The following is a 72089-nucleotide window of genomic DNA, read 5'->3' as shown; positions in this document are numbered from 1 at the left end:
ATTCAAGCCCGTTGTGTGATCAGTGTGACCCACTTACTCCACGTAGCATCGGTTGCATGATGTGTAGAGGGGACCCTCCCCTTGAACATCCAGCCCAGCACCGGCAGTCGGGGTGCCAGGAGGAGCTGTGCTTCAGTACCAACCACTTCCGAAGCAGCTCGAACCCCTTCATATGCTGCCAATATCTCCTTCTCAGTTGGAGTGTAGCGGGCCTCGGATCCTCTGTATCCCCGACTCCAAAACCCCAGGGGTCGACCTCAAGTCTCCCCTGGTGCTTTCTGCCAGAGGCTCCAGGTAGGGCCATTCTCCCCAGCTGCGGTGTAGAGCACATTCTTTACATCTTGTCCTGCCTGGACTGGCCCAAGGGCTACTGCATGAACTATCTCCCGTTTAATTTGTTCAAAGGCTTGTTGTTGCTCAGGGCCCCATCTGAAGTCGTTCTTCTTCCTGGTCACTTGATAGAGGGGGCTTACAATCAGGCTGTAATCTGGAATATGCATTCTCCAAAAGCCCACAACACATAAGAAAGCTTGTGTTTCCTTTTTGCTAGTTGGTGGGGACATGGCTGTTATTTTGTTGATCACATCCATTGGGATCTGACGACGTCCATCTTGCCTTTTTATTCCTAAAAACTGGATCTCCTGTGCAGGTCCCTTGACCTTACTTTGTTTTATGGCAAAATCAGCCTTCAGAAGGATTTGAATTATTCTCTCCCCTTTCTCAAAATCTTCTTCTGCTGTGTTGCCCCATACAATGATGTCATCAATGTATTGCAGGTGTTCCGGAGCCTCACCCTGTTCCAGTGCGGTGTGGATCAGTCCATGGCAAATGGTAGGGCTGTGTTTCCACCCCTGAGGCAGTCGGTTCCAGGTGTACTGGACGCCCCTCCAAGTGAAAGCAAACTGTGGCCTGCACTCTGCCGCCAAAGGGATTGAGAAGAACGCATTAGCGATATCATTTGTGGTGTACCACTTGGCTGCCTTTGACTCCAGTTCGTATTGGAATTCTAGCATGTCCGGCACGGCAGCACTCAGTGGCGGCGTGACTTCGTTCAGGCCACGGTAGTCTACTGTTAGCCTCCACTCTCCATTGGATTTTCGCACTGGCCATATGGGACTGTTAAAGGGTGAGTGAGTCTTGCTGATCACTCCTTGGCACTCCAGTTGACGAATCAGCTCATGGATGGGGATCAGGGAATCTCGGTTGGTGCGATATTGTGGCCGGTGCACTGTTGTGGTAGCAATTGGTACCTGCTGTTCTTCGACCCTCAGCAACCCCACAACAGAAGGGTCCTCCGAGAGACCAGGCAAGGTGGACAGCTGTTTAGTTTCCTCCGTCTCCAGGGCAGCTATACCAAAAGCCCACCGGTACCCTTTTGGGTCCTTGAAATACCCTCTCCTGAGGTAGTCTATGCCAAGGATGCACGGAGCCTCTGGGCCAGTCACAATGGGGTGCTTCTGCCACTCATTCCCGGTTAGGCTCACTTCGGCCTCCAATACAGGTAACTCTTGGGATCCCCCTGTCACTCCAGAAATACAAATGGGTTCTGCCCCTATATAGTTTGATGGCATCAGGGTACACTGTGCACTGGTGTCTACGAGAGCCTTATACTCCTGTGGGTCTGATGTGCCAGGCCATCGAATCCACACAGTCCAGTAAACCCGGTTGTCCCTTTCCTCCACCTGGCCGGAGGCAGGGCCCCTCTAGTTCTGGTCATAGTATCCATGTCAAGAATTTCTTCATCACAATTACAATCCAAAGTAAGATCAGTCCTTCTACTCTGTCTGGGGAACTGTTCACTGGAAACTGGACTGTCGTGAGACAGGTTTTTCCTGACAACTGGAGCAGCATTTTTCCTGGGAGAACCCCCTTGTGTGATTGTTTTTCCTTGCAACTCACGTACACGTGCCTCTAGGATGAAGGTAGGTTTTCCATCCCACTACCTCATGTCCTCTACGTGGTCACGCAGGTAAAACCACAGGGAGCTCTGGGGTGTGTACTTTCTATATCCTCTCTCTTGAGCAGAAAAACGCTGACTCCTAATGGCTGAGATACTGGTCCGTACAGGTGGGGAATAGGACATATCCTCTTCAAGTTGCTGAACCTTCCGGGACAGTTTCTCCACAGCCGAGACAAGGGAGGAGGAGACAGTTTCTTCATATTCCCGGAGTCTGCTAACCACGTCATCCACCGTTGGTGCTTCTTCCTCTTTCCAGCACAGTACTGCCAACGAACTGGCATATGACGCTGGTGCGCTCCATACCAACTTCTGCCACATGGGTCAGGTGCACTGGACTTCTTCTGGATCTTTGGATAATTAGTCGTTGTCCAGGTCACTATAAACCACCTCCAGCATGCCTAGTTCTCTCAGGTACTGGATACCTCTCTCCATAGTGGTCCATTTGCCCAGGCGATATATAACATCTTCCTTGAAGGGATACCTTTCCTTCATGCCTGACAGCAGTCGCCTCCAGAGGCTGAGGACCTGTGTCCCTTTTCCAATCGCCTTGTCAATGCCCCCTTCCCTAGAAAGGGATCCCAGCTGTTTGGCTTCCTTCCCCTCTAATTCCAGGCTACTGGCCCCGTTATCCCAACATCGGAGCAGCCAGGTAACAATATGCTCGCCTGGACGACGGCTGAAATCTTTCCGCATATCTCGCAACTCACTCAGGGATAGGGATCGGGTGGTTTCCATCTCGTTTATGAGTTCTTCCTCTTCCTCCTCCCCTCCTCGTGATGGCCCTGCTTTTCCATCCTCCCTTTCTAAACAACCTGACCTCCGCTTCCAAGATTTCCTCTTCTGTACAGGGGCAACGGATACCAGCAAGGGTTGGTCCTCTGGTTCAGCTGTAGTGCCTATTGCTGGGGTTTGGGTAGCTGCAGTGCCTGTCGCGGGGGTTGGAATAACTGTAGTGACTGTTGCTGGGGTTTGAGTGGCTGCAGTGCCTGTGACGGGGGTTGGAGTACCCACGGTGCCTGTCGCCAGGGTTTGAGTAGCCACAGTGTCTGTTGCAGGGGTTGGAGTAACTGCGGTGACTGTTGCCCAGTTTTGAGTAGCCACAGTGCCTGTCACGGGGGTTGGAGAAGCTACAGTGACTGTTACGGGGGTTTGAGTAGCTGCAGTGCCTGTCGTGGGGGTTTGAGCAGCCACCGTGTCTGTTGCCAGGGTTGATGTCCTGCCACTCGCCGCTCCCGGGACCCGCCGCTCTGCCCGCCCTGATGAGGTGCCGCCGTTCGCCCTCCCTCTTTTCTTGTTGCTGTGAGTTGATCTCTGGACAGTATTCCTGAATAGTTGTTTAACCCTAAACAAGGCCTGAACCACATTCAGGAGACATAGCAATATGAACACGCTTGTTTGAACATCCCAAGGATATTCAAAATTCTCAGGGAATATTGCGGACATCTTCATGAAGAAAGAAGAAAAGGGAGTTTCTGAAGATATGGAAGGGAAGATGAACAAGTGGGAGAAAGTGTCCCATCCTGTCTCCCCCTTAAATTCATTCTCTGAGGAGAAAAAAGTATAATTACTAATAGCTTCTAAGAGGTGGTTCCCGAGGTACAGAGATGACGGCAGTGCTGAGTACAGATACCAGATCAGACTTGCGACCAATAATCTTATCACCTCATAAAACAGCAGCAAAATGATAGCCTTGACCCAGTTCCGAATAGTGATAAACAGCACAAAAGGGAACATATACTGCAAGCAAGGTATTACATAACGCAACATTGAGAGCCAGCCCCACAACTTTGACAGCCAATAAATCAACATTGTGACTAATCAATATAATGAATGCTTATAACAATTTTGTCTTAACACTCTTTGGTCAGATCTATCGTTATCCTAACCCTTCGTGCCTCACGTTGGGCGCCAAAAAAGGACTGTCGTGGTTTAACCTGGCAGGCAGCCAAATACCACGCAGCCGCTCGCTCACTCCCCCTCCCAGGTGGGACGGGGAGAGAATCGGAAGGGTGAGAGTGAGAAAAACTCGTGGGCTGAGATAAAGATAGTTTAATAGAACAGAAAAGGGAAAATAATAATAATAATGATAGAATATACAGAATGAGTGATGCACAATGCAATTGCTCACCACCCGCGCTGACCGATAACCAAGTAGTGATTGGTACTTCCTGGATCACGCCTACCGTTCATATACTGAGCATGACGCCACATGGTATGGAATACCCCATTAGCCAGCTGGGCTGGCTGTCCTGATTATGTTCCCTCCCATCTTGTGTACCTAGCTCAGTCAGTAGGCATGGGAGCTGTCCTTGGACTAGGAGGGCACTTAGCAACAACTGAAAACATCAGTGTGTTATCAACATTCTCCTCATACTAAATCCAAAACACAGCACTAGGAAGAAATTTAACCCTATCCCAGCCAAAACCAGGACATGTAGTCATTTGTAGTTCCTGTTCAACGTCACTGCTTTCTAGGAGGAGGCAAACTCCACTTTGACTTACAGTCTTTTCCCTCAGATATAGTTGTGTGTGAACTTAGTTGGAGGTTTTTCAGAAGTCCAGTCTCCCATTACAACTGAAGCACAGCAAAGAAAAAAGGGTGTCAAAAGAAAAAAAAAAGCCCAATAACTAAGAGTACCACAGGGAAGAGGAGGGGGAGGAGAAACTGTAGCAGTGTGGTAACAGTGTTTATCTTTGACAAGCGCAGAACGTGTTTTAAAACATTATTCCTCATTCTTCAGCTTTCTACAAAACATCATTTTACCAGATTGCTTCCGTGTAGCTGTTTTACATATTTCAGTCTTTCAATATATGCAACACTGAAAACTTCTTTGAACTCTGAATTGTTCTTCTTTCTTTTTAGCCTTGTTTTCTAAGGGAACAACCCCTGTGCAACTATGCCATCTGCCTGTCTGTCTCCCAAGTCCAATTTCAGTGCAAAAGCCAACTTCAGCCAACTTTGAAAGAGGTGCAAAGGTCTCTAAGATACAAGTTCTACAAGATACTAAGTTCTCACAAGTTCATTGAAAATTGGCAGCCAAAAAGAGGAAAGAAGCCCAATTTAGTATTTCCTGATGAGTGAAAGACAGGCCTAATTCAGCATCTTTTCTATTTGAAGAGGCAGCAGCCATCTGGCCAGTGTGTATGCACATTTTGGCTGGTTTGTCAGGACACATGTAGTTCTGAATCAGCCACAGGACACACTGAAAGTTTTCTGTGTAAGATAAGTGGGAAGGAGCTGAAAGTGAACCTGAGGAAGGGCAGGACTAGGGCCTATAAAGCACAAATCCGTGGGAAGCTAAACTTCATTTATCTTGCTGTTCCTCATCTTCCAATGATTCCTTTTAAAGAAATTACCACCTTTTTAATGAGGACAAGGAAAGGAGAACCACTGATAACTTTTGGGCATGGTGTCAGATCATCAGTGGTTTTAGCTGGGTATTATACAACAATAAGGAGTATCAGCACATCTGAGAAACTAGGAAACTCCATGAGTTCCCACAAAACTCAATGAAGAGATGACAGCATTATACTAATACACCTTTTGTGCCATCTTGTCCCAATGCATAGTCATCACCTCACACCATCGTTACCATATGTAAAAGACAGCTGTGCAGAGTGCATGAAATATTTGAGCTGATAAAATTTTATACCAGTTTCCTATTAAATATCATTCTCATTTATACTTGATGAGGGGCCTTTCTTTGTACTTAGCAATATTGTCCCAAATCTATTTGTAGCTTAGACACATGCAGCTGTTTGTATCATTTTCATATTAATACAGAACCAGGTTTTGAAATGCCCTGACCTGAGAAAACTGATGGCAAATCGTGAGGGATTTTGAAGTTGAACCCTGCACCCTTATATTTTTATTCCTACACTCGTAAAAGCAGCATTTAATAAAAGTTAGTTCTGCAGCAAGTTCAGGCAGTGTTCTGTGAAGGCTGTCTCCTGCGTTTTTAAAAACAAGCCAAAATACCTTCTTATAAAGTGATTCCAAGGCAGCTTAAAACCAGCATAGATTATAAGAAAGAGTGTGATTTTGTGTTGTACACATCTGAGAGACTCTGCCGTGGTAGATTCACATCTGCTGCCAGCTGAGCTCTTTTATCAGATGTTAGAATAACATTAGAAGCTGGAGCAGCAACAGAAAAACAACATGTCAAGACAGAAGCAGACATAGATGAATATAACTCATTAAAACTTGAAAACCAAGTAAGCATTGTTGCAAAAGCAATGGGAAAATGTGTCTGTCAGGTAACTGCTGTGTGACAGTAAAATGTCAGAAAAATTGCTTTGCCTGAGACTGCAAAGACAGACATGATATGATTTCTGTGGGACTGTTTATCTGAAAACGGAAAACAAAAAAATAAAAAGTTGTAAAACAATGGGAAAAAAAAAAACCTGTTATTAACATCTAAGGGCAGTTCTCTGGAGAAGAAAATTTATGCAGTGCCTTTGTCCTAGAGGATTTGAATTCTTAGACAACACCACACTGGGAGTCAGTGGCTTTATATAAAAAAATTAAAAATAAAAATTGCAAGCTAGTGAGTTAGACACACAAACACATCCACACAGTACGAAGAAGCATTAGATATCTGAAAAAAGGTTTTCATAGTAGCTAGTGAAATGTGCCTGGAGCTGCCTGAGCCAACTAGTAGGAAGGAGCAAGGTTTGGATTGCGAAAGGGAGGTTCCTTCCCAGCCTCAGGCTGCAGGACAGGGCCAGTGCCCACTCAGCACAGTCTCCCAGTGCTCCTCGGTCAGTCACTCGGGTAACAGCTAAACCAGCTCACCTGTTTTCCCCAGAAAGTTCCCCTATAGGGGAACATACCTTTCCCTTGCTCTTTACACACAGTAGTGGAAAAGTCAGAGCACTCACCTGATTTACTGTAGTGTTGACCCTAGTTCTCTGGAAAGCACCCTAAATGATGGTTTAGTCTCTGTCTCCTTGCTCATTTGATATTTTTGCAAAGAGCACCTATGGCTCACATAGGGAGGGGAGCGGGGACACCTTTCTCAGTCAGAGAGGAAGAAGGTTTAAACCTGGATTTCCCCAATATTATATGAATGCCCCAATCACTGAATGTATGGAAACCATCCCTACCTGCCACCACCAACTCTTTCCCAGAGTGTGTGGGGTTTGTAAACACAGTGTCAAGGAAGCATGTAGTTTAGTTTATTAATCCAGCCAAGGTGTAGGCTAGAGCAAGGTGCCAAGACTTTGCTTACACTTCAGCAGTTGTACATATATGCCCAGTGGCAGAAACAGGACTATTAACGGATTTTGGGCCATACTACAGCTGTCTAGCTTAATTGTCACAGCTGCACTGGGGGTTAAATTTGGCAGAATGATGAAAATTTCAGATCATTTGCTACCCTGAATTGCCAGCCCTGGGCTCCCTATCCTGTCACTGAGGAGAGTATAAGTCTAAGGCAAGCCCAAAGAATGACCAGTCTGATTTCGGCCTCTCCCAGCCAAACCAGGCACTGCCAGGACTCCAGCTACTAGAAGTGTTGAAGGTTTCGTTAATGGTGATATATGTCACTCTCTATTGGAGAGTGACAAATAAGCAGGTGCGGTGCTACCCAGGTCCTTTTTGTGATTTACCTCAGAGTGAAAGAGCTCACTAGATGTTCTTCCTTTTTATCAGTGGCTATGGCCAACACACTGGATTTCACACGCTGAGCAAAATCCTGGTGCCAACAGTGTTTGCTCCTGTTACACACCCCCCTCCCCCCGCCCCACCTCCTGTGAGAGACCTCTCAGAGCTAGGTTTGAAGGAGAAAATTGGCACAGAGAAGTCATTTCCAAACAGCCAGGCTACAGATCCACTGTGTAACTGTGTGTGTTTCTAACGCTTACTTACATTATTTTCAAAGGATGTAGGCGTCCTGTGTGTCTGCCCTGAAAGCATGAGAGACCATGCCGTTTCCTGTGTCTGGGGAATCTTCAAAGGCAGATTGCAGACTTTGAGTCAGGCGTCTCCTTCACTCCTAATCACATGCTTGTGTAGAAGCTATTAGTTGCTTGTGTAGAAGCTATTAGTCACTTGTGTCGCCCGTTCTAGCAGGGGACAAAAAGTTGAGCTCAGTGGAGTACTTTGTAAATATAAATATCTCCTAATAGAAAAACAACAACTTCTGTTCCTCTATGGAAACTTTAAACAAGAAAATAAAATAGCTTCTTGAGATACTTGCTAGATCCACCTTTGGTATTTCTTAAGCACATGCTGTCAGTATAACCAGTTGGATGATTTCCCCATACAGTAATCAAAGCACATTTCCAGCTACAGCTGCTCTTCACTTTCTACAGAAAGGCAGTCATGGTCTCAGTGGACTCTGCACAGGCTGCACAAACAACCGGCTTCATCATTTTTGCTATCTTTCATTTATTATATCAATAGCTAAGAAAGAAACAGATCCATGTCTTGCATCATCAGCAAAGAGTGTGAAGAAGGTAGGGCAAAATATATTTTGCTACTTATTTTAAACTATTCTACTGGAAAACAGAGTTACCCATATGTAGCAGGGTTGGTTTGTTTTTTCCCAAAGCAATAAAAGTTGGAGAAGTTGCCAACAGCAGCCATGGTATTCTTTGAAAGACACTTATCAGCTCCAAGACAGTGATAGGTACAAAGACTTTCAACTATTTGAAGTATTAGAAACTTTCTGTTCCAAAATCTATGTACTGGAACGGCTTCTCATTGAACTTTCCCGTAAACTAAAGAAATATGTATTGGTGACTTGTGACCAGTGAACATTAAATCATGTAACAGTTCCATAACAGAGACAAGTAAATCTCCTAGGCAGTAAGAATTGTTTGAAGAAAATTACAACACCCACAACTGACAATGACATAAACTGTCAACTGTCTTATATAGATTGTAGCTCTAACGCCTGGGAGGTGATGCACTGTTTACAACTAAACTATTACAATTTCTCCTGGCAGAGGCTCTGATTTATGTACATGTGTATATAGTCTTGTTCTGGATTTGTGCTAGGCCTTTCCTGTAAGAAAGAAAGAAAGAAAAAGTATTAAAAAAAAAGAAGGAAGTTAAAACTCTAAAGCAGAACGTGGGTATGTCTAGGTTTCTTAGCAAAGTACTGCCCTCTGCTCACAGCTGTCAGCCCGAGAATTTCCCAGCAGGGTGGAAGTGGGGAATCAGTGAAACCAGAGTAGAGCTCTGCTACCTGACAGCTCCTGAGAGCATCTCCTTCTTCTGCAGCTGTGCTAATCAAGATGCAAGAAAGGACCTCTCCCTGATGGCTGAAGCAGTGCAGAGAGGCCGGACAGAGTGAAGGCTCTCTCCCTTAGGCTGTGAAACAGCCTGGTATGACACGAAAGAGGCTGTCAAATGATCAAGGTCTGCCAGGCACAGCGCGTGCTGCAGCTGAGCTGAGTGTTGGGGGAACAAGCAGCTGCTTCCCAAGCTGTGGCATCACTGAGAGGGGCATGATGAACGTACCGTTTTAGAGACTTTCAGGCATTCTGGGGAACCAGTGAAATGGAAATGGGGTATAATGTGTCTTTAAGTGTAACTTGTGGATTCAGATTAGAGTAGGCCACAACTCAGATCAGTGGTGAACAGTTACCACCCCGTTGGCTCTTGAGTGGCACGCACAGAAGTACTGGGCTTCTAAGGCCAGATCCCATACTCAGAACCAAGGACCATCAAAGAGGCATTTCAGAGTCCCACAAATTAGCACAACAGGGAAGACTAAATGAACTAAATGAACCTAAGTCCTACAACCAGGAGCAAGGTGATTTAGGGAGGAAAAATGGGCAACTTGTCTCACTGATGCTTATGCTGCAGCATTCCTAGCAATGTATAGGACCTTGGACAGACAATCCAGATCAACTAAGAGATGCTATGAAGTAGGCAGTTGTTTGTTCTTCTAACTGATTCATATCACTTCTGCTTACTTCTACACCTGATCTAATCTTAGTCCTAGAGCTGCTCTTCAACAGTATTTTGTGCAGCCATGTGTAAATGAGAACAGTCCTCAAACTACTTTCATTTCTTTCAAGGGCAAAGCTCAGGTCCATCTTTATCTGCATTAGTTAGCTCAGTGCTCAAAATCAGGACCTCTGTTGCCTTACATATAAAATACCTTTCAGTGTCTGCAGATAACTAGATTTACCATTAATCATTAATTGTGATTACAATCAGTCAAAACCTCGGGCAAGTTCACACTGTTCCTTTCTGCACTTTGACCAAGACGCTAGGAATATCGCAGCTCTATTTTTAAGGCAATATTCATGCCAACAGGCTTTAACATCTGAGTTACACCCTAGGCAACTTGGCTCAGCAAGACTGGGCAATGGTTATATAAGGAAGGATTTCAGCGATCTGATCTGATGAATCCCCACAACTGGACTTCTTGACAGCCATCCACCTTTGTAAGTCAACATTCAAAATGTTCATGCCATAGCAGATTTACTTCTACTGAGTCTCCTGCTAGCTGCAGAGGGATGGAGAAGAAAAAGCAAACTGATCTTCTAACTCTTGCCACCTCCCCCAAGCACAACGCTCTCCTCTAATGGGAAGAAAACTCATCATCTTGATTCTTGCTCTTCCCTTTCTCTGGCAGTGAGGTGAGTTCTCCAAGCAGCATGGTGGATCGTAGCCCACTTCCCACAGGCACAGCCCAGCACATTGCCTCTGCCTTTCAAACAAGCCCATGGGTCTGCTTCCAAATGACTTTCCTTTGTTTTCAGAAACTTCCCGTCTAACCTCAGAGAACTTGTCCCATCCTCCTACTTTCCCCTGCCTCTCTAACCAACCTCTTCCTCAGCACCCCTTGCCAGCAAAGCAGCTTCCCTGGCGGCTTCGCATGTCTCAAACCAACTTCCTATGTGCCTCTCCCTTATGGATTCAATTTCATTTATGTGTACTTGAATATGTACTTGTATATGAAATATGAACTTTTGATTCCTCTAATTAATTTTAATTATCTTGAGAATTTCTTCAGCAATGTGTTTTCATGTGCCATACATAAAAGTTGCTATGCAAAATGAAGTTGTACAGTGTATTAGCTGGAGCAAATCACTTTGATCAGTCACATGCTATAAATTGCACGTATTTATTCTGATCTATTGCCTGTGTTCTTGCAGGAAGTTCTGATGCTCGGTACTGTCCCATACCAATGCTCAATCTGCTCAGTCTTCATTTTTCCCCAATGAATTTATGAGACCTGATGCCCCTCTCACTGTGATGCCACGCAAAGGTTTTGCAGCTAAAACCTCAGTCTGCAAACCACTTCACATCTAAGTGGTGGTTACCAGCACATATAAAGCCTTACCACAAAAATAACCAAGAAGCAAGACTGGAAATGAGGAAATGATCACATAAAGTAAGCATTTCACCATACAGAGTCTCCCTACAAACAGATGTGAAACTATGGATTTCACCAGTTGCAATGAAAAAACATTTTGTTCTGGGACCGCATTTGGGATATGCAAGCTCTGGCAGGAATTATTTAGTTTGAAACAAGTGAAGATAAATTGTTTCCACTGAATATGCCAGGACAATTATTTTCAGCCTGTTTAAAAATATTTACAGAATGTACTTCAACATAACATCAAAAGGACTGACTTGAAAAAAATCATGCAAGCAGAATGGATGCCTGTAGCTCAGGACACATAAACAGATTCACTGCTGAATTTGGCCTTGCAGGTCTTAACAGGCTACTGCAGAGAAAGTTGTAGCTGGCCCTTGTGGAAAAGAATTGTGGAATTGGGAGTTTCAGTCAAGATCAGATAGGACTTTGGCCTGTGCGCTGAGAACTAGCAGGCGCGTACATACGCCTGAGAAAAGACCTGAACACCTGGCTTAGTTGTCCCTTCTGTAAGGAAACTGTAAACATCAAAATGTAAAAGCTCTCAGTTAGGAATGCTGCTTGTGGTTACCCTGAGGTGTGGCCTAATGAGTACCAGCTGATTCAAGAGCCAATGAGTACCAGCTGATTCAAGAGCCAAAACAGGTGAAGGGAATTGTGAGCAGACATGTGATCGTTGCTGGAAGGAAGATTTAAGAGAGGCAATGGAGAGAGACAGAAGGGTGAAGCAATGAAGAGAGAGAGACTGTGGGACTGCCCTGTTATGATAAAGGCTCCAGTATTGTAACAATAAAGGATTCTGTGCATGTATATGTGAGGGTCTGTGCAATCATACACCACAAATGGCGCCCGAACAGGGACTGAAAGAGGAAAGCCTGAAGAAAGAAGGTCTTGAAGAAAGGAAATAGAAATATCCGGTGGTGTACCCCTGTTGAGCTGGACGGAGGATAAGCAGAGGATCAACATATCGAGCTCAATTCATCACCGGTCGCAGGACGATTCAGGTGAGCAGCCACAGGGAAGTTATATGAACTTTATACATTAGTCATGGGGCAGTTGGTATCTCAGTCACAGAAGCTTCAACTTGAAATATTTCAATGTATTTTGGAGGAACAAGGTTTTAAGGTCGCTCCAATACAATTGGTGAGACTCCTTGTGTGGGTCCGGGATCACTGCCCTTGGTTTCCTTCTGAGGAAACCATAGGGTGTTATGATTTAGCCCTATGGCAAAAGGTGGGAGAAGAACTGCAGATGAGGAAAACTTTGCAGTTGGAAGTTCCAGAAGGAATATTGATTACCTGGCGAGTTGTGTATATGGCTCTGCAGGAGTTGTGTCCTGCAGAGCAGGTGTTGCAAAATGTGACTGATTCAGCAATACTGGAGGGAGAATCAAAAGATAGGAAAGATTTGTTTGAACTTGCGCCAGCAGCAGATGAAATCTTACAGCGACAGAGACTAAAGACACTTTTTCGGTCTTCCATTGTGAAACCAGCACCATTCGTGTCCCCCACCCCCCACCCCCCCACCCCCCCCCAAGAAAATCTGCTGCAAGGATTTGCACTCCCCACACATATCAGCCTTTAGGTATGGTAAAAAAAAAAAAAGAATGATTACACCATTGCTTCTGTTCTAAAAAGCTAAAAGAGCCCTGCATACAGGAAACCACTTCCCCCTCAGTTGCGATGAGATGTGTCTGTATTTTTTGTGTTCTGTTTCAGTGATGTAGAGTTGATCCTAAATCTAACACTTGATCTTCCTTGACATTGTTGTTGTTTTTTGGTTAGAGTCTGATGTTCTAGAGGAAAGCGAACTGTGTGATGGAGAACAGGAAAGGTCTTTGTATTAGAAGTGTTAAGTTTGTATAAAATCTATAAAAGAAAATAGGTTTAGTAAGTTAAGCTTTGTATTAAAGTGTTAAGTTTGTATGCTGTTTTGTCATGTAGAATTGATCTTTGTGTTGTAGTGTAAATAATTTCTGTAGACTGTAATGTTATATGATAAAAGAAGATAGGTTTAGTAAGTTAAGATTAATATTTGTCTGGTTAAAAAGGAAATAGGTCTTTGTATTAGAAGTGTTAAGTTTGTCTTTGTATTACAAGTGTTAAATTAAGATTAATATTTGTAAGTTTACACATCGTTGAAAAACTGTTGTTTTGAAGATGATTCACTTTAATTTTCTGAATGCTACCAAACTTTGTTTCTTTTTTGTGGAAAGTATTCTGGCCAACTCTGATGAAAAAAAAAAACACTTTCAAATCTGCTTTGTCATCTGGGGGGGTGGATAAATCAGATGTGAGTTAAACTTCATGAAGAATAATCCGAAATAAAACAGGAAAATGCAAAAAATAAGTAAAAAAAAAAAAAGGGGGAATGTAATGCTTCTCCAGGCAATGCCTGTAATTTATTGACCTGGCAGAGTGCCAGAGTGTCATTTACTATATGAGGTGATTAAGGAGGTATGCAAATTGATAAAGGAGTATGGGTTACAGGCTTCATTTACTAAAACTTAATGTAAGCAATAGGGGAATCATATATGATGACTCCTTTAGATTGGAAGTCTATACTATGCCCTGTTTTGTTAGTGGTGCAGTATTCTGTGTGGTTTTCTGAGTATTGTGAACTTGTTCTTGTGAAGGTAATGGACAATTTGCAACTACCCTATGAACTCTTAGGTGAAGGGAATTGGATGTCACCTGCTGCACAAGCTGCCTTGCCTTGCGAAGTGCTTACACAGATGGCTGATTTGGTTATGAAAGTGTTAAGATGAGTGTCAGATTTTGGCAAGCAAGTATCATCATTCGCTATGATCCAGCAAGGGACGCAAGAGCCCTATGTGTGATTCTTGGATGGATTACAAACTACTAGACAATGTCAAATAGAGTCTCCTGAAGCTGCTGAGTTGTTGCTTTTTCAGCTTGCAATTGAGAATAAACAAAAAAGGGGGAGATGTGGAGGAGAATTGTGGAATTGGGAGTTTCAGTCAAGATCAGATAGGACTTTGGCCTGTGCGCTGAGAACTAGCAGGCGTGTACATATGCCTGAGAAAAGACCTGAACACCTGGCTTAGTTGTCCCTTCTGTAAGGAAACTGTAAACATCAAAATGTAAAAGCTCTCAGTTAGGAATGCTGCTTGTGGTTACCCTGAGGTGTGGCCTAATGAGTACCAGCTGATTCAAGAGCCAAAACAGGTGAAGGGAATTGTGAGCAGTCATGTGATTGTTGCTGGAAGGAAGATTTAAGAGAGGCAATGGAGAGCAACAGGAGGGTGAAGCAATGGAGAGAGACAGAAGGGTGAAGCAATGGAGAGAGAGAGACTGTGGGACTGCCCTGTTATGATAAAGGCTCCAGTATTGTAACAATAAAGGATTCTGTGCATGTATATGTGAGGGTCTGTGCAATCATACACCACAGGCCCTCACTAATATTTTAATAAAAGGAAAAACATAAAATGTTTATGAACGTTTCTGTCCTATTTTCTTTTCTTCCCAAACCAACATTTTCCGAGTTGTACGAGGGCTTGGGGGAGGGGGACACAACCCCAAGTCTGAGTGTCGCTACTCCTGACAGTCAGGATGCTGTGTCATGGCACGGGGGAAGCTGCTTGCTGAGCCACCAGCATTTCTGACATCTCAAGAAAAAAGTTCCTTATCTCAAGTTACAGGAACAACTACAAACCAGCTAAGTTCTGATTAAAGAAAAATCAAGTCAAGCAATGCATTTGGTGTGAGGCTAGAGTGAGTGCGCATTTTTGATCAAGAATAAAAGATAATCTGACAAACTTTAGAGATGAAAAAAATCAAATTATTTTTTAATGACAAAACAGCACTAATGTATATTTATTTAAGAATTTGACATTTTAAAAACTTATACTTTAAAAACTTAGACTTATAGTCTAAGCCAGTGTCATGGTTTAACCCGGCAGGCAGCCAAACACCACACAGCAGCTCACTCACTCCCTGCCACTTGCCATGGGATGGGAATAAGAATAGGAAAAAAAGAAAAATTCATGGATTGAGATAAAGACAGTTTAATAGAACAGAAAAGGAAGGGAAAACAATAATAATAATGGTAGAATACACAAAATGAGTGATGCACAATGCAATTGTTCACCACCCGCTGACCGATGCTCAGCCCATCCCCAAGCAGCGATCGACCCTCCCCGACCAACCCCCAGTTTATGTACTGAGCATGACATCATATGGTATGGAATATCCCATTGGCCAGTTTGGGTCAGCTGTCCTGGCTATGCTCCCTCCCAGCTTCTTATGCACCTGGCAGAGCATGGGAAGCTGAAAAGTCCTTGACTAGCGTAAGCACTACTTAGCAACAATGAAAACATCACTGTGTTATCAACATAATTCTCATACTGAATGTAAAACACAGCACTATACCATCTACTAGGAAGAAAATTAACTCTATCATCCCAGCCGAAACCAGGACACCATCCACCCCTTATTCCATACCATCTACGTCATGCCATTAGGAGTAAGCGTCCCTCTGCTCAAGACAGAAGATAGACACTCTGGGGCGCCCTGTGGTTTTACCTGTGTAAACACAGAGACGACATGAGGAAGCGGGATGGAAAATCTACCTCAGCCCTAGAGACATGGGTGCGTGAGATGCAAAGAAAAACAATCACAAAAGGGGGTTCTCCCAGGAAAAATGCTGCTCCAGTCTCCAGGGAGCAGTTCCCCAGACAGAGTAGAAGGACTGACTACTTCTTATCTTAATAAAGGGACTTTTGATTTGCATTTACAAGAAGTAATGTGTACTATGACCAGAACTAGAGGGGCCCTGCCTCCGGCCAGGTGGAGGAAAGGGACAACCGGGTTTACTGGACTGTGTGGATTCAATGGCCTGGCACATCAGACCCACAGGAGTATAAGGCTCTCGTAGACACCGGTGCGCAGTGTACCCTGATGCCATCAAGCTATAAAGGGGCAGAACCCATTTGTATTTCTGGAGTGACAGGGGGATCCCAAGAGTTAACTGTATTGGAGGCCGAAGTGAGCCTAACCGGGAATGAGTGGCAGAAGCACCCCATTGTGACTGGCCCAGAGGCTCCGTGCATCCTTGGCATAGACTACCTCAGGAGAGGGTATTTCAAGGACCCAAAAGGGTACCGGTGGGCTTTTGGTATAGCTGCCCTGGAGACGGAGGAATTCGAATAGCTGTCTACCTTGCCTGGTCTCTCGGAGGACCCTTCTGTTGTGGGATTGCTGAGGGTCGAGGAAAAACAGGCGCCGCTCACTACCGCAACGGTGCACCAGCGGCAATATCGCACCAACCGAGATTCCCTGATTCCCATCCATAAGCTGATTCATCAACTGGAGAGCCAAGGAGTGATCAGCAAGACTCGCTCACCCTTTCACAGTCCCATATGGCCAATGCGAAAGTCCAATGGAGAGTGGAGGCTAACAGTAGACTACCGTGGCCTGAACGAAGTCACGCCGCCACTGAGTGCTGCCGTGCCGGACATGCTAGAACTTCAATACGAACTGGAGTCAAAGGCAGCCAAGTGGTACGCCACAACGGATATCGCCAATGCGTTCTTCTCAATCCCTTTGGCAGCAGAGTGCAGGCCACAGTTTGCTTTCACTTGGAGGGGCGTCCAGTACACCTGGAACCGACTGCCCCAGGGGTGGAAACACAGCCCTACCATTTGCCATGGACTGATCCACACCGCACTGGAACAGGGTGAGGCTCCAGAACACCTGCAATACATTGATGACATCATTGTATGGGGCAACACAGCAGAAGAAGTTTTTGAGAAAGGGAAGAGAATAGTCCAAATCCTTCTGAAGGCCGGCTTTGCAATAAAACGAAGTAAGGTCAAGGGACCTGCACAGGAGATCCAGTTTTTAGGAATAAAATGGCAAGATGGGCATCGTCAGATCCCAATGGATGTGATCAACAAAATAACAGCCATGTCTCCACCAACTAGGAAAAAGGAAACACAAGCTTTCTTAGGCGTTGTGGGTTTTTGGAGAATGCATATTCCAAATTACAGCCTGATTGTAAGCCCCCTCTATCAAGTGACCAGGAAGAAGAACAATTTCAAATGGGGCCCTGAGCAACGACAAGCCTTTGAACAAATTCAACGGGAGATAGTTCATGCAGTAGCCCTTGGGCCAGTCCGGGCAGGACAAGATGTGAAGAATGTGCTCTACACCGCAGCTGGGGAGAACAGCCCTACCTGGAGCCTCTGGCAGAAAGCACCAGGGGAGACTCGAGGTCGACCCTTAGGGTTCTGGAGTCGGGGATACAGAGGATCCGAGGCCCGCTACACCCCAACTGAGAAGGAGATATTGGCAGCATATGAAGGGGTTCGAGCTGCTTCGGAAGTGGTTGGTACTGAAGCACAGCTCCTCCTGGCACCCCGACTGCCGGTGCTGGGCTGGATGTTCAAAGGGAGGGTCCCCTCTACACATCATGCAACCAATGCTACGTGGAGTAAGTGGGTCGCGCTGATCACACAACAGGCCCGAATAGGAAACCCCAGTCGCCCAGGAATCTTGGAAGTGATCACGAACTGGCCAGAAGGCAGAGATTTCGAAATATCCCCAGAGGAGGAGGTGACGTGCTGTAGAGGTCCCACGTTGGGTGCCAAAAAGGACTGTCATGGTTTAACCTGGCAGGCAGCCAAATACCACGCAGCCGCTCGCTCACTCTCCCCCTCCCGCAGTGGGATAGGGAGAGAATCGGAAGGGTAAGAGTGAGAAAAACTTGTGGGTTGAGATAAAGACAGTTTAATAGAAAAGGGAAAATAATAATGATAATGATAGAATATACAAAATGAGTGATGCACAATGCAATTGCTCACCACCTGCGCTGACCAATAACCAAGTAGCGATCGCTACTTCCTGGAACACGCCTACCATTCATATACTGAGCATGACGTCACATGGTATGGAATACCCCGTTGGCCATCTGGGCTAGCTGTCCTGATTATGTTCCCTCCCATCTTGTGTACCTAGCTCAGTCAGTAGGCATGGGAGCTGTCCTTGGACTAGCAGGGCACTTAGCAACGACTGAAAACATCAGTGTGTTATCAACATTCTCCTCATAGTAAATCCAAAACACAGCACTAGGATGAAATTTAACTGTATCCCAGCCGAAACCAGGACAGTAGTACATATAAAGAACTTGTTGGGAAAAACAGTGTGGGTCATTACTTCCTCAAGAAAGGGTAAACCTATTCGTGGGATTGTTTTTCCCCAAGGACCTGGGTGCACTTGGCAGGTATTGAAGAAGGATGGGGGAGTCCAATGTGTACCTCAAGGTGATTTAATCCTGGGTGAAAATAATCCATGATTTGAGTTGTATGATGGCAGCATTACATGATGCTGTATGTCGCCGCTGCTCTGACTGCCATATATCAGAGGTGTTATAGCAGGAACCTCCTCTCAAGAGGAGGAATTCATAGCAATGTTAAAACTTAAGGCCTAGTCCAAAGGGACCAGGGGTGGAGATTGTAATGGATATACATGGAGGACAGGGAGGTGATTCGAGACAGCCAGCATGGCTTCACCAAGGGCAAGTCCTGCCTGACCAACCTAGTGGCCTTCTATGATGGAGTGACTACATCAGTGGACATGGGAAGAGCTACCAATGTCGTCTATCTGGACCTCTGTAAGGCCTTTGACACGGTCCCCCACAACATCCTTCCCTCTAAACTGGAGAGGTATGGATTTGATGGGTGGACTGTCCGGTGGGTGAGGAATTGGTTGGATGGTCGCATCCAGAGGGTAGTGGTCAACGGCTCAATATCCAGATGGAGATCAGTGACAAGTGGTGTCCTGCAGGGGTCCGTATTGGGACCGGTACTGTTTAATATCTTCGTCAATGACATAGTGGGATCGAGTGCACCCTCAGCAAGTTTGCAGATGACACCAAGTTGAGTGGTGCGGTCGACACGCCTGAGGGACGGGATGCCATCCAGAGGGACCTGGACAAGCTCGAGAAGTGGGCCCGTGTGAACCTCATGAGGTTCAACAAGGCCAAGTGCAAGGTCCTGCACCTGGGTCGGGGCAACCCCCGGTATCAATACAGGCTGGGGGATGAAGGGATTGAGAGCAGCCCTGCCGAGAAGGACTTGGGGGTACTGGTGGATGAAAAGCTGGACATGAGCCAGCAATGTGCACTCACAGCCCAGAAGGCCAACCGTATCCTGGGCTGCATCAAAAGAAGCGTGGCCAGCAGGTCGAGGGAGGTGATTCTGCCCCTCTACTCTGCTCTGGTGAGACCCCACCTGGAGTACTGCGTCCAGCTCTGGAGCCCTCAGCACAAGAAAGACATGGACCTGTTGGAGCGGGTCCAGAGGAGGGCCACTAAAATGATAAAAGGGATGGAACGCCTCTCCTATGAAGAAAGGCTGAGAGAGTTGGGGTTGTTTAGCCTGGAGAAGAGAAGGCTCCAGGGAGACCTTATTGCAGCCTTTCAGTACTTAAAGGGGGCTTCTAAGAAAGATGGCGACAAACTTTTTAGCAGGGTCTGTTGCGACAGGACAAGGGGGAATGGTTTTAAACTAAAAGAGGGTAGATTTAGACTAGATATAAGGAAGAAATTTTTTACGATGAGGGTGGTGAAACACTGTGTCGTGGTTTAACCCTGGCCAGCAACTAAACACCATGCAGCCGCTCAGTCACCCCCCTCCTCTGGCAGGATGGGGGAGAGAATCAGGAGGGCACAAGTAGGAAAACTCGTGGGTTGAGATAAAAACAGTTTAATAATTGAAATAAAACAAAGTAGAACAGTACTAATAATAATGATAACAACAACAATAATAGAATATACAAAGCAGGTGATGCACAATGCAACTGCTCACCACCCGCTGACCGCTTGTCCTGAAAAACGCGAGAGCCTCCCCCTCACCCCTAGTTTTTATACTGAGCATGACGTCACATGGTATAGAAATAGAATACCCCACTGGCCAGCTGGGTCAACCACCCCAGCTGTGCTCCCCCCACCAGCTTCCCCTGCACTTGGCCGAAAATCCCCATTGCAAGCATCACCCAGCAACAACCAAAGCATCAATGGGCCATCAACGCTCCTCTCATACCAAAACCAAAACACAGCGCACACACACCCACACACCCCGCCAAGCTACTGGGAAGAAAGTTAACTCTATCCCAGCCGAAACCAGGACACACTGGAACAGGTTGCCCAGAGAGGTGGTAGATGCCCCATCCCTGGAAACATTCAAGGTCAGGTTGGATGGGGCTCTGAGCAACCTGATCTAGTTGAAGATGTCCCTGCCCATGGCAGGGGGGGTTGGACTAGATGACCTTTAAAGGTCCCTTCCAGTCCAAACTATTCTATGATTCTGTGATACCTTTAAAATGTAACCCATGATTCGAGTTGCATGTTATAGGAATTACTATAGCAGTAACCACCCGAACCAATGCAGGACAAGCCTTACAAGAAGCAGTGCAAGTGCAGCAGTGACCCGACCTGAGCTGGCTTTGGTGCCAAATAACTCCACGCAACACACCACCTCTCCTGTCCTGAGTGACCACTGTAACAGATGGAGTCCAAAGTCATGGACTAAATTAAGTCAATGGACACTTTGTGGACATTTCTGGACATTTTATGGACATTTTACAGGGGTGGTCCATAGACTAAGGGAATGATATCTGTGTATTATATCAAAGGATGGGAAGAGGGGTGGTGGTTAATGAGGATGTATTGGATAGTGTGGGACCTGAGCATGACGTAAATGGTATGGAATAAGGGGTGGAGAATGTGCTGGTTTTGGCTGGGATAGAGTTAATTTTCTTCATAGTAGCTAGTATGGGGCTATGTTTTGGATTTGTGCTGGAAACAGTGGTGATAACACAGGGATGTTTTCATTACTGCTGAGCAGTGCTTACACAGAGTCAAGGCCTTTTCTGCTTCTCACACCACCCCACCAGCAAGTAGGCTGGGGGTACACAAGAAGTTGGGAGGGGACACAGCCAGGACAGCTGACCCCAGCTGGCCAATGGGCTATTCCATACCATATGACGTCATGCTCAGCATATAAAGCTGGGCAAAGAAGAAGGAAAGGGGGGACGTTCGGAGTGATGGCGTTTGTTTTCCCAAGTAACCGTTACGCATGATGGAGCCCTGCTTTCCTGGAGATGGCTGAACACCTGCCTGCTGATGGGAAGTAGTGAATGAATTCCTTGTTTTGCTTTGCTTGTGCACGCAGCTTTTGCTTTACCTATTAAACTGTCTTTATCTCAACCCACGAGTTTTCTCACTTTTACCCTTCTGATTCTCTCCCCCATCCCACTGGAGGGGGAGTGAGCGAGCGGCTGTGTGGTGCTTAGTTGCCGGCTGGGGTTAAACCACAACAATTTTCCACTGACAGAGACTTCTCTCTTGGAAGTGGGCTCTGAAGAATGCATTGGTTCAAAATGCACCACAGTCAAGGCTGACCATGGCAGAGGTGGTAAAGATGAGAAAGACTGCCCCCACTGCTCCTGTGTTTAGTTCCTGGAACACAGCAGTAAGCAGAGACTTAGTCTGGCCCTCCTCAGGGGTGAAAATTTCCCATAATTGAAATATATAAATGGCAGAAACACAGATAATCATCAACAATAACAAAAAAAAATCACCCAAAACAAAGTAGTGTGAAATTAATGGCACCAAGGATGTTCAGGCCCATACATCCATTCTATAAAAGTGAAAACTGCAGTACCTGGGCTCAAACAAAAATGTTATTCCAGTGTTAACTTAGTGCAGCACTGAGACATCCTGACACTGAGCACAGTGTTTTTACAGAGAAGCTAACTGGAAGCTGTAAAAGCAAAGTACAAAAATAGATGAGAAGTTCAGTGGTTAGTAAGAGACTGGTTATGATCACAGCAGCATTCCCTTGAAGTCAATTTGTTCTCTGAAGTCAACAAGAATTTTGCTGTTGTCCTCAGTGGAAGAAACTGGACCTTAACAGGAGACTGCACATCACTATGGAGCTTGGATTTCCATAAATACAAAAACATTCCCTTTGCAGCGAAATTATTGTACATTGTACCAACAGAGCAAAATTAGAGTAGGTAGTACTTGTCATAGTGTGTAAGGCACATGCGGTCAGCATTCTGGGAGATGAAGGGTAAGTTGTGAAACTTCAGAAGGGGATACGTACTTCCTCGCAGGATTGTTTCTGTCAGTAGCTCCTCAACACACACTAGCATGCAGCAGAGGACTTGATTCTACTGTCATCTGGTTGAACTCCCAGACATCACAGTGAGTTGTGCTTGCTTCACTGAAGGCAGAATTTAGCCCTTAGTCAGGAGTAGGAAATTTGACACGCACTTCCAGACATAACCTAAGCCTAAAGATAATTCAGCCGACAGGCTGACTGGCAGATACACAGTTTTTGCCATGTGGATTAGAGGTCATGGATGCATTTTACCCGTCTGCAGACATTAAAGGCTAGAGTTTGGTATTAAGTGAGGAAAAAGAAAAACAAAAAAACCAAACAACGCCTCGCAGTAAGAGTATTTTACCAGAATCCTTATCTACTGTCACTGCTGTACTATTGTTGCTGAGATGAATTCTAGATTTCCAGTTCAGTGACCCGGATGAACACCTGTCAAAATAATCACAGCTTTGTTTCTTTAGTACTGGCCTCTGAACAGCCTTTGGGTCAAAATGACATTATTGACATTAGCACCTTGGCAATTACTTATAGAAACAGTTGCAAGTTCTTTAAATAGAAGTGGTGGTTCAGGAAAGAATACAAGGCCTTCATAGCAAACTTGGTTCTTCAAAAAAAGTAATTATATTAAAAATATATAATCCATGACAGAACATTCTATTTTACCCCTGTCAGGGGAAATAAAAAATTTTGCATACACAGGTGCAGACGCGGAAGTCTCGGACACAACACAGCGACCAATGTGATCAAGTTAGTGCCACTTAATTGCCCAAATAGCTCGGTTTATATACATTCTTCTACCCAGATACGCATCTAGTCCCCCTATTGGTCTACAGTCAGCAAGCACACAAATCTTAATATATACAGATTGGTCAAAAGCATGTGTCCACGCGAACGCTTCCCCCGCCTGCATTCCGTTACCTAATCTACTGATAGTTACATTTCTCAGCCTACCTTCCTATTCTGCTATCGCTTCAGAGACTCTAAAACCACAATTGCCCTTTAGCAACCCTTTGCCTTATACTGTTGTTAACAAATCCTCAGTGCTTGGAGTGTTCATAGGATGTCCGTTATTTAATAAAAATCCTTCCACAAATCCCCCTTTTTGTTTTTGAACAATCCAAGCACTAGAAAACATTTTTTCCATAGACTTCCCTAAAGATTGTTTAGTACATGATATTATACATGGTACCATTATGATCAATATAACAATTATTAACAAAATAAACAATCCTTGTTTCATTAAATCTCTTACCCATCCATTTAGACCCCACGAATCAAATATCCCTTCCAACCAAGAATGATTTTTAGTTAATTTATACATGTTTTTCTGTAACTCCTGTAATTGTCGATGAATAGAATTAGAATGATCGGATAAATTCATACAACACATTCCTTCAAAGTCCTTACACCCATGCCCTTGTGCTAAAAGTAAAAAATCAATAGCTGCTCTATTTTGCAATGCTGCATGTCTAATACTATCTACGTCTGTTAAAAGTGCAGAAATAATATTAGATGTAAGATTAAATTGCTTAATGCTCCAGCAAGCAAACTTCTCCAAATCCCACAAGGCTTTCGCCGCTGCAGCTCCGGGGGCTAGAAGCGCCGCGAATACTCATGACGGAGCATCCCAAAAATTTATTTCATCTTTACATTTGGGGGTAAAATAGGAGGCAACCGAGTGCCTTTCTCGCGAGGCTCTTGTCATTTTATTCTGATGTTGCTGTACTTGATAAAGGGATGGAGCAAACAAAGTGAGTCTTCCTACATAACAGGGACCTCCTACAGGATTGGAAGGCAACCCTCCCCAAGCTCGGTCACCGCATATTAAAAAGTAGCCAGGTGGGGGAGCTTTAGGAGTGCCATTGTTCCAGATTCCCTTTTCAGGAAATTTTAAACCAAGTAATGTTTCACAATAATTCGAAGCCTTGCTCCACGGTGCTAAAGAGGTCACATTCTGTTGCCCGCCTAAAATACTTACGTTCCAAAATGGTGTAAAAAACCCTTGTTGGCCCCCAAAGATTATACAGCCGATGGTTTCGTTAGTTTGATTGTTGCTGGGTAATGAGCCCAGCAACGTCAGCTCTTGTGGAGGAACATTCATAGATTTATTTAAAGAGTTTAGCAACCACCCCATCCAACCATTCCAAAATCTCCTGGGGCAGTATTTATTTCCCATATCTACCCTGCCTACGGTGGTGTTAACAAAAAGTTTTCTGCACGTTATATTGCGATTATCTCCTTCGATCCAGCTTTCATTTAATAAGCTGTCATTCCGAACAAACCCTTTAAAATCCTTCATCTGTAAGTACGGATAGCCGATTAAACAGGTACGAAATGGATCCGAGGGAGTGGCCATGGATAGGCAAAAGGCATTTTGACCTGATTGGTTGGCCCAGGTCAGCCACACATTTTGTCTGGGTGATACACCTAGTATTTCACCCATAACCCTATAAGAAAGGATGCTGCTCAGTATTAATACCCCAGATCTCATTTTACGGGATTCCTTTTCTTTTCCTTTTCCCACCGAAATCGTTTGGCGCACTTTTCCTTATAATCACCTTATTCTGCCACCCCCTGATTTGCTTTTGCCATTCTCGCTGCTGATTTTTCAATCTATGATTGTAGCCCGTTTCATGCCCTGTTAGAATAGCTATACGTATAGCCTGTCTTATCGCCTGATGTTGCTTGTGCAGACAATAATCACACCAAAGTCCTGTTAAAAGCGCCCTGCGATACCAAGTTTTTTCTTTTTTTTCTTTTTTTTTTTTTCTTCTTTTTCTGGATTAAGGGTCGTACCGCTGCTCCTACAGCAGCAGCCATAACTGTAGCCTGTTCTTGAGCAAGCATGCACTCTGCAGCATCTAGCAGCTGAGCAGTACTACTTCCTCTTGGTAGCATGCTTAAAGCCTTCTTTGTTTTTTCATTAGCGTTGTCAAAAGCTAACAAATCCAAAAATTTCACTTTCATGTTATCATCTAAGTCAGGATGTGATGATAGAGCGGCATGCAAACGATCAATAAATTTAGAATACGATTCCGTGGTACCCTGCCGCACAGCAGTAAAAGCAGGTGAGGTTTTTTCTTCCCTAATCGACAGCAATGCTTTAAACGCTAACTCTTGTCCCAAACGCAATACTTCTACCGAAAAATTAGACTGCCATGCGGTGCTGGCAAATGGCCCAGAGCCCATTAACATTTGCGCCTGCACACCATATAATGGGTCACCCTGCTGTTGGGTTACCGCCACGGCTTGGTCACAGGTTTGTTGCCAGGTTTGAAAAAAATGCAACCGCTGTGATGGAGAAAGCAACATTTGGATTACTTGTTTAACATCATGAGGCATAAGCAAATAGCCTGAAAAGATATGTTCTAATACCGCCTTCGCGTATGATGACTGCAACCCATATTGAGACACAGCTGTTTTAGCTTCTTTTAAGATCTTCCAATCTAACGGCCCCCAATCACGCCCTCCCTGTTGGTTAGTAAATACCGGATATGCGTTAGGGAAAAATACTCCTTCTACTGCAGCATCCCTAATCACCCCTTTCCACCGAGAACCAACCCCGCAATCCCCCCCTTCCATTTCCCCCTGTTGTCCCAGCGGCGGGGCCGAGGGGAAAAACGGAGGTGGTGAAAGACTTCTTTCCTCTAGGCGCGCTTCCAGAGCTTCCAACCTCTTACACAACTCCTCAATCTGACGCTCCGGTGGGCTCACAGGATCACTCTTCTCCGGTCTGGAGGGCGGCGACGATGGCAGCGGGGGATAGAGCTCCGTCTCTACGGTTGGATCCCCCTCATCGCTTCCCTCGTCTATGTCCAGCTGTGGTGGAGTCGGTGGCGGTGGCGGAAAGTTGCAGGGAGAACCCTCGGCCACCTTCTGGGGTTCCTCAGGATTTTTTAAGTTAAGTCCCTGAGTCAATTGCGGCCTCTGGGTCAAAGGTGGATTAATCGGTCGTGTCCCAAAAGTAAAGCTCGTCGGGGACAGCCCCTCTGGATTAAGTGCCGCAAAAGCGGAGGCTGAAACAGCACGCTCGGCCCGCATAGTCTTTAAAGTTTCTGTTATCAACCTCCACAACGTGGAGAATTTTTGTGCCTCTTTGGAGCCTTTACTTACTTCATCCCACAATACCGCACCTATGCGATCCCAAGTATCGGAAGCATAGAGCGCCGCAGTTGTGGGGATCAAACTCCTTTCCCGGGCCCACAGTAATAGGGCCTTCAAAACAGGCACATCATACTTCAGTCCTCTCGTGGAGAGCATATGCTGGAGGAGCTTCACCGCTGCCTCTTCATCTTTGGACAAAGCGGACCCCATCTCCTCCCCGGCCGCTCGCCTGATCAGGGCGAGATTCCCTTTATTTCAGCGCTAGCGTCTTTTCCGAGTGCCGGGGCAGCACTCACCTTTCGGCCGGCTTCCGCACCCTCTCCTTGTCGGCTCGTCCCATTGGTCCGGTATAAGGTCCAACGCCGATCTGAGGGTCCCATGTTGGGCGCCACTTGCAGACGCGGAAGTCTCGGACACAACACAGCGACCAATGTGATCAAGTTAGTGCCACTTTATTGCCCAAATAGCTCGGTTTATATACATTCTTCTACCCAGATACACACGCACCTAGTCCCCCTATTGGTCTACAGTCAGCAAGCACACGAATCTTAATATACACAGATTGGTCAAAAGCAGGTGTCCACGCGAACGCTTCCCCCGCCTGCATTCCGTTACCTAATCTGCTGATAGTTACATTTCTCAGCCTGCTTCCCTATTCTGCTATCGCTTCAGAGACTCTAAAACCACAATTGCCCTTTAGCAACCCTTTGCCTTATACTGTTGTTAACAAATCCTCAGTGCTTGGAGTGTTCATAGGATGTCCGTTATTTAATAAAAATCCTTCCACACACAGGGTGCACTCAAAATCTATGGGACCAAATTCTGCACTGAATTAAGTGGGAATTTTGCTGAAGTACCAACTGGAAATCTTATTTTATGGCCACTGTAATCGGTAAGATTTTTTTTTTTAAATTATTTCACAGGTATTTGGATTTGACCTATAATAAATAAGTGCAATAAAGAACAAATTATATGTCAACAATGTATACTCTCTTCCATACTACAACAATTAGCATGACCAAAACTGGCCATCAACTACACACAGTATTGATTGCGCTTCAAAGTTGGGTTTTTTTTTCGAAAATACTGGATCATTTTAGGATCAAGGTTTAACCAGCTGTTTTGCAGAGACTGCTCTACAGTCGGAGAAACCACTGTAGGAACGAGCTGTTCACATGTTACTGCCATGAATGTTGATGCTGTACTTCTCTCAACCCCCTTCAGGAGAGAGGTCACTGTAACAGTGGGTACAGTCAAGCTCCGTTCCAGACATCGACTTGGACTACTGAGGACTGCATCTGTTTGATTTTTGATAAGCGGTTTTGCCTTCTCTTTCTTCTGACATATTAGCAAAATGCACACAGAAATAACAGCAACAATGAGTAGCACAGACACCAGGAACAGGCAGATAATGACATACCAAGGGTTGCTGCTTTCACCTGCTTGCTCTCTGGGACTCCTAGCATTAACCTGGGTTGTGGTCTCAGTCCCCGCAGATCCACTTGTTCCCATTGCCAGATTTAGCAATGGACCTTCCTCATGCAGATTTCCCCAGCGATTCTGACATGGCCATATAGTTGGTCCAGTCTTCTGTGGTGCTACTGTAGGTTCTTCATTCTGAGAAGAAACTGGTGCCTCATCCTTTGAGGTAGTGTAAATCTCTAAAGTGGTCATGGTGGTTATGGAAGGGACGTAGGTTGTAAAACCCTGTTTTATTCAAGTGTGTTTAAAGAACAATTAACTTTCTGTTGTGGTTTAACCCAGCAGGCAGCCAAACACCACACAGCCGCTCGCTCACTCCCCCCCCACACAGAGTGGGATGGGGGAGAAAATCAGAAAAAGAAAAGTAAAATTCGTGGATTGAGATAAAGACAGTTTAATAGAACAAAAAAGGAAGGGAAAATAATAATAATGATAATAATAATAACAATAATGATAGAATATACAAAATGAGTGATACACAATGCAATTGCTCACCACCCGACGAACAATGCCCAAGCAGCGATCGCTACTTCCTCGATAACGCCCCCTATTTACATACTGAGCATGACATCATATGGTATGGAATACCCCATTGGCCAGTTGGGCTAGCTGTCCTGGCTATGCTCCCTCCCAGTCTCTTGTCACCTGGCAGAGCATGGGAAGCTGAAAAATCCTTGACTACAGGGTACTTAGCAACAACTGAAAACATCAGTGTGTTATCAACATTCTTCTCATACTAAATCCAAAACACAGCACTAGGAAGAAATTTAACCCTATCCCAGCTGAAACCAGGACAGTATCCACCCCTTATTCTATACCATCTACATCATGACCAGGTCTCACATTTTCCAATACAGCACATTCCAATTAATCACCACCACTTTTCCTGTCCTTTGATATATACACACAGATATCATTCCCTTAATCTATGGGCCATCCCTCTAAAATGTCCATTGAGTTCATTTAGTCTATGACTTTGGGCTCCATCTGTCATAACAGACTTTCAGGGCATGAGAGATGGTGTGTGGTGTTGGATTGTTGCATCCTGAAGACAGTTCTGGCTCCAATATCACTGCGCTCGTCCGGTTCTATCATTGTTGCACTTTGCTCGGTTTCATCAGAGTTCATTCTTCATTAATCTGGGTGATTCTTACTGCAATACCATTGATATGGCATATAGCAACCATAGAAGTGGTGACATACAGTATTATATCGTAATTAACACCATACAATTCAGTTCATTGGCTATTTTCACCCAAAATCAAATCCCCTTGAGGTACACACCAGACTTCCCCATCCTTTCGCATTACCCACCACGTGCACCCAGGTCCTTGAGCAAAAGCAATCCCACGAATGCGTTTTCCCTTGCCAGAGGCAGGAGTAACCCAGACTGTCTTCCCCAGCATATTTCTTATGTGCACGACAGGGACTTTATCTCCATCTGCAGTACGCAAAAGTTTTGATTGGGCAGGGCCAGTTCCATTGAAAGATCCCCTAGTGTTGACTAGCCAGGTGGCTTTTGCTAAATGTGTATCCCAATACTTGAATGTCCCACCACCCATTGCTCTCAGCGTAGTCTTTAGCAGTCCATTGTATTGTTCGATTTTCCCGGAGGCTGGTGCATGATAGGGGATGTGATATACCCACTCAATGCCATGCTCTTTGGCCCAGGTGTCTATGAGGGTGTTTCGGAAAAAAGTCCCATTGTCTGACTCAATTCATTCTGGGGTGCCATGTCGCCATAGGACTTGCTTTTCAAGGCCCAGGATGGTGTTCCGGGCGGTGGCATGGGGCACAGGATATGTTTCCAGCCATCCGGTGGTTGCTTCCAGCATGGTGAGCACATAGCGCTTGCCGTGTCGGGTTTGTGGGAGTGTGATATAATCCATCTGCCAGGCCTCCCCATATTTATATTTCAACCATTGTCCTCCATACCAGAGAGGCTTTACTTGCTTGGCTTGCTTAATGGCAGCGCATGTTTCACATTCATGGATAACCTGTGCAATAGCGTCCATGGTCAAGTCCAGCCCTCGATCACGAGCCCATCTATATGTTGCGTCTCTTCCTTGATGGTCTGAGGTATCATGGGCCCACCAGGCCATAAATAATTCACCCTTATGTTGCCAGTCCAGATCCACCTGAGCCACTTCAATCTTAGCAGCCTGGTCCACCTACTGGTTGTTTTGATGTTCCTCAGTGGCCTGACTCTTGGGTACGTGAGCATCTACGTGACGTACTCTTACAACCAGGTTCTCTACCCGGGCAGCAATATCTTGCCACAATGCGGCAGCCCAGATGGGTTTGCCTCTGCGCTGCCAGTTGTTCTGCTTCCACTGCTGCAACCACCCCCACAGGGCATTTGCCACCATCCATAAGTCAGTATAGAGATAAAGTACTGGCCATTTTTCTCATTCAGAAATGTCCAAGGCCAGCTGCATGGCTTTCAACTCGGCAAACTGGCTCGACTCACCTTCTCCTTCTGCAGTTTCTGCAACTTGGCTTATAGGACTCCATACAGCAGCTTTCCACCTCCGATGCTTTCCCAAAAGGCGACAGGACCCATCAGTGAACAGGGCATATTGCTTTTCATTTTCTGGTAGTTTATTATACAGTGGGGCCTCTTCAGCACACGTCACCTCCTCCTCTGGGGATATTCCAAAATCTTTGCCTTCTGGCCAGTTCGTGATCACCTCCAAGATTCCTGGGCGACTAGGGTTTCCTATTCGGGCCCGTTGTGTGATCAGTGCGACCCACTTACTCCACGTAGCATCAGTTGCATGATGTGTAGAGGGGACCCTCCCTTTGAACATCCAGCCCAGCACCGGCAGTCGGGGTGCCAGGAGGAGCTGTGCTTCAGTACCAACCACTTCCGAAGCAGCTCGAACCCCTTCATATGCTGCCAATATCTCCTTCTCAGTTGGCGTGTAGCGGGCCTCGGATCCTCTGTATCCCCGACTCCAAAACCCCAGGGGTCGACCTCGAGTCTCCCCTGGTGCTTTCTGCCAGAGGCTCCAGGTAGGGCCATTCTCCCCGGCTGCGGTGTAGAGCACATTCTTTACATCTTGTCCTGCCCGGACTGGCCCAAGGGCTACTGCATGAACTATCTCCTGTTTAATTTGTTCAAAGGCTTGTCGTTGCTCAGGGCCCCATTTGAAATTGTTCTTCTTCCTGGTCACGTGATAGAGAGGGCTTACGTTCTGACTGTAATTTGGAACATGCATTCTCCAAAAGCCCACAACGCCTAAGAAAGCTTGTGTTTCCTTTTTGCTAGTTGGTGGGGACAGGGGTCTTATTTTGTTGATCACATCCATTGGGATCTGACGATGCCTATCTTGCCATTATTCCTAAAAACTGGATCTCCTGTGCAGGTCCCTTACAATGATGTCATCAATGTATTGCAGATGTTCTGGAGCCTCACCCTGTTCCAGTGCGGTCTGGATCAGTCCATGGCAAATGGTAGGGCTGTGTTTCCACCCCTGGGGCAGTCGGTTCCAGGTGTATTGGACGCCCCTCCAAGTGACAGCAAACTGTGGCCTGCACTCTGCCGCCAAAGGGATTGAGAAGAATGCATTAGCGATATCATTGTGGCGTACTACTTCGCTGCCTTTGACTCCAGTTCGTATTGAAGTTCTAGCATGTCCGGCACAGCAGCACTCAGCATCAGCGTGACTTCGTTCAGGCCACGGTAGTCCAGTATTAGCCTCCACTCTCCATGAGACTTTCGCACTGGCCACATGGGACTGTTAAAGGGTGAGCGAGTCTTGCTGATGACTCCTTGGCTCTCCAGTCCACAAATCAGCTTATGGATGGGAATCAGAGAATCTCGGTTCATGCGATATTGCTGCCGGTGCACTGTTGTGGTAGCAATTGGTACCTGTTGTTCTTTGACCTTCAACAACCCCACAACAGAAGGATCCTGTGAGAGACCGGGCAAGGTAGACAGCTGTTTAGTTTCCTCCGTCTCCAGGGCAGCAATACCAAAAGCCCACCGGTACCCTTTTGGGTCCTTGAAATACCCTCTCCTGAGGTAGTCTATGCCAAGGATGCACGGAGCCTCTGGGCCAGTCACAATGGGGTGCTTCTGCCACTCATTCCCGGTTAGGCTCACTTCGGCCTCCAACACAGTTAACTCTTGGGATCCCCCTGTCACTCCAGAAATACAAATGGGTTCTGCCCCTTCATAGCTTGATGGCATCAGGGTACACTGTGCACCGGTGTCTACGAGAGCCTTATACTCCTGTGGGTCTGATGTGCCAGGCCATGGAATCCACACAGTCCAGTAAACCCGGTTGTCCCCTTCCTCCACCTGGCTGGAGGCAGGGCCCCTCTAGCCCTGGTCGTCGTATTCGCTACCCACCTCTTGTAAGCACGAATCAGAAGTCCCTTTACCCTTTATTAAGGTCGGAAGTGGAATCAGCCCTTCTACTCTGTCTGGGGAACTGCTCCCTGGAGACTGGAGCAGCAGTTTTCCTGGAAGAACCCCCTTTTGTGGTTGTTTTTCCTTGCAACTCACGTACACGTGCATCTAGGGCTGAGGTAGATTTTCCATCCCACTTCCTCATGTCCTCTCCGTGGTCATGCAGGTAAAACCACAGGGTGCCCCGGGGTGTGTACCCACAATATCTCCTCTCTTGAGCAGAGGGACGCTTACTCCTAATGGCTGAGACACTGGCCCGTGCAGGTGGAGAATATGACATATCCTCTTTGACTTGGTGGACCTCCCGAGACAGTTTCTCCACAGCAGAGACACAGGCCCATAGGGAGGAAGAGAGACTTTCTTCATATTGCCAGAGTTGGCCAGCCAATTCATCCACTGTTTGTTCCTCTCCGTCTTTGCAGGTCATTATTGCCAATGAGTTTGCATGTGACGCTGGTGCGCTCCGCGCAAACTTCCGCCACATGGGTCAGGTGCATTTGACTTCATCTGGATCTTTGGATAACTGCTCGTTGTTCAGGTCATCATAAATCACCTCCAGCATGGCTTATTCCCTCAGGTACTGGATACCTCTCTCCATGGTGGTCCACTTGCCTGGGTGGCATATAACATCTTCCTTGAAGGGATACCTTTCCTTCACGCCTGACAGGAGTCGCCTCTAGAGGCTGAGGGCTTGTGCCCCTTGTCCAATCACTTTGTCAATGCCCCCTTCCCTAGAAAGGGATCCCAGCTGCTTGGCTTCCCTACCCTCTAATTCCAGGCTACTGGTCCCGTTATCCCAGCATCAGAGCAGCCAGGTGACAATGTGCTCGCCTGGAGGACAACTGAAGTCATAGAATCATAGAATCATAGAATCATACAGGTTGGAAAAGACCTCTAAGATCATCGAGTCCAACCGTCAACCCAACACACCATGTCCACTAAACCATGTCCCTAAGGGCCTCATCTACACGTCTTTTAAATACTTCCAGGGATGGTGACTCCACCACTTCCCTGGGCAGCCTGTTCCAAGGCCTGACCACTCTTTCAGTAAAGAAATTTCTCCTAATGTCCAGCCTAAACCTCCCTTGGCGCAACTTGAGGCCATTTCCTCTCGTCCTATCGCTAGTTACTTGGGAGAAGAGACCAACACCCACCTCGCTACAACCTCCTTTCAGGTAGTTGTAGAGCGCGATGAGGTCTCCCCTCAGCCTCCTCTTCTCCAGGCTAAACAGTCCCAATTCCCTCAGCCGCTCCTCATAAGGCTTGTGCTCCAGGCCCTTCACCAGCTTCGTTGCCCTCCTCTGGACATGCTCCAGCAGCTCCATGTCCTTCTTGTAGTGAGCGGCCCAAAACTGAACACAGTATTCGAGGTGCGAAAGTGGAAAGTCTTTCCACATATCTCGCAACTCACTCAGGGATAGGGATCGGGTGGTTACCATCTCATTTACGGGTTCTGCCTCTTCCTCCTCCTGTTCTCGTGAGGGCCCTGGTTCATTTTCATCCCTTACTAAACAAGCTGATTTCCTTGTGTATTTTCTTTTTTGTATAGGGGCAACTGATACTGGCATGGGTTGGTTCTCTGTCGCAGGGGGCAGAGTAGCTGCCCTGCCTGCCATGGGGGGTGGGGTAGCCACAGGGCCTGTTGCTTTGTCATCAGATGCAGAGACCTCCTCTTCCCCTTGAGGGTTCTGAGTGGTGTTAAACAGGGCTCGGTAGGCATGGGCCAGGCCCCAGCACATTGCAGTGATTTGTGTCTCCCTAGAATGGCCAGGGTGACAGCATACTTTTTCCAAATATTTTACTAGTTTTTCAGGATTCTGCACTTGTTCAGGGGTGAAGTTCCAGAACACTGGGGGTGCCCACCATCCCAGGCATTTGCCCATGCTATCCCACTCGCCCTGCCACTCATAACTATCCAGCCTTGGGGCAGATCTCTGGATGACATTCTTAAATTGCTTATTAACCTTGGACAAAACCAAAACAATATTCCCAAGGAGTACCAATAGATGTATCTTAACTACCCAGGGATGTTCAAGATACTGACAAGTTATCTTAACAAAGGAGATGACGTCATAGAGGAAGGTAGTGAGGGTGCCATTCTCTATTTCCTCCATAAAAAACCTCTCAGAGGAAGAGGTATAACTGCTAATGGTCTCCATGAGGTGGTACCCGAAGTACAATAACGGCTTCATTACAAATTCCAAATACCAAATAACCCCCAATGCCAGCGTTTTAGTAACAAATCTCCCAGGCAAAACATCATTAATCACTGCAGAGCACAGCAGACTACAAAAACCAACACCAGTCTTTAACAGGTACAGTAAAAACAAGAGCATGGTGCAGACCAGATAAATTAATATGTTAACAGATACAAATTCCTTAATATGCTCTAGTTAATCTGTTGTTATCTCAACCCTTCATTGCCCCACATTGGGCGCCAAAAAGGACTGTCGTGGTTTAACCCCAGCCAGCAAATAAACCCCATGCAGCCGCTCGCTCACCCCCCTCCTCCAGTAGGATGGGGGAGAGAATCAGGAGGGCACAAGTAGGAAATCTCGCAGGTTGAGATAAAAACAGTTTAATAATTGAAATAAAACAAAGTAGAACAGTAATATTAACAATGAGAACAACAACAATAGCAGAATATACAAAGCAGGCAATGCACAATGCAACTGTTCACCGGCCGCGTGTCACGAACGGGGGACGAGCCCCCCCACACCCCTGGTTTTTATACTGAGCATGATGTCACATGGTATAGAATACCCCATTGGCCAGTTGGGTCAACCACCCTGGCTATGCCCCCCCGCCCACAGCTTCCCCTGCACTTGGCAGAGCATGGGAGGCCTAAAAGAGAAACAAAAACTCCCTGGTGCAAGCACCACCCAGCAACAACCAAAGCATCAATGGGCCATCAACGCTCCTCTCATACCAAACCGGAAACAGAGCACACCCCCCAAGCTACTGGGAAGAAAGTTAACTCTGTCCCAGCCGGAACCAGGACAATAGTTTATTGCACACAGAGCACAGAGTTATATTCAGATTCTGCACACAGATATAACTCATTTCAGTTGCAAAAGAATGTTTTCTGTCAAGTTACATGAGCTGCCATGTCTTAGTCATTCAAGTATGAGAGCCTGTATCACAGTTAAGATTCTTTAAGCACTTAATATCACAGCCAATTAAGTCAATAAAAGTCCTCTTGGAGACACCCATGAGGGCTGTGTACAGCTGAAATGAATCTGATACTTGGAGTTTTCATAGAGCAAAAGGCTACTCCTTCTGCCAAAAACTAAAGGCTTCCAACCTCGGACTGCTGGTTAATGGCACCAGAACAGCTCTTCTTGAAAAATACTGTTACAAGCAAAACAGTGGAAATTGCCAAGACTCTGCTAGTATCCAAGCAGAGGGGAACAAAGGCTCCTCTTGAGTTCATTCGTAGATGCCAGATATTTAATGACACAGCAAATCTGGGCGATTGCATTGATGGGTCACATATGCCTGGTTACTTAACAGATATAAATGGATCAGACAAAGAAGAAGCAACTGAGATGCCCTTTGAAGTAACAATCTACCCCTGAACTAGTTATTATAAAGTAAAGCTTACCATAGACTGTGTAAAACTGAGGATTTCCTAAGTGGTATTATCAGAATTTACTCTGATCAGTCTTCCAAGTTTTGGGGAAGTTACAATCATACAAGTTATAGTTCTGTTTCCTGCATTGGTCACATCATCGGTTACAGCTTTCAGATCATGTCGTGAAATAGGTTTCCTGGAACCTAAAAAACATCAATTAAAAGTAACATAAATTTGCAACAGCAATTTTTCCCAAAGGGTGAGTTTTATATGTACAACTCGCCCTCTCATCTAGTTATTCTACTTAGCATTTTAATAACATTTTATAAGATCAGCAGGTTTGCCCTTTTTCTAGTTACCTTCTAGTTACAACTCTTCCACAGCTTTTTCAATCAAAAAGTACATCAGTAGGAAGTATCTTTGTTTTACAGAAATGAAAAAAAGTACAGATCTCTTCAGCACATGCAATTGCTAAATACTAGCTTCTGCAAAAACAACCCGAAGTACAGAATAGAGCACGTATAAGAAGCCTTTTTCCTATATTACATGTCTAGAATTGAATTCAAACTCCAGCTGAAGTCACCATCATTAATGTTTTTAGTAATCCCAGTTGCCCACAGAAGGCAGGGTGATTTGGCTGGGAGAAGCCTTAACACAGAAAAGTTTCTAGTGAACACACATAAACCAAAATCAATTATTACCAGAAGCCTGAACCACACTTTATCGATATGAAAGATGATTTTCATTAAATGAAATTAAAAAATAAATACTGAACAAATTAGGAAGAACATCACACAACAGAAATAACAGCCTCAACTGAAATAATGTATTATTAAGATGAACGGAGACTGCGGGGTAACAGAATTCTTTTAATACATAGCACCACACTAACCAGTACCTTCTGTCTTAAAGATTATAAAGAGCTTTCTGGAATTTAGCCAAACCAAGACAATTTTTGACATAGCTGTGACAAAACCAAACCTAATAATTTCCTAAAAGAAAAAAAACCCCACAGTTTTATTTGGCTTCTTTATGATGCACTGTTTCATGGCATACACTCAGCAAACTAAATCTGATATTTACTGATACTTTTGGAAGAGCAATAGGTCCCCATAATCCTGTTCCCCCTGCCCCCACTTCTGCCTCCATTTTTACATTTTGTTTTTTCTTGAGCAACAAGCTTTTATAGGTATCAATACATAATTTCAGATACTAGCAGTATGAAGTCTGAATTATCAATCCATCTTCACTAAAGCATGTTTATAGAGGAATAACAAAAAGTAACATGTTCCTGCTATAATATTCAGAAGAAAAAAATATGGCAAGCAAACTGAAGAATGGGAATGTTTTGCAAGCCATTAGTAACCTCAGGATTCTGCCTGTTTACATGTAGTTGTGCCCTGGCTCAAACCACATCTACTTTGAAACAGAGTTGTTATAAGCAAATGAGATCATCTGGCTCTGTTTTCCCCTTTTCACCTACCCATGCCTCTCTGTATCCATATTGCTTTGAAAAGCAAAGCAGTCCCTCAGGTCTAGAAAAATTCTCCCACGCTATATCTAATTCAAGAAGTCTCTCTCCTCTTCCTCTCTCTTCTTTTCCCTTTTCTGCATGACAGGCAGAGAGGGAAGCACAACCTTGTGTCATGTGTACAGCAGATGTGGTCAGGAATGTAGAACTGAGAGCAACAGTTAATCAGACCACGTGTGTATCTGCAAACACAGTTATTTCTCAATAACCTCCTATTTATGCAAATCAGGCCCCGGTGCCATAACAAACTAAGACACAATAACTCTCAAACATGGTCACACTGTAGTGATGGATGTTACCACTTCAATTTTTCATAACCATACCAGGTTATCGCACCACCACCATCACAGTGCAGGGACATGGGGATGGAGGAGGTGTGTATTTCTGTGCCACAAAGCCCCAGTTTGTTCTTAATAGACCTGATCTCACTCACGAGCCAGGACTTGATCACAAGGGACATCACTGCACAGCAGAGGCTGAAATACAGTCTAGGGCCACAGACAATAAAGTCTCCCACGCTTTCCTGTGAAATGGGATCCTCATCCAAACATAACCTTCTCTTTCACCCACTTTTGTCCTGAGACCTGAAAAACCTTTTCCAGCACTGGCAGCAGTTCAGCTCTGGTCTGACACCTCAACAGGGAGAGGAAGGTTATTTGTTAGTCAACAGACTGGGTGAAGGAAAGGGAAGTGAGAACACCCTCTGCCTGTTCCCAAACATGAGAACAGAGTAATCACAAAAGCAATGCCACCCAAACACTGGGGAAAGGAACAGAGAGAGAGGGGAGGAAGACACAACAGGGATGGGTGATGCAGAGTAGGGCCAAGCTAACCCATACAAGCAGAATGCAACAGCATAAGGCCATCATCAGTACCTAATAATTTTGATATCTATTTTTACTGCCTACATTTAAGATTTGGAAACTGCTCTGGCATGAGCATTCTGCCTATCACTGCTAAACAGTTATGGATCATCTCGTCTACTGACTGCTCAGACAGCTCTGCTTCTGAATACCTACAAGTCAGGCTGCCTCTTCATCTCAAAGAACAACTCAGCTCATTCCTTCTTTAAGCGATTGCTTCCCTAAGAGAGCAAATCCTCACATTCTAGATATCTAGCATACATAAGAAAAAACTCATATATCTATCAGTCAATTTACTGAGCACACTGAATAAAACAAGCTTCTATTGAACAGAAAAAAATCCATAAATTGTATAATCAAATCTGGTATATCCAACACAAAAGAAGACAGCAGTACATGCTCTTATAAAATTGCAGAACAATATGCTTGAAAGAATAGTTTATACCCAGTCATGAAGACATGACAAATTCTTCACAATAAATTCAAGTTTTACTTCCCTACAGAAAAGATTCTTCAAGTTGTCTCAAAATTAAAATTTCCTGCAGTGCTATAAAATATAACAGGACACTGGCTATTGTTTTTATGTGTATTAAGCATTTGGCACCATCATTGTTATAATAGTCATTTCATGATGAGCAAGTACAACTGAAACCCGTACAGCTCCAGAATGTCTTTAAAAAGTATCATAAAGAGAACAGGTGAAAAAGCTAGTAATACTTTTTAATGCCAAAAAGGAATTTTGCTAACTCAAAGTAAGCAAGAATTCAGGAAAAACTGTAGGCTTAGATGAATACAGCTTGCAGTGCTGAAAGAAATATTGTATTTTGCAAACCAGGGAACTGATAGATAGCCTAGAGACTTTGCCTTCTACAGAAGTATCAGGCATATTTTTCTTACAATTATCTTTGGCTTAAGATAGAATTCCTGTAAATCCCTGTGCCCGAGCCAACCTTACACACCAAAATCACAGATTAATAAGCCTTGTAAGTGGATTTATGTGAATTTTATATCAGCTGAATTAGAAGATCATGCTGCTACAAACTCATTTTTTGTTGCCTGTGTTTAATTAGCTTTTGTTGCAAGCCTTTGTTTATGCAGTTTATATTCAGGAAGTTTAAGAAACTAAAGTGCTCCTCTTCCGTATCAAATTAATAAATCAAGGTACAGATTAATACCTATAGAGCTTTCCCAATTCTCAATCTCTCTCTGGCTGTACAGTTCATGTTCAGAGAAAAAGAAGGTAGTACAAACAAGAAGTATGATGCAAGACGTTGCTGAGAGAAGACTAATCTTTATTTCTCCTTTAATCCTGCAATTAATGTTAGATTACTAACTCAATGAGGGATTACTCTTGCCAATGCAAAGCAGTAAATGGTTCTGGTGAGACTCTCAACTCATCAACTCCTGAAAGAGTAGGATTTCATTAAAAAATAGCTGCTGATCCAACTAGTTCCAAATGCACAAATATGAATCAAAGTTGTTCAGTCCTGATTCATCAGTGAGTCTGCACTGCTCTCCGTAACTCTGCTCAAACAAAAAGAAAGTGAACTAACAATCTGGTGAGTTTAAGTGTGCTATTCATAGTCCTACAGACATAAGCTTCACTCTCCTTTTACCAGGCAAAAATCGCAACCAGCTAAATTCTATGAATATAATATAGAGCTTTTAAACTAATCTGAATGGGGAACGTTCAGAGCTTAGGCAGACAGTGTTATTGTCACACTGTGCTTATATATTTCACTGCCAATTTCCATTACTCTGAGCACATACACATATCAAAAAGTTAAAGACTATAAAACAATAAAACAATATGTCATTTGAGAAAACATAACTGTTCTTTTAAAAATCAGACAGATAGATGTTCCCAGGTACAGTTATCTATAGTTTAGTCAGCTAGCTATCTGACAAATAACCGTATATTATGCAATTTTTTCAAATGGATGAAATCATGATAATCTGTTAAAAACAGACCTGGAAAGACTCCGAGTCCTTTGTTCACTTCAAGGCTAATGACTAGCATCCGAGCTGTGATGCTAAAAATCTGTCAAGGTGCAAAGTTCAAACCATCTGTTACCTGAAAGTTGAAGCCTCCAGACATTGCTCCTGTAGAAAACAAAACCATAAATTTATTCTTGTATTATTCTGTTTGTCATCCAAAATGTGATAGATGATTTAGCCCCAAACAGGATTCCAATTTAGGTTTACAATTTATTAAACAAATAGAGGCAAGTAAACAGCGCTGGGTGCGTCGGGAGTCTCTGCTCTACCAAGACGCACACCGTACAGTTCCTGGTTTTGGTTTATATCCCTTATACCTATACATATTCATGAATAGGTGTATCTTCTTCGGCGCGTGCCCTCTTCTCCTTCTAGGGTCTTCTCGAATCTTCCTCAGCTTGCCCCCAAACTTTATGCATGCACTTTATAAGTTTCTCTTTACACAATACTATGCGGTCAGTGGTCAAACTGGTGGCTTTCGCAAGAGGCAGGAACAGAAGTTGAAACTTATCTCTAAAGATAGGGCTCCCCCACCTACATAATCAGGATGCAGGGGCTTTGCAGACACATTCACTAAGGTACTATCAGGATAGTCTGTCTGGAACAGACCTGATAACTTGAACTATCTTCTTTTCAGGGCAACCATCAGCCTGCGGTTATACAAGAACAATCAGAATGGTTAAAGATTACATATACAGAGAGGGTCACATTTTACCCTGCGGCCTTAGCATTGTTTCATATTGACACGAATCAGGTGAACACATTTCACAATCCCTCATCTTTTTTTTTTTATGGTATTGATTCGTGTTGTCGTTTCCAATCGAGTCAATACTTGCCGAATTGGTATCAATTTCGGATCTTCTTTTGCTTTTATTATTATCAGGGAATGGGTTTTCTCTTTCCCTGGTTCTGGATCAATAGGTACTGCAGATATCTGCATTCCTTGTATAACCGAGTGTATTAGTCTAGTGAAACAAGGTATTAAACATGGAATTATTAACAATCCTCCACATATCCCCAATACAACTATCCCGATTTTAGTAAGCCAATCACTGCCCATAAAGTCCCCCCATACTTCTCCTAGATTGATTCCATTCCAAGTTTGAACTGGGACATGTGCAATTTTCTTCATTTCTTTTACAAGCTCATTCACAGCTTTTCCCTCATCATCAATTTCTAAACAACAATTACTAAGATTAAATTTTCCACAAACACCCCCTTCTTGTGCTAGCAAATAATCCAAAGCTAAGCGATTCTGATACAAAGCAGTCCTCATCTTGGTGTTTTGTTTTGCAATTAATCCAAGTGCATCTCCAGTTTTATTTACAATTATTTCTACTACAGCTTGTAACCTAATTATTCTATTAAGCATATATACTGGGGTCCTGTAGCCCCAGGATCCGTCTTCTGCCCATGTAGCTGGATCATAATAGGCAATGATTCTCTCAGGAGGCCATTCGTTATTTTTCCAATGTCCAATTTGCAGGCTCCGTTTATGGCGTCTTTTCCTTAACTCATCAGCTTCAGTATACACTTGGACTCCTAATCGCTCTCCCCGATTTATGGGTAACAGGAAAAAACTAGGTCTTATAGTTCCTAATACACAAGATCCTGCCCCATTTTTTGGCAAATATGCATATGCTAGTTTGCCACAAATCCAATAATGTCCTTCAGGAGTTGGCCAACCATTTGGTATATTTGTTCCATTGGTCCAATTTTTAAATTGATTATTCATTTCCAGTGGACTTCCCCACTTATCCCAGCTATTCCGAGTTTTATTCCATAAATAACCTCCTTCACACTCCAGGTTACCTGCTTGTCTTCCATTTTCTTTCAGATTTTGCCAACAACTCCTTCCAATTATACTTGTTTGGAGTACCCATTGTTGTTTCCTATTACGCTTTCCCGTTGTTTTCCAAACTTGGGGATTACTTATGTTGCTCTCCATAGCTTCCCATGGCCATCGTTCACCTTGATTTGTTCCACCACAAACATAACAATTAGTTATATTCAATGACTTAGCAATGTTTTCAGCAAGATTTACAAATAGATTTTTAGCAACTGTGGGAATTTCATATTTCACTCCTGTTTCCATTTCATGATAAAATGAGTTAAATAACAGTCTATGCTGCACCGATTCTTTTGCCCTTTCTTTTATTTCAATACTAATAACTACACCTGGGTCTTCTCCAGGTCCATATATCTTAAGTCCAATTTTGGTTAATTTTTTCTGTTTCCAAATTTCTAAATTTATAAGGGTTAAATTTACTAGATTGCATGTACGGGTTGTACAATTACTGTCTGTTTGCACCCTTGTGATTGAAGCTTGTAAATTCCCACATTGACCATCATATCCCCAGCCTGCAGTATCCCAACATACACAAGACCATCCCCTTCTTCCACATAGATGTGCCGACTGATATCTCGCTGTTTGACTAGGTACATAATCAGGATTTATTTGACATTGACGTCCACCTGGGCAAATGTATTTTGGTTGATTTCTATAGTACCGTCTCCATTCTAAACTCCCGCAATTAGTGTCTAGATCATCATCTATAATATCACATGCATCAAAAATTATCGACACCGATGTGCTCAACTTGGCTATAACCTTACTTGTTCCAATTAATCTTCCTATTTCCGAATTTGTCTTCATTTCTACCCAATATTGATAAGGGAGTTCTTTTGGATCATAGCATACAGTCCTGTTACCTTCTCTGCATAGAGCATACTGGGTTTGGTTATAAATGCAGATTCCTGTTTTCTGGCCTTTACAGTCATAGACAGTATGATACATCAAGGTTTGGGAACTTACCCGTCCCCTTCTAGCAGTTACCACACATTGACTGCAGTTGTTTGCCATAGTCAGGGTCAAGGAACTCACTCCAAGTAGGACTAGAAGAGGTCTGGTAAGGGCCATAGTGATCGGCGGTCACAGCCCGAAGGGGTTGCAGCCCTTGGCAGACCTTTTCAAGCCGCAACACCGGTTCCCTATCCGGTCTTGCCCTCTTCTTTAATCTTAAGGGGTGGCCTCTTCCAATTTGTATGCTATGTCCCAAAAATCTGGTGTATACTGTGGATAGCCTATTGTTATCCCTAGGGGATAATGCTTAACTGATCCCTGTTATTAATAAATTGTCTCCCTTAATGGGTATCCATTCAGGAGTCTCTCTGTTCACCAATTCTACAGGAGTAGTCACAATAAAATTCCCACAGCAACTTAGCTTATACTCTTTGATTAAGGCCTCTTCAAGTTCGTCTGATGGTTAGCTTAGTTTCTCCGGGTTCAGATGTGACTCTCCACTCCTTCACTGGACCTTTCACTCGCGACACATGTGTCCATCCTTTTTCAGCAGTTCTCACAGCTGTTTCTGTAGTTAATAAAACAAGAAAAGGTCCTTCCCAGAGGGGAGATAGGTTTCCTTCTTTCCATGTTTTTATTAGAACTTTATCTCCTGGTTCTAACTGATGAATTGCAAATCCTAAAGGTGGTGTTTGGGCCACCATCCCAATCTCTCTTAATTCTTTTAATCTTTTTCCAATGGTAATTATATATTTTTGGATACTATGATCCTCGATTACATTGTTCCCCAGAGGCATTCCTTGAAAATAAGGCATGCCATATAACATTTCATATGGCGATAATCCAGTCTCACTATGTGGTTTAGTTCTTATGTTTAAAAGTGCCAATGGTAAGCATTTTGTCCAGGGCATTTGTGTCTCAATCATCAATTTAGCTAATTGTTGTTTTATTGTTTGATTCATTCTTTCTACCTTCCCCGAGCTTTGTGGGTGCCACGGAGTGTGGTATTCCCACTGAATACCTAATGATTGACATAATAGTTTTATTATTTTAGAAGTAAAATGTGTGCCCTGGTCAGAATCAATGTACTGGATTATCCCATATCTAGGTATCAAATGTTCCAATAAAGTTTTTACCACCATTTGTGCCGTAGCTTGTGCTACAGGGTAAGCTTCTACCCATTGTGTTAAATGATCTACTATTACCAATAAATATTTTATCCTCCCTACCTTAGGCAATTCAGTGAAATTGACTTGTACTTTCTCGAAAGGTCTGTACGCTGTTTTTCTCCCTCCCGTGGCCACTTGTCGAAACACTTTCTTATTTACCTTTTGACAAGTTAAGCAACCTTGTGTAATTTGCTTTGCTATTTCAAAAATTCCAATACAGCCAAATTGTTTAAGGAAATGATCACTTAACGCCTTTGTACCCCAATGTGTTTGCGCATGCAAACGTTCCAATATTTGCCTGGCGTAGGCTTTTGGCAACATTTCTCGCCCATCGGGCAGTGTCCATTTTCCTTGTTCTAATTTAGCTCCTATTTTCTCCAATTTTGTTTGTTCTTCAGGGGTAAACTTCTTCTCTCTTTCCTCTCGTCCTTCTTCGCTGGTGTCCTCCTTTGTTTGTACTGCATTAATTTTAGCAACTTCAGTCCTCAGGGCTGCTTCCTGGGCCTCTTTATCTGCTAAGTTATTACCTCTGGTTCGGTAATCTAATCCCTTTTGGTGTCCCCTCACATGTACAACTGCTATCTCCTTTGGTTCTCTTAATGCCTTTAAAATTTTTACTATTAATTCTTGATGTATTAGATTCCTCCCTTGAGTATTAATCAAACCTCTTTCTTCCCAAATTTTTCCAAAAGTGTGGACCACCCCATACGCGTATTTAGAATCCGTAAATATAGTCCCGCTTTTTCCTTTTAATAATTCCAGGGCCCTACATAGGGCATACAGCTCACAAGCCTGAGCTGACCATGATGGACTCAGAGGTCCTGATTCCACAAGTTCTAAGTCCTTATTAATTATTGCATATCCCGATTTTCTCTTCCCTTCCACCACTCGGGAGGAGCCATCTATAAACAGCGCTTCCCCATTTTCCAACTCAGTATCTCTTAAATCTGGCCTCACCTTAGTCTGGGTCTCAATTACCTCTAAACAGTTATGTTGTAATTCCTCCGGTGGTTCTCCAAACAAAAATTGTGCTGGACTCTGAGCAGAAGTCACCCTCAGTTCTAAGTCAGGGGAGTCTATTAGTATTGCTTCATACTTTAGGATCCGGCTGTCTGTTAACCATTTTTCCGCTTTCTGTTGTAAAACATTTCTGACATTGTGTGGGGTATACACCTTTAAAGGAGCACTAAAGGTAACCTTCCTAACCTCCTCTATTAATAATGCTGTAGCAACCAAAGCTTGGAGACAAGCAGGCCATCCTCTGCTTACTGGATCAAGTAACTTAGAACAATACCCCACGGGTTTTTTGATTCCTGCCCAGTCTTGAGTAAGAACTCCATATGCTGTCTGGCTTGATGTATTCACAAAGAGATAGAAAGGTTTTTCTAGATCTGGGAGGCTCAATACAGGTGCTTGTATTAATGCCTTTTTTACTTCCTCGAATCTCTGATCATCTTCAGTAAACCACTTGAGTTGGTTATTAGTTAATTTTTCATATAGGAATTTTACCTTTTCACTATAATTTTCAAGCCATGGTCTACAATATCCTAATAATCCCAATATTTGCCTAATTTCCTTTTTAGTTTGTGGGGGTCTTAAGGATAGAATCCCAGACACCCTGTCAGGATCTAACTTCTTCCTTCCCTTACTCAGCCAATGTCCTAAGTATTTTACTTCCTGTTCTACAAACTGTAGCTTTGATCGGGACACTTTTAATCCCTTCTCCCCTAGAAAATTTAACAATTCAATGGTGGCTTTTCGGGTCCCCTCTTCAGTTTCTCCTGCTACTAATAGATCGTCCACATATTGCAATAATTTTACCTCCTTGGGTATTGTGAAATCTTGTAAGATTTTCTCTAAAGTTTGTCCAAATAGATTTGGTGACTCCGTAAACCCCTGTGGTAACACAGTCCATCTTAATTGCTGTTTTCATCCCGTTTCGGGGTCCTCCCACTCAAAGGCAAAACAATCTCTGGATCCCTCATCCAGAGGACAGGCCCAAAAAGCATCCTTCAAATCTATTACACTATACCAAGTATGTTTGGGAGATACATGACTCAATAAAGTATAAGGATTTGCCACCACAGGGAATTTAGTGATAGTTCGCTGATTTACAGCTCTTAAGTCCTGCACCATCCTGTATGACCCGTCCGGTTTCTTTACGGGGAGAATGGGCGTGTTATGAGGTGACATACATGGTTCTAGGGTTCCTTTTTCCAATAGTCTGTCAACTACAGGTTTTAATCCTTTTCGACCCTCCATAGGCATAGGGTATTGCTTGATTCTAATGGGGCGGTGCGGATCTATTATTTGAACGCTTATGGGGTCCATTTCTATCTTTCCAGTTTCTCCTTCTTTATACCACACTGAGGGGTTAATTGCTTCTTCATCCTCTTGTGTTAAAGTGTATAATTTAATCTGCAATTTGTCCCCTTGACTCTGAATGCTCAAGTTTAACTTCAAAATCAAATCCCTTCCTAATAAATTGTATTCCGCTTCAGGGAGCAAAAGTAAATCATTAAGACAAATTTTCTTTTCTGTTTCTACTTCTACATCTTTCAAGATATTTACTTTAAAAGGCTCTCCTTTTGCCCCTACTACTGACATATAGCTCTTCCCTTTCTCTATTCCTTTTGGAAGTTTTTGAATGGTTGATTTTTCGGCCCCTGTATCCACTAAAAATAAAACTTCCTCTTTATGGGGACCAATTAATAATTTTATCAAGGGCTCTGTTGATGTTGAAGTCCCCAGAAGATATAGCCCCTGACACCCCTAATCTTCTTTGAACATTTTCTCATTTTGTTCCCGCTTACGGCAGTTCTTCTGAACATGTCCCCTCTTGTTACAGTAGTAACAGACGGGAGTTGTAAATCTTTGTCGATAAGGCTGTCCCCGGGGTGTCTGCTCTATTCTTTTTTCCCTTTTCTCTCCAGACGGAGTATTATTTTTCTGACTTTCTCTCACTGCTGCTACAAAAATTTTTGCTTTCACTTTCTGTTTTTCTTTGTCCCTCCTAACATAGACTTTCTGGGCTTCTCTAAGTAACTCCTCTAATCCTCTTTCTTGCCAGTCTTCCAATTTTTCTAATTTCCTTCTTATATCCCCCCAGGATTTAGCTACAAATTGTGTTCTAAGGAGTGTGGTCCCAGCCACTGTATTCGGATCAATTCCAGAATACATTTGTAGGTTTTTCCTCAACCTCTCCAACCATTCTGTTGGAGATTTGTCTTTCCCTTGTTGTTCATTAAATGCTTTATTAATGTTTTGCCCTCGGGGAACCGCTTCCCTTATTCCCTGTATGATTAACGTTCTCAAATCCCTCATATTCTGTCTTCCTTGGGGTTGTTGATGATCCCAGTGGGGATCCACATTTGGCCATTTCTGATCTCCCGGGGGTCCTGCCTGATTCTGTCTTTCCCAAATTCTCATTCCAGCTTGTCTAATCATTCCCCTTTCCTCAGCAGTGAATAAGATCCCTAAAATGGACTGTATTTCTTCCCAGGTATAGGTATTGGGGCCTAGGAATTGGTCCAGTTTTTCAGCTACTCCAAGGGGATCATCTAATAGGGTCCCTATTTCTTTCTTGAAATTTCTTACATCTGTGGTATTTAATGGGACTGCCACAAACCCGATACCTCCCTGATTGCCTCCGAGGGGTACTTCTCATAAGGGATATAGAGAAGCTCCCTCAGATACAGCAGTCCTACTTCTCGTACATGCAGCCGGAGGGCAATCTAATTCCGGTGCTGTTCGTACTACGGCCACCGGAGGGGGAGCCGCCGCCAGAGATGGATTGTTAGGATATGGAGGCGGTAGGTTATCTAGTGGCTCCCATTTATCATCTTTTTCATTTCCCTTTTTGTTTTTATCTCCTTCTTCTTCCTCAAACTTTTCATCTGTTTTTAATGTAAGTATTGAGGCTGGAAAAGGACGTGAAGTTCTGATCCATAATCCTGCATAATCACTTTCCTCCTGACTAAAAGGTTCCTTTGAATTAACATATATATTTAAGGCCTGGCAAATCCAGTCTTCAAAAGATCCAAAAACAGGCCAAAAGACATGTGGTCTTAAAGGCTTCTTCGGCCATTCAATCATGCAATATTGAACCAATTTTAATTTACTTTTTCCTTTTCTGGGGCCCCTTTCATTCCAATTTCTAATCATTATTCCTAATGGACTTTCTGATGGTATGTCTGGTAATTTGCTCCCTTTCTTCTGGTCCTGGGTCTTCGATTCTGTCTGACCCATCTAGGAATTTTACTGTGGCAATTCCTACAGCCCTTGGTTACCAGTAAGAGTGTCTTGCAGGGGATTTAGGACCTATCACCCACCCACGAATCCTATAGGAATCGCTTCGGTCCTTCACCGGCCAAGTCCCTCATGGGAGATTGGAACCGCGGTTAGAAGACCTCCACAATCGCTTCGGAACCAGGTTCCGTCTCAGTCACACTCTTACACACACAGGCAACCGAATCCCACCCAACCGAACGGTATACGCCTTAAATACTTACGACTCCGTCGTCTTCGTTCGGATCTTCGCGCGCAGAATTACGGGCAAAAATAAACTGCTGCAGCCGGCAAGGGAGCTCATAAAAATCAAATTCTTTGCTTGCCCCTATTCAGGTTCAGGATGGCGTTAGTCCCGACCCGACCCGATCAGGAGCCACCAAATGGTGGGGCGCCCCTCCTAGATCAAGTCAGAATACAGGAACCAAGACCCTCCCAGACGAGCCCCCAATTGTGATAGATGATTTAGCCCCAAACAGGATTCCAATTTAGGTTTACAATTTATTAAACAAATAGAGGCAAGTAAACAGCGCTGGGTGCGTCGGGAGTCTCTGCTCTACCAAGACGCACACCGTACAGTTCCTGGTTTTGGTTTATATCCCTTATACCTATACATATTCATGAATAGGTGTATCTTCTTCGGCGCGTGCCCTCTTCTCCTTCTAGGGTCTTCTCGAATCTTCCTCAGCTTGCCCCCAAACTTTATGCATGCACTTTATAAGTTTCTCTTTACACAATACTATGCGGTCAGTGGTCAAACTGGTGGCTTTCGCAAGAGGCAGGAACAGAAGTTGAAACTTATCTCTAAAGATAGGGCTCCCCCACCTACATAATCAGGATGCAGGGGCTTTGCAGACACATTCACTAAGGTACTATCAGGATAGTCTGTCTGGAACAGACCTGATAACTTGAACTATCTTCTTTTCAGGGCAACCATCAGCCTGCGGTTATACAAGAACAATCAGAATGGTTAAAGATTACATATACAGAGAGGGTCACATTTTACCCTGCGGCCTTAGCATTGTTTCATATTGACACGAATCAGGTGAACACATTTCACACAAAACATACAAACATACACTGGACACCTTTTGCTCTTGGCTACAGTGAAATATATCCAAAGTCATTCTGAAGCAATTTTTGATCAGTACCTTTGTATCTTAATTAGAATTAAATAAATTCATAATGCAGAGAACACCTTCCCAAGGAAGAACTACTGGCTGTTGCTTACACTGAAGACGAAGGGCAGAACCGCTGAAGAGGACAGGGGTAAGAAGCCTAATGACAGCAACCAGATAAGGAAATGCCCCAGGACAAGGCTGGGATCGAGAAGATGAGAGTAACAAGTACACCTCCAACAACAGTCCAAGATGAAGGAGGAAAGAAAATTGCAGACTGAGAAAGGAAAAGAAGTGAAATGTCAAAAGTACTTTCTGAAACATTGGAGGCCATGAAGCTGAGCGGATGGCAGAGCCAGAGCAGCTGCATGATCTGACACATGACCTGGGCAATTTTATATTTCAAATTTACTGTACAACCCACACTCCCACTCACTGGAAAATGAAATTTGCTATTCTTTTTACTTTTGTTAATCAAGATTCACTTCCTAAAGCTACAGATGTGCATTTGCCCTTTCTGGAACACAGAGTGGATTCATTTCCTCACACTCAAGACTACCACCTTCCTACCACTGTTGTCCGAAAAGCGGATTCGTGCCCGGCGTGCAAGTAACCAATTCCACACGCTCAGGAGAGATATTGTTTTATTCAGGCCTGGGTGCTCGGTGGACTTGCCACAAATCAAGCACACCTGGTCTAATCACCTTTCTGTTTATATCCATGCTTCTCATACATATTTTAAGTTTCTCTTTTACATATTCATTGAATTTCTGAGAACTAATTATAATATTACATCATCCTAGATACATGCGCACTAAAGTCTTTAGGGTCTTCTTGAGGGTCTCGAGTGGTGTCTGGTGGTCGGTAGGGTAGTAAACTCTTCATGAACCCGTTCCTTTCTTTCTTTATAAGGTCAAGGTTTGTCTCCGAGCTACATCTGGACCACGTTCATTTATGGTTCTTAATTTCAAGGTTAATCATTACTAGGGTCTAACAATACTACACACCTGCAAACACAATACCTGCTAGTTACCTAACTCCTAAGCAACAAGTCTTCATTGTTTAGAATTAAAGAAGCGAGCAGTATGGAATAAGAGGTACTGTAACAGACTGTACCTACTGCATCACCACCACGGGGGTTTTTACATGTCAAAGTTTCCCTTTGAACAATTTAAACAGCTTGGCTCACTTTTGCCATGCTCTTGACCTTCCATTTCCTGACCAAATTATTTGAGCAGGATACTTACAGCTCACCAACAGCTGCATGTAAAGCAATTTCAGCAACACATATGCACTCTGCATTGGAAGTCAGAGCACTTTAACCTGCACCATGCCTCATGAAGTCACAGCACAGATCTGGAGTGACTGCTGAACCCAAGGGAGCACTGGAAATAATTCCAGCCTGCCTCTGGGCCAGCAAGAGAGTGCTGTACCTCTTCCATCTCCTTCCCCAAAACTGGTTTATTCCTTCTTTAGCGCCTCCTTTCTTCTCCTTTCAGCTGATGTAACATGATAATAGAGCTGGAGCAGGAGAAAAGCAGCTATTGCCCTGTAAAGCCCCACCTCTTCCTCAGGCTGGAACCCCGCTGGGATCTTCATTCCTGCGGCTTCCCAGCACTGCCACTTAAGGATGCATGAAGCTGCCCTGACTTCTTTTTTTATTGCCCACACATTCTCTCTGTAGCTACAGCACAAATAACCCAGTCTCTAGCTCTGACCACTGGCAGAAAAGAGTCAATGGTTAAAGTTGAATTCCTTCATAGCCTGAAAGGGAAGTTGACATCACCCACACGAACCATAACTTCATTGCCCAGAGCTGCTCAGGAACATGACTACACTGTGGCAGGTATCTGACAGACTGTTGGTCCATGAATAGCTCTGCACTGTACCAAGACAGAAAGGCTTCAGGAGATTCTCAATGACAATGGTCAGAAAAATGGATTTCATATCTCTGAAAGCTGCATGGCAACGTTCCCCTACTGCAAACCTGGGTTCAGAAAGAAGGCTGCTACCAACTGAACCACTAATATACCAAGGTTTCTTGGTGAGCACACGTTTAAGCAGTCATCAGACCCTTTCCTGTTTAGTTTGTGAGATCATGTATCACATAACCAGCACACTGAGATTTTTGTGACATTACAAGGAGATCTTCAAAGGATTACAAACACAAATATACTGAATAGGAGCAGTATTTTGGTAACAGAGGTGGTATTTTTGAAACCACATACCATTGTGTACAAATTCCAGCTGCCCTTCAATTATATGAGCCTGAATAAAACTAAGGATACTCTTGTTTGGAGAAGACTTCAGAGCCAAGTGCCCATTGCTAGGTGGAGTAATGGAATATATCAGTTCTGATGGTGAGGAATCCTTGTCTTCTGCACAGAGGTAATCAACAGTTATTTCTGTGACTGAACCTACCCAGACCTAGAAAAACAAAAATAAAAAAAAAGAAAATGCATGCAAAAGAAAAACAGAAAAAAAACCCTCAAAGAAAAAAGAAATAATAAAGATTTGTGATGTGCAACACTAGCAGCTATGACAGGTTTCCTTACTGTCCATCCACATTTCTGATCATGAACTGGAATAGTTAATGTTGGCAAAATAGTTTTCAAAAAACAAGACCACGAAATAATACAAGCAAACACACCCTATACCAGTTTGAGTTTTAGATAGCTGCAGCACAAGTGCTCTATTTGTCAGGCACTATCCAAACTCTTACAAACATAGCAAAATTGCATTTTGATAACTGAGTCAAGGAGCTCCTTTCCAACACATACACGTGAATATTAGTGTCATGTACTTCACGGCAGGCAAGGCATTCAATATGCTCTACTTTCACTAGCAGAAAAGAAAAAAGGAAAACAGCCCGGGGACAGCACAATCTCTAATACAAATGGAACACTTCTTGTAGCTGCATTATTTCCTTCTAACAACATGCACTAAAGGCCCTTTTTTAGTGCACCAAATGACCCACAGAGGTGCTCAGTCCAGTGGGAGATGAAGGAATCAACACCTCCAACAGCTGCTTAGCACTTTGCAAGGTCATGCTTCCAGACAAAATAAATAACTAGTATTTAGAAAGATGGTATAAAACCTATTACTTAATTCTAGAAAATCTAAATGGTGTGGGTTTGGTTTTTATTTTTTTAAGCTTAAGATATGCACAAACTGCAAGATCCTTCTTTCAAGCAGAAAGGACTGCAGTCTGAGCTTCATCCACATCTCAATTGGATAATTTCTTGTTTGGAAACGATAAGCAACAGCCCATTTTACTCTTCATCTTTGCTGTATTTATTTAGAACTACAGAAAAAAGTACTAAGACTAACAAAAAAGTACTAAGACTAACAAAATACATATTTATCTCAACATGAAATGAAATTCCTAAATATTCAATACGTCGATGTCAATCCTTTCCATGCAGAGTTTATATCATAGTGTATAATCTTAAAAGCCTGAGCCTTTAAAAGCCTCAGCTTGAGCTTCAAAACACATATTGCATCATCCCTTCCTGTCCTCCTAGGACCTTAGTACACTTAACAAATATCTGGCAGTAACATCACACCAAATGGTTAAAGGAAATATGATACTTGACAAAGGGCATTTTACCTCCATCTGCCAAAACCAAAAATCATCAATCACAGATTTTTCCCTAAGTATTAATGTTACTTTTTAATAAAAACTATGGAAGAAAACCTGAGGTTTTTTAAAGCCACTGGGATTTTTGCCACAACACTTCAATAAGAGGAAAGATTTCAGACTATATTGTGTCACAAAATATGTGCCATGGAAAAAGAGATACTAAGATGAAATTATATGTGTTTTCTAATCAGAAAAACAAGTTTGAAAAAGAAGTTGTGTTACATTTTATAACAGAAAATATCTTGCAACCAGGAAATAGCTATTTTCTCCCTTGAAATATGTATTTCTCTGTAATGTAATTACTAGTATCGAAGTTTGATAAAAGATGCCACCTATGAAAAAACAGGATGATAACTAATAGCAAAGGCTGACTTACTGAGCAGCACCAATTAAACACATCAGTGTCACTGGTTTTGTATTGAGACCCTTGAACTCATCACAGTAGCACTTGATTCAGATTATTCTACACAGAAAATAAAAGGTCACATACAGAATATGCAAAAACATAAGAAAGGACTACGCAAACATGTTATTACATATGACTCAGGTTAAATGTCCAAAAGTTTCAAAATTTTTTCACTTACTAAAGGAAAAATTGAGCTTTTTGCTATAAAGCCAGTGTTTATTTCTATTGTTCTTGCACACTAACACACAATGCTTTTTAAAGTACTGTACATGCTGAGGTGCTTGGTGACCTGCAACATGATCCTTGAGGAATGAAAGGAGATACAAGAGCTGAAAAGGGCTGTAGGGAAGCGGACACTCAGAATACTGCAAGTACTGCTTATTTTCCACATCTGGGATCAAGTCCTCCTTGAAGAGCACCATGAAAACTGTATCTGAACTTCTAGGATGTAGTATTAAACTAATTTTGCATTTGCCTAACACATTCCATAGGCATGGTCCAAAAAAAGGTTCATGACCCTGCCCATTGGGAAATAATCCATTCTGCTCTGCTTACAGCATTCAGCTTATCAGTATCTCCTTGCATGCTACATATCCTACCAGACACTCTATATTCACAGACATTTTAATACTCTGGTGAATGATTTAAAGAAAAAAAAAATCAGTGTTTGAATTTGGCTTTTAAAAAAATCTAATTCTAGGAAAATACGGCCCTCTTGTGGCAACAGGAGGATACAGTCATTTCACAGCATCACTGCTGATAAAGACATTTAAACACATACATAAATGGAGCAAATAAGGCCAGGATACTGACTTTCCTAAAAATATCATATTTCCCTTCCCCATCCTCACCCCAGCAAAAAGAATGGCCATAGAACCTGAGGAAATTATACCTAAAATGCTGTATGGTTTCTAAATAAATGTATCCCTCATGCACTTATTGTTCTAATGGAAAGGCTTTAAATTAAATGCAAGGATTACTATCATACATTACAGAAGCTCTCAGGACAGTAAAACTTTCTGTATCTCATATGTTATGTTAATGTAAATACTTCAGCATGTCATAAATTCCCAGCAAAAAAAAAAATTTCTCCCAGAGAAAATCAGAAACAACCCCAAAAATGTTTGGTTGGTTGTCCTCCTGAAACTCCCCCCATGGTGTTCATAACCTTGATATAAACAACAGACACGGTGGTTTGAAGAAGGGATGTTATGGATGCCCCAGAAGTGAGGGAGCTGGAGTTGAAGGACTCATTCAGCGTTGTTGCAGATGAGTGATTTAGATCACTTAAAGAATCACTGTCAAAGGTATTAGCAAAAGTGGTTTTAATATGATGTTGTAAAAGTACGACTTAACAAAGTTCGATGGCAAGGTTCACTCTATTAATTACTGCATGGAAGAAACATACAAAGGAAAATTGAGTTACACTCGAGTTGGAATGATTCACAGAGAGACCTGGGACACAAAAGGGTAAGGAAAACCCTCCTGTTGAGTCACGAGGTTCAGAGTGGACCCCCTTGCTTTCTAAACTCCTTCTCAGAGAGAAGTCTAGGTGTGGCTAGGTCCAAACCTAGTCTCAGACTTGGTCAACCGTTTATGTCTGAGGGATTATATATGCAAAATTTATGTAATGTTTCATTAACATGAATTCAGCATGCAATCAAAGTTACCAAGACAAAAATCAAAGTTACCATACTACAAGGTTATGTGCAATATCGGTCGCTTACCAAAGATCTGCTGTTGGTAAAAGGTCTCTCTGCCTCAAGGAGCAACCTTAAGAAGTGTCCCAGCTCAAGGGGAGATCACTGCCATACAGCCACGCTGCCTAGCAGGGAAAGCTCAAAGAAGGCTCACTTAGGCTGTCATATTTATGGGATAAAGTGGTTGGCTCATAGTCAAATTACATGCGATGGAAAAGGTATGCATGAGGCTCCTTGTACTCATAACTTACTTTGTTCCTTGATAAATGAGTCTTGGAAAAGCCACCCGCTGTTCATGTGTTAATCACATGATCAGTGTTCCAAGCTCATATGCATTGATGCTCACTGTGTCACTGTGCTCCTTTGTGGGTTTTCAGAGAACAGATTGAAACTAGAGGAGTTCACGGCCCAGCTATGGCTCAGGCCTTTACCTCTTCCAGAGCCTGTACCAAACTACCGCTACTTTGGTGAAGGGGTCGAGTGCATCCGTCACAAGCGTGTATGTACACACTCAACAGCTCCTTGCATATGGCCAGAAGCCCCATAACAAAGGCCAAAAATTAACTTTCATATATCCCCACCAACAACACCGGCCATGTAATGCAGCTCTTCACAAAAGCTATTTCTCAATAGCAGGTGTGTTGTGGTTTAGCCCCAGCCAGAAGCTAAACACCACACAGCCGCTCGCTCACTCTCCCCCCCACCCCACAGTTTAATAGAACAGAAAAGAAAGGAAAAAATAATAATAATAATTATGATGATAGAATAAACAAAATAGGTGATGCATAATACAATTGCTCACCACCCGCCGACCAATGCCCAGCCAGTTCCCGAGCAGTGGTCACCCCTCCCTGGCCAACTCCCCCCAGCTTATATACTGAGCATGACGTCATATGGTATGGAATATCCCTTTGGCCAGTTTGGGTCAGCTGTCCTGGCTATGCTCCCTCCCAGCTTCTTGTGCACCCGGCAGAGCATGGGAAGCTGAAAAGTCCTTGACTAGCGTAAGCACTACTTAGCAACAACAAAAACATCAGTGTTATCAACATTCTTCTCATACTGAATCCAAAACGCAGCACTATACCAGCTACTAGGAAGACAATTAACTCTATCCCAGCCAAAACCAGGACAGCTATGCTGTTCATTAACAGCCCTCAAGATGCCCTAGCAAACCACAACAAATGATCCAGGTGCAAGCCATCCACCCCCACAAGCACTATGTTAGTCCAAGAGACTTCATGTACCTTTAAGATTAAAAGAAAGCTCAGTCAGCTCTCTAGATAAACTTTACATTACAACGGCAGAAAACTTTCTTCATGATGACTAGAATCTCCCTAAATGAAAATTACTCGTGTACTGCCTCCATTCATTAACACTAATTATTTAAATCCCAGGACCACCATTTATTATATTGAATATCCCAACAGATACAAACCTAATAATCTGTAATGAAGGTACATTAAATGGTATCAGGTTAGAAATCCACATTTTAAGATGATGACAAACATATCTGAAGAATTCTGTTAACTTTTATAACAGGAGCTTCATCATTTAATGAAGTAACTGTTACAAATACAGTTTGGGGCAAGCTTTGTTTCCACAGTTCTGTGTTATTTACTATCACAGTAAAATTGTCTGTCAGTTCCTCGCTGTCATCATGAACATAGTAGATTAGTTCTTGTTCCACCTGAAAAATATAACAACCTGAAAAATTAAAGAGGCTAAAAGGAAATTAATGTCACATTAAAAAAACAAAAATATTCAAGTCTAGTCATGCCCCTCTGGATTTATTGCCTCAACTTTTTATGACTTCTAAGAATTTATTTATGCTCATATCTGATCCGTACCTCTATCTTTATTCTATCCACAACAGCAAATTTTACAGCTCATCTGTCCATTTCTCTAGCCAGCATATCTTAAGTTGCCAGTCTTGGCATTCCCCCTTCACCCTAAAAGGAAAATGGAAAATCCAATCCCACTATATTTACCATGACTTTTCCTGGAATCTATAAACTGAAAATAGTATTAGTAGATGGTGACTTATGATATAGTTTTGCTTCTTAAAGCTAAAAGACTGAAAATTAGCTTATTGTGCATATACTGTCTCTCTGTGAGCAAAGATATGACCTAAAAAGACAAATTTGTTTCCACTTCTCTCCTTGTTCAATCTACATACCATTTCCTCTGGTTAGCTCTTTTCAAGATGTACCCACAGTCTATCTGCCTTAGGTTTCCAGAGCACCAACAACTCTGCCTGAGTGCGAATGGCCCATCAGTCTACTGTGATTATAGCACACTAGTTTGTGTGACCAATAGCACACAAGGAAGTGATGTGGTTGGCCACAACAACCAGCCACCCTCCCTCCCCACCGCAAATGACCAGCTAGCAACTGCAGAAAGATCTTCGGTACAAGGCCAGAATAAAGCTCAAACTCATGCATCTCGCCACCTCCCACCGAATCATCCCACTGCAGACAAAAATTAGCTTTTAGCAATACCAATCATGACCACAGCAAAGCATATCTAAATGCATTACCTGTTTTCTGGTAAATTTGGTTAACTTTGTTTCAGGAACATGAGAGTTTTCAACGTACCCATGCTTTGGCTGCTCAACTAAAATAAATTCACAGCTGAGTCCTGCAAAGTGTCTACTAAAAATTTTTAGATAGTCTTCCACCAGGGCTTTTGAGCCCCCTTCAATTACTGTGAAGTTATGTACTTCCAATGGAATCATTCTGGGGATAATGTCTACAGAGTTCTCTATTCCACTCGCTGTTTGGACACCATTGGTCACATCCAGAGAAAAATGGTCATCTAGTTGGTCAGAAACTGTCTGCACATACTGAACTTTGCCCTCATCAACATCTTGCTGTGTGAAGGTCAAAACTGGCCTTTGGTCAGCACCGAGATAACTTTCTTCTGAGGAAAACTTCCAAATGTATCCATGTACTGGAAGCTGTCTTACTGTGAACACAATCTCAGATGGAGAACTGTTTTCATGAACAACCTTCAATTTAAAAATATATCTCAAAATTATTTAAACAGAAACAGGAGAAATTCTTTTATTCTCTTTGAATTTTTCACTTTTAACCCTGGGATTGTCTAATTAATTGGCATTCCTTGTTTGGGTTACACGGTATATCTGCAAAGTCCTAATACAATACAATTAAATAACATGGCATGGGAGTGTTTTGTAACCCTGAATGTGTTTTGTAAATTTTGAAAAGGAATTAACTAATAGCCTAAGAATTGTAGACCCCTGCCTGAAGCAAGGATTTCAGCAGCACAGCAATGTGCTGCCGGAGCCCCCTCACGGTGGTTATTGAAAGGCTACACACAAACAATAGGGAGGAAATTATTAACCAAAGAGAAACGACCTCAGGTCTGTGACTTGAACTTTTTAAAATTTTGGATCCAATCCTCAGACAGTGTTAATTGGGCTAGCTCCAAACTGAATGAAATGAAATCCTTTCTTCCTTGGTATTTCCTACCACCTCAACTAAGAATGATACATGAACATTAAGTACAAACAATTGTCACAACTAAAACAAACATACGAGTGCAGCATCTCCAAATCTTAACTTCCTCAAGCACCAACATGTAATGGAGTCAAAGACTATGGGCAGTCTTTTTCTTTAACATAACCGGTTTTCCTTCCTAGCAATGGAAGCTTGCTAGTGTCAGTCTCTCCAGAATTAAGCATCCAGAATGCAGTCATGTTAGTGAAAACCAAAAGGAGTTAAAGAAGAGAATACAGAGAGACTAAAGACACTGCAATGGCTGAGAAAGCAGTGAAGAAAACTTGCTACAAGACTGGAGAAATGGACGCCACAATTAACTTACTTACAGTTTTCCTTTACTGATTTTAACTGGTTTTCCTTCTTCAACTAAGAGATTGTTTTTGTTCACAGTCCTTGGTGGCCACTGATGACTTTCCAAATATATGTGAACATGCACTCCAGCATCCAGATGGACATTTTTAGCATGGACTGTAAAGTTAAATGTGTCAATAAGGTTGTTGCTGTCATCATGCCTGTAGGTCACATACCCCTTTATCAGATCAAGTTCAGTAAAGGAAACCATCAATAGATTATTTACATATATTCTTCCATACTTTGGGAAAGAGAATATCTCATATGTAATCTCATGATGATTTCTGATGTCTTGGTTTGTAATAGCACTTAGGTTAGCTGTTGTAACAGTTTCCTCTTTTCCTTTTTGAGCCAACAAGCCTGTATTATTTGCCAACCTAACATAAGAATCAGTGGCACTAACTTCTAGAAGCAAAAGATGTATAGTGCTTGCCATCTGTCACAAAGAGCACAAAATGCCCCAAATCTGCACCACGGTGTATAAACAGGACTTGCTTTTGCTCCAGGTCCGCTTGTTTGAATTGGTAGAGTCTGTGCAAAGTATCATTTGTTAGCACCAAGTCCCGATTGGAAATGCCACGTCCAGTATACAGCAACTGCTCAACATCAAAATCAGGATCATGATAGCAAAGACCTGCCAAAGTTAATAATCACTGCCCATTTCTCACTATGTTAAATATCTTATCAATTACACATACTGGTTTCTCATCATTCTTCAGCTGGACAGAAATGTTGAATATATTTTCTACTGACAAAGGTCCTACTTCTGGATCAAAGTTTGCCCACTCTCCTGACGCTTCACTGGAAGCTCTGGCAAGAAATTCATCAAATACTGTCTCAGAATCATCATGCACATACATAAGGCGCTTATCAATTATATCTTTTGTTAGTGAAAGTGGTGAGATTGTCATTACTCTCAAATGAGCCTGAAAAATTAATGAGTTTTAATTTCCCATGCTTAGGAAACTGTATAACTTTATATTGGAAAGTTTTATTATCCAGTGTTTGCACAAACAATTTTGTGCTTGTTATTAACTCTCCTTCACCTTCAATAACAGCCAGGCCATTGTTAGTCAAAATAATGTTTCTGAAATCTGACTTGATGTAGACTTCGAAGTCGTAGAAATTTGATTCCAGATACTTTGTAGAAATGAGGAATCTAAATGAATCACGGTTGTCTTCATGGTATCTCCTGATTAATTCATATGCCACTTTTTGATCAGTAATATCTTTCTGGCTGAAGACTGAATCTTTTTTCAAAGGCTGGTCACCAAGCCATATTTTTACATTCTTTGGTAGGGACAGCAATTTAAAATGAAGCTCATCTTCAGGTATTTCCAGATCCACAATCACAGCAAAAAGATTATCTGAATTCAAGTATTTCTTTTTTTTATTTTTCAATTTCTAGAGGAGCATGTTTCAATAAACTGTACCTTAACCATTTCACTTTGATTGGAAACACGTGCTCTTCACTGATTCCGTTTCCCATGCTAACTTTGAATTTAAATTGGTCAGTCACATTTTCCAGCTGAATTTCTTTAAAAGTTCTACAGTATCTCACACAGTTGCACTGAACAGAGTGTTGAGAAAAAGAGTTGACTTGCTTCCATTTTCCCCTTGAATGCTGCCTTTGGACTTCCCCAAACTGGAGTGGCTCTGTGATCTCGTACCATATCTCCAGCTCCTGGAGGTTGGCATTTGTTTCAACTGCCAGATGCCTAGGTGTGATCAGAGCTGTAACACCTTGGAGTAGTTTTATTCCCAAGTTGTTGACAACTTTGTAATCCAAAGGAACTGCCATGACACATAACACAACAGTGTTGCTCACTTTCTCACCATCACTTGCTCTCAGAACAATCCTTGAGTTCTTGAAGCCTGTGTGGACAAAGAAAACAGTGCTTTCTCTTAAGTCCTCATTAGAAAAAGTAGTAATAGCTTTTCCAGGATGCTTTGAATTTTCTAAAAATCCTGCATCTGCATTCAGATTTGCAAACACTGAAAGACTGAGACCCACAGGATCTGTATCCTTATCTAAAACTTTTATCAGATCACTAGTCAAACGTTTCTTTGAGTTCTCTAACAGAAGAAGCAAGTTTTCGTCAGGAAGTGTGATCTCAGGAGCATCGTTTACTGGAGTGACAGTAATGCTAAACACATGCTGCTCATTTCCTTGCAAATACGGAGGTACAATCTTCTCACTGCTGGTAGAAATGGAGAAATTAAAATAACCATAAGTGTCCTCAGAGCCATCATGGACATAAAGAATCTTCCCTTGCCACAGGTCCTGCACAGTTAATGTACTTATCTCCTGCACTGGTTCAACATTGTGGTGGGTTGACCTTGGCTGGACACCAGGTGCCCACCAAGCCACTCTATCACTCCCCTCCTCAACTGGACAGGGGGAGAAAAATATGACAAAAGGCTCATGGGTCAAGATAAGGACAGGGAGATCACTCAGCAATTATCTTCATGGGCAAAACAGACTCGACTTGGGGAAATTAATTTAATTTATTGCCAATCAAAGGTCAGAGTACGATAATGAGAAATAAAAACAAATCTTAAAACACCTTCCCCCCACCCCTCCCTTCTTCCCGGGCTCAACTTCACTCCCGAATTCTCTACCTCCTCCCCCTGAGTGGCGCAGGGGATGGGGAATGGGGGTTGCGGTCAGTTCATCACACGTTGTCTCTGCCGCTCCTTCCTCCTCACTCTCTTCCCCTGCTCCAGCATGGGGTCCCACCCACAGGAGACAGTCCTCCATGAACTGCTCCAGCGTGGGTCCTTTCCACGGGTTGCAGTCCTTCAGGAACAGGCTGCTCCAGCGTGGGTCCTCCACGGGGTCACAAGTCCTGCCAGAAAACCTGCTCCAGCGTGGGCTTCTCTCCACAGGTTCACAGATCCTGCCAGGAGCCTGCTCCAGCGCGGGCTTCCCACAGGGTCACAGCCTCCTTTGGGCGCATCCACCTGCTCTGGCATGGGGTCCTCCATGGGCTGCAGGTGGATATCTGCTCCACCGTTAACCTCCATGGGCTGCAGGGGGACAGCCTGCCTCACCATGGTCTTCACCACAGGCTGCAGGGGAATCTCTGCTCTGGCACCTGGAACACCTCCTCCCCCTCCTTCTTCACTGACCTTGGTGTCTGCGTAGTTGTTTCTCTCACATATTCTCACTCCTCTCTCCCAGCTGCTTTTTTCCCCCTTCTTCAATATGTTATCACAGAGGCGCTACCACCATCACTGATTGGCTCAGCTTTGGCCAGCGGCGGGTCTGTCTTGGAGCTGGCTGGCACTGGCTCTATTGGACATGGGGGAAGCTTCTGACATCTTCTCACAGAAGCCATTCCTGCAGCCCCCCGCTACCAAAACCTTGCCACGCAAACCCAATACAAGCATCTAGTTTCAAGTCCCCATGAGGGGGTGGTTCCTTTATTTCAAAAAGAATTTGTGACTGATGAATCCCTAATTTCTGAAAGTCTAAGTTGACTTTGTTTAGATTAGAGTGAAGCTTGTCCACCCTCTAGCACAATCAAGTTACTTAGAACTAAAAGGTGGCTTTTTATCTTCCTTGCCCAGAGAGGCAGAGCTTTCAGGGGAAATGGCAAATGTTGGGGCTGCTTTCACAGTGGGATTCTTTACAGCCATCCCTAAAGAAAGATTTGTATTAAAAGCACTTTCCGTTTCACATGCAACTGAAATATCCTTTGTTACCAGAACATTCTTCAGCGATTTCTTTTCTGAATTGGCTTTCAGGTCTCTCAAGCAACCTTTGAAGGACCCTCCTCTGGCATACTTCCCAGACACTGAGGTTAGCTCTAACTTAATCACTTCTGATCACGTGCTGTCATCTACACCACCTACAAAGAGAGACCCCTTCAGAAGTTGCAGTTTGTTGTGGGGAGGCAATGTCTTTTTCACAGTTTCTTCATCCAATGTCAGCTGCAAATATTCTGCAGTAAATTTCAGTTTGATGTAGTGCCAATGACTATTATTGACAGACCTATGAGAAGAAAGCTGGGTTCTACTTTTATATTTTCCAACATAGGCTTTAAATAATCCATCTTCCATTTCCATTGCAATGAAATCTCCTGCTTGCCCAGGATGGTAAAGCAGCAAGCCATGTGCAGCTGAGGTTTGCAATGTATACTCCAAGATTTCCTCACCATCAACATCCCACAATGGGAAAGAAACATACATAGGATCTAGAACTGAAGAAACTGATGGGTTCATCTTCACCTGCAAAGAATTCATCACTGCATCCCACCGAAACTTCATGGACATTTTTAAAGCTAGGAGAAGGTCTCAGAGGCATCAGAACATCTAGCTGATTGAACGACACATCATCAATACATCCTCGGAAATTGGGCAGTGCTCCAACAAGGTAGGGAACATCAAGTTTACTAGTACCACCTACGTAGAATCCATAATCAATATTTAATTCATAGAGAATTCCAGGCATTTTTGCACTAGTTCTATCATGTTTATCAATTACCAATGTGACATTATCATGTTCATGATGTAGTTCAAAACCAGGTGCCAAGCTAAACCATTCAGCTGAGATATTTGCCGAGAATGCAGTACTCGTTCCCCCATACTGAAGTTAATTCTCAACTGCAAGAGACAGAATTTTAACTATCAAAATCCAAAGTGGTATTTTTCACAATCATATATTAATATATAGTTAATAGATTAGTTTTCATAAATTTTCATATTAAGCATATAATTTGCAAAATATAATTAAAAAATAAAATCCCATTAAAATTTTGTGTAGGTTTACTTGCCATCACAAATTTGACTTAAATAATTGCAGAGGAGGGAATGGACTACTCTGCAGTTCTGCTAGGACCAACAACTCCTGAGAACCCAAGTGACAATGATGTTTCAGGAACTTACCTTGCAGAAAAACTATTTGGATCCAAACATTTTCTATGATGCTAACATCATCAAATCTGAAGTTTTGCCTTTACTGAACCTCATGCTTTGAACACAATGATCTTGATTTTAAGATCTAGAGATCTCAAAGGCTTCTAGAGGCCAATTTTAATAACTATCATTGTAAGAAATAAATACCACATTTTGAAATAATCAATTATGTGAATTTTCCATTTTTTTTAACATAAGCTTTGAGAATTGTTATAGACAATAGCTTAAAGAAAAAACAGCTTAAAGAAAAACACTAAACAATACAGGCTACACATCTTTTTATCTATAGTTATAAACCATACCTGTAAATTTCCTGAGCGTAGCTCCATTAAACAATAATCCTTCTTCCCAGCTGCAAGAAAAAGCAGTCCATGTGGCTTGATCGTTCGAAACCTCAACTGTAAGGATGTCTGAGAGGATGCTGCCATGTTCAACTCCACAAAGCTATCACCATAAAATAATGCTAAAAGAAAGAAAGGAAAACAAACAGGAGATTTAGTCACACACACAAAAAAAATCTCTTTTTCTTATCTCCAGCTAAATATATATTAAAAAAAAAAAACACCACTTATATTAACTCCATGTATACTTATTTATATATGTATAAAAATAAATCTCAGATAGCAACTGGATAAGAGCCCAATGGCCATACCAGTTTGAACAAAGAGTGAATATAGCCCAGTATTCTACCTCCAACAGTGACGACAGGGAATCATAAGAACAGTGCAATCATTTTTAATACTTTCCTTCAAATACTCTCCCAGTTTCCAATTATTTTTTTGTTTCAGGTGTTTGCCTGAGCTTGTCACAGTCTCTCTATTTTGTAACTGTAAAAGGATTTCTCTCTGAAGTACTCCTCTAGTTTCTCCTTGGGCACATGTAAACATCTTCATCTATAACATGCTTTTATGTCTCCATCAGAGACATCCTCTGTCATCTTTGACCACGGGGAGGTACACGTGCTTCTTTGACCACGGGGAAGTTTACACGGCACCGGGCCTGCTGGCGACGGACGGAGTTCAGCTGTCTCACAGGGGGAAAAGGATTCTTGCGTATGAGTTGGCGGGGCTCATCGAGAGGGCTTTAAACTAGGTTCGAAGGGGGAAGGGGATAAAACCAGGCTCACTAGAGAAGAGCCTAGGGGCGGCACGCCAATGTCGGGGGAGAAATCGGCAGCCCAGCTCAAGTGCATCTACACCAATGCACGCAGCATGGGCGGCAAACAGGAGGAGCTGGAAGCCATTGTGCAGTGGGGTAGCTATGACTTAGTCGCCATCACGGAAACATGGTGGGATGAGTCTCACGATTGGAGTGCTGCAATGGATGGCTATAAGCTCTTCAGAAGGGACAGGCGAGGAAGGAGAGGCGGTGGGGTAGCCCTGTATGTTAGGGAGTGCTTTGACTGTCTAGAGCTCAATGGTAGTGATGACGAGGTCGAGTGCTTGTGAGTAAGGATGAGGGGGAAGGCCAACAAGGCAGATATCCTGCTGGGAGTCTGTAATAGACCACCCAACCAGGACGAGGAGGCAGACGAAATATTCTACCAGAGGCTGGCAGAAGTCTCCCAGTCGCTAGCCCTTGTTCTCGTGGGGGACTTCAACTTTCCGGATGTCTGCTGGAAATACCACACGGCAGAGAGGAAACAGTCGAGGAGGTTCCTGGAGTGTGTGGAAGATAACTTCCTGACGCAGCTGGTAAGTGAGCCCACTAGGGGAGGTGCCTCGCTTGACCTGCTGTTCACAAACAGAGAAGGACTGGTGGGAGATGTGGTGGTCGGAGGCCGGCTTGGGCTTAGCGACCGTGAAATGATAGAATTCTCCATACTTGGTGAAGTAAGGAGGGAGGCCAGCAAAACCGCTACCATGGACTTCCGGAGGGCGGACTTTGGCCTGCTCAGGACACTGGTCGAGAGGGTCCCTTGGGAGACAGTCCTGAAGGGCAAAGGGGTCCAGGAAGGCTGGACGTTCTTCAAGAAGGAAGTCTTAAAGGCGCAGGAGCGGGCTGTCCCCATGTGCCGCAAGAAAAACGGGCGGGGAAGACGACCGGCCTGGCTGAATGGGGACCTCTGGCTGGGACTCAGGAAAAAAAGGAGAGTTTATCACCTTTGGAAGAAGGGGCAGGCAACTCGAGAAGAGTACAGGGATCTCGTTAGGTCGTGCAGAGAGGAAATTAGAAAGGCAAAAACCCTGGCTAGAACTCAACCTGGCCACTGTCGTGAGAGACAACAAAAAATGCTTTTACAAGTATATTAATGACAAAAGGAGAGCCAAGGAGAATCTCCATCCTCTATTGGATGCGGGGGGGGAACATTGCCACCAAGGACGAGGATAAGGCTGAGGTACTTAACGCCTTCTTTGCCTCAGTCTTTAATAGTCAGAGCAGTTATCCCCAGGGTACTCAGCCCCCTGAGCTGGAAGACAGGGACAGCGAGCAGGATAAGCCCCTCATAATCCAAGAGGAAGCAGTTAACGACCTGCTATGCCACCTGGATGCTCACAAGTGTATGGGGCCGGATGGGATCCACCCGAGGGTACTGAGGGAGCTGGCGGAGGAGCTTGCCAAGCCACTCTCCATCATTTACCAGCAGTCCTGGTTAACTGGGGAGGTCCCGGACGACTGGAGGCTTGCCAATGTGACGCCCATCTACAAGAAGGGCCGGAAGGAGGATCCGGGGAACTACAGGCCAGTCAGCCTGACCTCGGTGCCGGGGAAGATCATGGAGCGGTTTGTTTTGAGGGCGCTCACGAGCCATGTCCGGGACAACCAGGGGATCAGGCCCAGACAGCACAGGTTCATGAAAGACACGTCCTGCTTGACCAACCTGATCTCCTTCTATGACCAGGTGACCCGCCTAGTGGATGAGGGAAAGGCTGTGGACGTGGTCTACCTGGACTTCAGTAAAGCCTTTGACACTGTCTCCCACGGCATTCTCCTAGAGAAGCTGGCGGCTCACGACCTAGACAGGTACACTCTTCGCTGGGTAAAAAACTGGCTGGATGGCCGAGCCCAGAGAGTTGTGGTGAATGGAGTTAAATCCAGTTGGCGGCCGGTCACGAGTGGTGTTCCCCAGGGCTCAGTACTGGGGCTGGTCCTGTTCAATATCTTTATCAATGATCTGGACGAGGGGATCGAGTGCTCCCTCAGTAAGTTTGCAGACGACACCAAGCTGGGCGGGAGTGTTGATCTGCTCGAGGGTAGGAAGGCTCTGCAGAGGGACCTGGACAGGCTGGATCGATGGGCTGAGGCCAACTGTATGAGGTTCAACAAGGCCAAGTGCCGGGTCCTGCACTTCGGCCACAACAACCCCAGGCAACGCTACAGGCTTGGGCAAGAGTGGCTGGAAAGCTGCCAGGAGGAAAAGGACCTGGGGGTGCTGATTGACAGCCGGCTGAACATGAGCCGGCAGTGTGCCCAGGTGGCCAAGAAGGCCAATGGCATCCTGGCCTGTATTAGGAATAGTGTGGCCAGCAGGAGCAGAGAGGTGATCGTGCCCCTGTACTCGGCACTGGTGAGGCCGCACCTTGAATACTGTGTTCAGTTTTGGGCCACTCACTACAAGAAGGACATGGAGGTGCTGGAGCGTGTCCAGAGAAGGGCAACGAAGTTGGTGAAGGGCCTGGAGCACAAGTCTTATGAAGAGCGGCTGAGGGAACTGGGACTGTTTAGTCTGGAGAAGAGGAGGCTGAGGGGAGACCTCATCGCGCTCTACAACTACCTGAAAGGAGGTTGTAGCGAGGTGGGTGTTGGTCTCTTCTCCCAAGTAACTAGCGATAGGACGAGAGGAAATGGCCTCAAGTTGCGCCAAGGGAGGTTTAGGCTGGACATTAGGAGAAATTTCTTTACTGAAAGAGTGGTCAGGCCTTGGAACAGGCTGCCCAGTGAAGTGGTTGAGTGACCATCCCTGGAAGTATTTAAAAGACGTGTAGATGAGGCGCTTAGGGACATGGTGTAGTGGGCATGGTGGTGTTGGGTTGACAGTTGGACTCGATGATCATAGAGGTCTTTTCCAACCTTAATGATTCTATGATTCTATCTCTGATGAGAAGACCCACAGGTCTCCTGCCACCTGTGTGATTCTTTCATATGTTCTCATCCATCTCTTTTCCACGCTGAAGTGTCCCAACCTGCTCTTGTTTCCTGTATGCAGCCTCCAACCACCCCTGCTGCCCTGTTGCCCAGTCACTCAGTTCTGTACAGGCCTTCTGCAATCCTTCACTCTCTTCTCCCCTCTTTATGCCTTGAAGAACAGTAACACCAGTAAACTTTCTCATTTGACTACTCACTGCCTTTACCATCCCATAGTTATTACTATACTGAACAGCACAGATCCCAAGACCAACTCCTGAAAAACTCTGCTGGTAACTTCCCTCCTACGCAAGAAAAAAAAAAAAAAAAATCATTTACCTCTCCTCCTATCTTTTAATCCATTACTTAATATACAAAGCCCTGCATTCCTATCCAATGGCTGCTCAAAAGCGTTTGATGTCAAACTTTACTAAAAGCCTTTTGGGAATCTAAATCTTAGCCACCTTTCCCACCCCCCATCAAGAAAACTCCAAGAGGTTTGTAATGCAGAACTTATCTTTAAAGAAACCCTACTGACTCTTCCCAAGTTGATCCTACTTACCTCTGTGTCTTTTATCCTTTGTTACAATATCTATAAATTTGAATGGTATGGATATCAGGCTCACAGTCCTCTGGTCATTTGCGACCCTCCAGGCTTCAGGTATCCAAGAAGTTTAAAGCATGAGATCAGACATTACCCTTAGCAAGTAAGCTATTTCATCCCTGAGTGTTTTTTTTTTTTTTTAGGACAACCCCTCTCGTTTTCCCCCCCCAAAAAAAAAATTCAGTTTGGGAATCTTCCCAATTAGCAGCAAACACCATTTTGTTTAGCTTCTCTGCAGTAGCCATACCTTTTCTGAGTGCTTCTTTTATACTGATAACTTAATCAACTGGCTGCACAGACCCTCTGCAGGGTTTTTGTTCTTGAAATATTTAATAAGGATTTAGTAATAGCTTTGATTCCTTCAGCTAGCTGATCCTTGAACTTTTTTTTTTTTCAGACCTGTCTATTTTCACATTACATCTGCCAGGGTTTATGATGTTTTCAGCTGTGTTTGGACACAACCCTTTAAGGACGCCACCAGTTAAATATTTATTCTGCACCTTTTAGCTTCATTCTGAGACAACTTTCTCATTTTAATACAGTTCTTTTTAAAATTAAGCATAACTGCAGAGGACTTTTGAGGTTTAATTGTTCCTGTCTCTACATTAGCTGTCTCTAACACGTTCTGGTGACTTACAAAGTGTGGCTTCAACTCAAGACTCTGAACTGGATTCTGCACATTACAGAGTACCAAATCAAAGGTCTCATTAATCATCTGTTTCATGAAACAATCACTAATAGTATCTAAAAATTTGCTGTAGTATACATAAAAATTCCAGGTGGCTTACCCAAGAATAAGTTTTCAGCAAACCCCACAGCCAAAAGCCATCTAATAGTGTGTTATCTTAAGTACCCAGAGAAACATAGGAAAGATTTTTAGATTACTGAGGTACACGTATTTCTTGCAAAGGAAGAGTCACCACTGTGCATAGAAAAATTGGTTCCAAGTTGAACAAAAAGGAGATCTTCCCCACGAGTTTACTTCTAGCATAAAAGAAGCTTTCATCAAATAGCTCTAATATACCTTACAGGTCTTCCATAAAATCTATACAGCAAAAGAACAAATGCTGTTTCTTGTATATAGAAATGTTATTTCTGCGGGGTTAATAAAGACAGACAGACCTCCCTTTTAAAGCAAGTATTGAAATAACAGAACTAGAGACAAATCCCCAATATAAGTGAGGACTAAATTTTACTGATAAGCCAGGAAATAGGTTAAATGTTTATAATTTTTATATTATGGTAAATTCATATTATGGCAGTGGCTAGGAATGTCACTGTTCTACCTACCGTACAGATGGACTGTAGGAGATTGTCCCTACCCTATAGTGCTTTGGACCTAATAACACAGGTAAGGGAGAGGAGTCCCCTGACCTCCATCTTAGCAACTGAGGCACTGAGATACCGTCTTCCTGAAAGTCACAGGAAGCACAACCTAGCTGTCTGAAATAATCTGTCTTAATCAAACGATTACTCCATTTCCTTCAGCCATTGCAGTAACATCAAAACAGCAACATAATGTTATGGGTACAAGAAGGTTCCACCTCAAGAAGACAGACCCTTCCACTCACCCTACTGAGACTCCGAGCAGCAGTTATGTTCGTTTTGCTACATTACATCCTAGGACTCCTACGGAACTGGGAAGTAAGAGATTTCACTATAAATTTTCAAGGAACTTCACTGATAAAATAACAAATGAAATCCAAAGCTTTCACAGATTTTAATGTCGTGAAAGTTTCATTATGATCACTGTAATACAGCTCACAAATTTCATTGGGGAATTTCTGAATCAAAATTAATGACCGCTGATGGAACTTGAAAATAACTTCTAAAGACATCAAATTTTCATTAGATTCAAGTATGCGAGGAAAAAACATTGGATTTTTGGGGAAGCAATTGAGCATAAAGATAAACTTATCTATGGATTACTAAGCGCAATTTAGAATAACTAGAAATGAAGTTGCAGAGTCAATATTTTGCAGTAATGAAAAAGAAAAAAGAAACATAAGTTAAAGTTTTTGCCTTCCATAAAACACTTCAGAGTCAGAATCCATCACTGAAGGTGGGGCAGGAAACTCAACATCAGCCTAGGCACTGATCCAGCACTAAATGAGATCTTGGGCCAAGACCACCTATGGTGCCTTGGCGTGATTTCTGCTTCAGTACCCACCAAACTAAGATTCATGTTATTATAGTACAGGAATCAAGTTCCTCTAGAGCAGACACTTTTAGAATGATTTCTGGCTGAAACTGTATTATGAGTGACCTCAAAATGACTCTGGTGCCACAGCTTTTGAAAAGGGGACATTTTGTCCTGGACCACCTGTCATGGTTTAACCCCAGCCAGCAACTAAGCACCACACAGCTGCTCACTCACTCCCCCCACAGCGGGATGGGGGAGAGAATCAGAAGAGTAAGAGTGAGAAAACTCGTGGGTTGAGATAAAGACAGTTTAATAGGTAAAGCAAAAGCTGTGTGCGCAAGCAAAGCAAAACAAGGAATTCATTCACTACTTCCCATCAGCAGGCAGGTGTTCAGCCATCTCCAGGAAAGCAGGGCTCCATCACACGTAACGGTTACTTGGGAAGACAAACGCCATCACTCCGAACGTCCCCCCCTTCCTTCTTCTTCCCCCAGCTTTATATGCTGAGCATGACATCATATGGTATGGAATACCCCTTTGGTCAGTTGGGGTCAGCTGTCCCAGCTGTGTCCCCTCCCAACTTCTTGTGCACCCCCAGCCTACTCACTGGTGGGGTGGTGTGAGAAGCAGAAAAGGCCTTGACTCTGTGTAAGCACTGCTCAGCAATAACAAAAACATCCCTGTGTTATCACCACTGTTTCCAGCACAAATCCAAAACATAGCCCCATACTAGCTACTATGAAGAAAATTAACTCTGTCCCAGCCAAAACCAGCACACCACCTCATGTCAATCATATCATTATGGAAAGTAAGTGGAGTTCAATCAACAATACAGGCCTTGAAGCTCTCTTGCTACTGGAACAGGTGAATTCAGCATACCATATAGGGAACGATTCCTTTGGATTGCCTGGGCAGACAATCTATTCTGTAACAGCTCTGTGCC

The 72089-nt window shown here is 43.6% G+C and overlaps 1 pseudogene; it reads right to left on the bottom strand.

Moving 5' to 3' along the window:
- Nucleotides 1–27586: 27586 nt before the first annotated feature.
- On the bottom strand, nt 27587–64762 carry LOC142074948 (chondroitin sulfate proteoglycan 4-like; annotated as a pseudogene).
- Nucleotides 64763–72089: the final 7327 nt, after the last annotated feature.

The sequence above is a fragment of the Calonectris borealis genome, chromosome W, assembly GCF_964195595.1.
Source record: "Calonectris borealis chromosome W, bCalBor7.hap1.2, whole genome shotgun sequence".
NCBI lineage: Eukaryota > Metazoa > Chordata > Aves > Procellariiformes > Procellariidae > Calonectris > Calonectris borealis.
The sequence above is the reverse complement of the archived record's forward strand: the minus strand, read 5'-3'. Positions and strand labels throughout refer to the sequence as shown.